The 72,089-nt window shown below is 40.5% G+C and overlaps 1 protein-coding gene across 1 annotated transcript; it reads left to right on the top strand.

Moving 5' to 3' along the window:
* Positions 1–37,516: 37,516 nt before the first annotated feature.
* Positions 37,517–66,502, top strand: Sertm1 (serine rich and transmembrane domain containing 1). Its single transcript, XM_045153865.1, has 2 exons — positions 37,517–37,617; positions 62,428–66,502. Exon 2 carries the CDS (start codon positions 62,617–62,619, stop codon positions 62,938–62,940), a length of 324 nt encoding a protein of 107 aa, XP_045009800.1. The 5' UTR covers positions 37,517–37,617; positions 62,428–62,616; the 3' UTR covers positions 62,941–66,502.
* The last annotated feature ends 5,587 nt before the right edge of the window (positions 66,503–72,089 follow it).

The raw sequence follows: 72,089 nt of genomic DNA, 5'->3' as shown, positions 1-72,089 counted from the left end.
GGGGCCACTGAGTAGACGCTGAGCGCAGGGATCTAGGAATAAGGCTGCGTCAGGGAGGCTGTAAGCTCCATTTCTAACAGAAGCTGACAGTGGCAAAAGGCAGTGCCATCAAGCTGACCACCGCGCCATCATGATCTGTGCACAGATGCTTGCAGCACATGACGTCCTGCAGCCTACCAGCCTTGTATTTATTTATTTATTTATTTATTTATTTATTGAAGCAAGCCTAACAGACTGGCCTTTTTTTTTTTATGTGAGAGAAAGAGAGGGAGAGAGAATTGGTGCTCCAGGACTTCTATCCACTACCATCAAACTCCAGACCTGTGTGCCCCTTCGTGCGCATGTGCAACTTTGCGCGCTTGCCTCACTGTGCGTCTGGCTTACAAGGGACCTAGAGAGTAGAACATGAGTCCTTAGGCTTTGCAGGCAAGTGATTTTAGAACTAAGCCATCTTTCCAGCCTTGGTTTTATTTTTTTAATGTTGGGACTTGAAACCTCATCATTGCTTATGGTTAGTAAAGGCCTTTATCACTGGCCTGGATTACCAGCCCTTGATTTTTAACATTACTACAAAGGTTTTGGAGCTATCTCTTCTTCCTTTCAGGGTACATCCCACATATACAAGTGAATTCAGTCTTTCCTTTTAAAGAAAACTTGACCTTTTCTACATGGAAGGAAAGTAGTCAGGCTGTTTACCGTACCAGCATATACAGGTGGATTATGTTTCTTGCCCTTCAGAAAAGTTCTAGAGCCTTTTCATTAAAAATACCAGGTTGGGCGCTGGGGAAATGATTTAGCAGTTAAGGCATTTGCCTGCAAAGCCTAAGGACCCTGGTTCAATTCCCCAGGACCCACATATGCCAGATGCACAAGGGGGTACGTTCATCTGGAGTTAATTTGCTGTGGCTGGAGGCCCTGGGGTGCCATTTCTCTCTTTCTCTCTGCCATTTCCTCTCTCTCTCTCTCTCTCAATCTCCCTCAAATAAATAAATAAATAAAATATTTTTTAAAAACACCAGGTTGGTGAGTTATCTAAGTTTGGTGGTCACTAGGTAGCCTTTGATCGACAGGGCATTTATCTCTTAGGGGTGCACACAGTTGGACTGACAGAAACTTTGGACAATTTCCTTTCTACCTCAAATATCTGCTTCCCTACCTCAGGACATACACAGGAGGAAAGCAAGTAAGAGAATTGAGGGTGACAGAGCTCCTAAGATCATCCCACATTCTTTGGGATTTCTCAGAACAATCAGAAACCACCCTCAACCACACACTGGACTTGACAGATGACTGCCAGTCAGGAAAGATGTGCCATGTGCTCTACCTGGAGGTAGATGGTATGCTACCCTTTGGGTAAGAGGCTACCAGCTGTGTCAAGAAGAAATGAGGACTCTCAGTGTAACCTTGGAGAAATCATCTCTCCTTGCTCAGAAAATGGCATTCTAAAATAAGGACTGTAATGACATCAATCCTGTTTGTAGAAGGATTGCCAGGATTAACTTGGAAATAATTATAAAATTACTTGACAAATACTGTATTTGATCAGAATATATAACTCCAGGTTATCAGGTTTTTTCAGTGGCAATAAAGTTCAAAATGTCCATGAGTATTCATCATAGTAATAAGTAGAGAATGGAAAACATGAAATTGCAAGTGTTAAGGCTTTCCTTAATGAGCTCAACGGCAGGGTCATTAGTAGATTGCATTGTTCATGTAACCACAGACATCAGTCAAATTTCAGCTAAGAATTACTATGTCACATGCTAAATCCAGACAGAAGTCTTTAAATGGTGTTTGCTTGTCTTTATCAAAGAACCTTAATTTCAGAAATTCAAACAGAATACTGTGCTAGAATATGAACAACAACAACAACAATAACAACAACAACAAAAATAACCCCACAAACTCAAGTACAGGTGCTTTAAGGAATGTTCATAAAAACAAGAGGGCCTACACCTATTAAATTCTCTATATAAAAAAGTAAGGGTTATCTCATTTGTCCTGGTGCTAACTTACTCTCCATTGGCGAATCTGCTTCTCTTTTTCAGATTGATGTAGATTAAGGAGAGAGCCATCCCATCATACCTCAAAAGGGCCAACGCTGAAACTAAGAAAAATTGGTGAAACAAGCAAGGGTGCTTTTTTCCTGGTGAACCGGGTACCAGCACAAGGGTGAAGGAGATCAACACAGAGAAAAATCAACTCCTACCAAATCAGAGAGCCAGGGCTCCAGAGGCCCCCAACACCTCATCACTGAAGCAGACCAAAAATGAACCCAACATAGCTCAGGGAAATTTTGCGGAAGAGGGGGCAGAAACAATGTCAGAGCCACATGTTGGATCATGATGTGCAGAGACATTTATCCTACCCATAACTAAGGGCTAACTCCACAATGCACGACCCATATACCTCAACAAGGAGGGGCCAAGGGGAGGGGGTAGGTCATGGATGAGCCTAATAATGGTACCAAACTGACTGTATTTGCTGAATACAAAACTAATTAATAAAAAAATTAAAAATTCTCACTCATGAAAAAAATGTGGCAATTATTAAACATTGGTACTGAGCATCTTGAGTGTTTCTTTTTATCAGGAATTCAAGTGTTTTTCTCAAAAGTGGATTAAATTCTACCTTTTTCTTATTGCAAGAGACACTTTTTTAATTGACAACTTCTATACTTACAGACAATAAACCATATTTCCCTCTTCTCCCCCACTTTCCCTTTCACAACTCCGATCTCCATCATATCCCCTCCCCTCTCTGTTAGTCTGTCTTTTATTTTGATGTCATCATCTTTTTCTCCTATTATAGGGGTCTTGTGAAGGTATTGCTAGACAGTGCGAGGTCATGGATATCGAGGCCAATTTCTGTCTGGACAGTGGTATATAAGGAGTGGTACCCTTCCTTTGGCTCTTACATTCTTTCTGCCACCTCATTCTCAATGGACTCTGAGCCTTGGAGGGTGTGATAGACAGATTTCAGTGCTGGAGACTCCTCCATCCCTTCTTCTCAGCATCATGTTGACTTTTGGGTCATTCCAGTGGTTAACGCCATCTGAAAAGAGAAGCTTTTCTAACCAGAAGTGAGAGTAGCATTAATATATGAATATGAACATTAAGTGTAGAACTTTCAGGACAATTTGGTGAGAGTAATATATACATTTATCCAGACAAGAGCAGGCTATATACCCCTAAGGCTCATGACCTCCCCTGCTAAAGGCTTTTGATGAAGTTTTCAGTACCAGGCATGTATTTCCTCCCATAGAGTGAACCTTCAGTCCAATTTGAGAGCAGTTGGTTTCCCCCAGATCAGACATGCCACTATTGCACCCGTTCAGTCATTTGACCTGTCTGGCCAAACTTGAGGCTTCCAGTGTCCACTGTTTTCACCACAGATGACTTCTGTCTCCCATAGGGCTGCAAGCAGTGCAGCTTTTTCCAGCTTTCAGTCAGCTGATCTACAGGGAATTTTTCAGCTCAGCACCAGTTTGATTTCTCAGTGACCTTGCTGCTGAGGCATGTGAAGTCTTCAGCAATATGGTCTTACCATCTGTTTCTCAAGGGAAACCAAGGGCCTTAACAATAGCCTGTACTGTTTTGGAGGCAATAGGGACCTCCCTGGCCAACAAGTCACTGGAAGGTATCCCATCCCTGGCACTGAAAATTTTCTAGTAACAATCCATGGGTTCTGGATGTGCCATTATTCAAAAAAGTAGGTTTTCATATGTCTTATTCAGAATATCCTGAATTTTGATTGACCCTCCCCCACCCTTCTTTTATACAATCCCTTCCCCTGACCTCACTTATACCTTTCCCCTCCCTGTAATCTGTTCTTCTACTTACACATATACAATACCTAACCCTTAAGTCCTTCCCTCTCCTGCCTCCCTTATAGACTTTTTCTTGCCTACTGGCCTCTGCTACAAATTTTTGGCTCCAGCTCACACACAAGTCTATACATTTGTAGCTAGGATCTACATATGAGAGAGAACATGCGATGTTTGGCTTTCTGGTTCTGGGTTACCTCACTTAGTATAATCCTTTCCAGATCCATCCATTTCCCTGCAAATTTCATAATTTCATTTTTCTTTACCTCTGAATAGAACTCCATTGTGTAGATGAACCACATTTTTATTATCATCTGTGGAGGGACATCTAGGCTGGTTCCATTTCTTAGCTATTGTGAATAGAGCAGCAATAAACATGGTTGTGCCAGTGTCTCTAAGGTAGTAAGAAGGGACATTAGGATATATGCCTAGGAGTGTTATAGCTGGATAATATGGTAAATCTATTTTTAGCTATCTCAAGAACCTCCACACTGATTTCCACAATGGCTGTACCAGATTACATTCCCAGCAACAGTATAGAAGGTTCCCCTTTCTCCACATCCTCTCCAACATTTATTGTCATTTGTTTTCTTGGTAGTAGCTATTCTGACAGGAGTGAGATGGAATCTCAAAGTAGTTTTAATTTGCTTTCCCTAAAGGCTAAGGATGTAGAACACTTTTTTAGATGTTTATATGCCATTTATATTTCTCTATTTAGTTCCATAGCCCATTTTTTAATTGGATTGTTTAATTTATTATTGTTTTGTTTTGTTGTTTGTTTGTTTATTTTTTATTTATTTGAGAGCAACAGACAGACAGAGAGAGAAAGAGGCAAAGAGAGAGAGAGAGAGAGAGAGAGAGAGAGAGGGAGAGAATGGGATCGCCGGGGCCTCTAGCCACTGCCAATGAACTCCAGATGCATACACCACCTTGTACATCTGGCTTATGTAGGTCCTGGGGAATCGAGCCTCAGACCAGTGTCCTTAGGCTTCACATGCAAGAGCTTAACCACTAAGCAATTTCTCCAGCCATATTGTTTTGTTTTTTGAGTTCTTTGTATATTCTAGATATTAATCCTCTGCCTTATTGCTAGCTAAGATTTTTAGTACCATATTAAATAAAAGTGGGGACACTAGACACCCTTGTCTTGTTCCTGAATTTTGTGGAAAAACTTCAAGTTTTTTCCCATTTAGTATTATGTTGGCTGTAGGTTTGCCATAAATAGCTTTTATTATGTTGAGATTTGTTCCTTTTATTCCCAGTTTCTGTAATACTTTTACCATGAGGAAGGGGTGTTGGATTTTGCCAAATGTGTGTTCTGCATCTATTGAGATGATCATGTGATTTTTGTCCTTCAGTCCATTTATATAGTGTATTAAATTTATCAATTTGCATATGTTGAACCATCCCTGCATCCCTGGGAAAAGGCTACTTGATCAGGGTGAATAATCTTTCTCATGTATTCTTTTATTCTGTTTGCCAATATTTTGTTCAGAAGTTTTGCATCTATGTTCATGAGGGAAATGGGTTTGTAATTTTCATTTTTTGTTCTGTCCTGTGTGATTTTGGTATCAGGGTGATGTTGGCTTCATAGAAGGAGTTTGGTAGAATTCCTTCATTTTCTATTTTATGGAAAAGTGTGAAAAGCAGTGGTGTTAATTCTTCATTGAAGGTCTAGTAAAATTTACCAGTGAATCCATCTGGGCCTGGATTTTTTTTTTTTAGTTGGGAGACTTTTTATAGCTGCTTAAATCTCTGTACTTGTTTTAGATCTATTTAAATGGTTTATCTAATCTTGATTTAATTTTTTGTAGGTCTTATGAATCAAGAAAATCATCCATTTCTTTCAGATTTTTAAACTTACAGGCATATACATTCTTAAGGTATATGTTTATGGTCTTCTGAATTTCTTTGGTATCTGTTGTAATAGTGACTTTTTCATCTCTATTTTTATTAATTTCTGCCTCTTCTCTCTTTCTTCTGGTCAGATTTGTGAAGGGTTTATCAATATTTCTTATCCTTTCGAAGAACCAACTCTTTGTTTCATTGATTCTTTGGTTTCTATTTTATTAATTTCTACCCTAATCTTTATTAATTCTTACCATCTACTGATTTTTGGTTTGTCTTGTTCCTCTTTTTCCAAGGCCTTAAGGTGAAGCATTAAATTGCTTACTTGTGAACTCTTTAATTTCTTAATATAGGCATTTAGAGCTATAAATTTCCCTCTTAGGACTGACTTCATTGTGTTTTTGGTATATTCTATTATCGTCATCATTTTATTCTATGAATTTATTGATTTACTTTTTGATTTCTTCAATGACCCATTCATCATTCAATAGTGTAATGTTTAGTCCCCACGGATTTCTGTATGCTCTCTAGTTTTTCTTGTTGCTAATTTGCAGTTTAATCCCATTGTGGTTAGATAGAGTACAAAGGTTTATTTCAATTTTCCTGTATTTGTTGAGATTTGCTTTGTGTCATAATATATTGTCTATTTTAGAGAATGTTCCATGTGCTGCTGAGAAAAATGTATATTCTGCAGCATTTGGATGGAATGTTCTGTAGATTATTTGTTAGATCCATTTGTTCCATGACTTCATTTAATCCAGATGTCTCTCTGTTTATGTTTTGCAGGGATGACCTGTCTATTGATGAGAATGGGATATTGAAGTCACCCACTACAATTGTGTTTGGTGTTATCTGTGACTATAAATCTAATAGTGTTTGTTTGATGAAATTGGGAACCCCCGTGTTGGGTGCTTAGGATTATGTTTAGGATTGTAATGTCCCCCTGTTGAAGTGTTCCTTTAATCAGTATAAAATAACTTGCTTTGTCTTTTCTCACTAATGTTGGTTTGAAGTCTATGCTTTCAGATACTAGGCTAGCAACCCCTGTGTGTTTCCTAGGCCCATTTGCTTTAAATACCATTTTCCATCCTTCCACCCTAAGACAGTGTCTATCTTTTATTGACAGACAAGTTTCCTGGAGGCAACAAATGGCAGGAACCTGCCTTTTAATCCAGTCTGCAAGCCTGTCTTTTGATTGGGCCTCAATGCCCTTTGACTTCTTTGAGTATATATACAATCTTTTTTTTTTTTTTTTGAAATCTTTTTCAGGCATTTCATCTAAAACAGTTTCATTGGTGATCATTTCTGATGGTTTTATAATTTTTGATGGGATTATATTGTCTTGACCCTTAATGTTTCTTGTATTATAATGTAGTGGCTTTTGTGTCCTGAATTGATTTGATACTTGGGTTTTCTACTGATCTGCAATGTTCTTAGATGAGACAGAAGTAATCCTAGGTGTTGAGTTTGCCTGTTAAGTAAATATTCTAGTGGACTGGGTGGAACATTTTACTGGCAAATTCTAAACTTCAACTGAGCAATATACAAATTTAATAAAAACCAGTACAGTATGCAAGTGTGGGGATTAAAGCAAACGCATAGTCTTATAAAGTAAAAAATCGCTAAGGGTGTGTCTTGCTCTACATCTTTCATTCTATCAGCTGGGAGGTAAAGAATTCTGTTCAGAATTAGGTTCCAGGTTGGATATGGCTGCCCCTAATAATGACAGAAGCAAAAGACAAAGGCCCTGTAAATCTGAAAGCAGCAAAGACAATAATATTCAACCCCCAAATACAGTTTATTTGAAAATGGTAAAGCCAACCAAGATTATGTAACCCATAATCTGCCCTGACATTGAAAGAGACATTAGCAGTTCAATTGCAGTCCTATGTGCCTAATTTTTTTTCTTTTGTCAGTCAGTCGCCTTACCTTTTGGGGTGGTTTCTGATTTCATCCATGCTGAGTGCCCACCTCCAACCCTCCGTGTTGTGCTGTGGAGCTGGAGTTCTGATAGGACGTTCTGGACTGGATGCCCTCCCACCTTGGGCTGAACGCTGGAGGTCGTGATTCTGATGGATGGGGGATGGGAGAGTGCAAGAAGCCTGGAGTTATACTAGAGTTGCTCACGCAGCCCTGCCTGTTTCCCTTTCAGTAGCTCCTTACATGATCTCAGCTGTCTTTCCTTTAGATTTCTTGACTTTGCAAGGAGGCTGATGAGCTTGGAAAATCCCCTTGTTCGGTCTCTGCTGCTGCCGCTTGGTGCGCCTGGAGGGCAGTGCCAGGCAGGTGCACGGGTCAAGGGGATCAGGGCCGGGAGCACCTCAGTGGGATTCTGGCCATTTTCCTCCTTTCTGGTGGATCTTGATCTCTCTTGTTTCCCCACTGTGTCTAAGAATAATCTTTACACCTCCACTTTTCAGAAGAAGAGTGTATTTTGCTGTGGTTTTGCTTAAATCCCGCCCTAGGCTGGTTTGGCATGGCTCCTATGCCGCCATCTTACCTGGAAGATCCAAGAGAGACTGGTGACAAATACTTAGGGGAATGCTCCTGCCCTTAGTAGAACCTGATTCTGGAAATAAAGAGGAAGGGAACGATCATTCCATCACAAGTCAAAGTGCCTTGCACTGCTAAATATCCTCTGCCTGTTTTACAGCTTATTATGCTAGATAGTCAAGTGAAGCTCATTAACACTCACTGAACATTAGAACAGAATGGACAATGTCCAGTCACTCTCACTTCTCTCCTGAGATGCAGTGAGTCTACCATCTGATAGCCTGCTCCGAGCATCTGCCATTGTCCCATTCCTTATAGCTGCCAGAGAAGCAGTCTAAACAGGAACCATTACAATCACAACTCAGCATTAGATCCCATCCTTTTTAGAATAACTGTTTTGAGTTCCAAGTCTTAATTACTCAGGCTTTGTACTGAGAACTTATGTTTAATACTGATAGACTTGCTTCTTGAAATCAGCCCAAGTGTGAATTAACTTGAATCTGGAATTTCATTCTGTATCAACTCAGTGATCTTCTGGTTGCCATGTGGAGGCAGAAGTGCCAGGATTTAGAGCCTGAGTCAGCAGAGGTCTTCTTATAATCACAGATACCAGATAAGATGTCCTTGGATGAGCCATTTTGTTCAGTTACAAAAGATAGCATGTAGGCTGAAGAGATGGCTTAGCAGTTAAGGCCTTTGCCTGCAAAGCCAAAGGACCCCAGTTCAACTCTCTAGGACCTGCATAAGCTAGATGCACAAGGGGGCACATGCATCTAGAGTTCATTTGCAGTGGCTGGAGGCCCTGGCATGCCCATTCTCTCTCTCTCTCTCTCTCATTCTCTCTCTGCCTCTTTCTCTCTCACAAAGAAATAAATAAAAAATATTTTTTAAAAAAGATAGCATGCCGGGGGCTGGGAGTGGTGGCACACGCCTTTAATCCCAGCACTTGGGAGGCAGAGGTAGGAAGATCGCCATGAGTTCGAGGCCCCCCTGAGACTACATAGTGAATTCCAGGTCAGCCTGGACTAGAGTGAGACCCTAGCGCAAACAAACAAACTACAATAACAAAAGGTAGCATGCCAAACAGCAGCAGATGAAGGATAAAGTGCTCCATTACTCCGTTTCCTCCTCTCCTCAGTGAGCACACTGCTTTTGTTGGTGCTTAATTACAGTCACTTGAGAAATAGGGTTCTCTTCCTTTCTGAGGCAAGAATGCTTCCCACTTGTCTAAATCCATCACGAAAGCCTTGAGGGTTCTTTTCCCCACCTTGCTTTACTGTGCATAACACTCGATCTATTATTCTTGTGACTCTTGGAGCAAAACTAATCTTCCTAGCTAACACATCACCTTGTTCTTCTGCCATTTTCCCTTTTTGGCCACTTTTGTCTTAGAATATTCTCAATGAAAACATTTGTCATGCTATCAGTTGACAACATAGACCTTGCCTTATGAATTAGACTTGGCAACAGGGGGAAAAAAAACAAACATGTTTTGGAGTATAGAGTTGAACATCTAAAACACTCAGACAATATATATTTTAAACATTGTGTGACACTTGGCTTTGTAAGCTTTTTACTTTTTAGTGACTCAGTATTATAAAAATATAACAGAGAAAAAGATTCCATGAGCATAGCGAATGACCCACAGTAGACTGTAATGTGAACTATGTTCTTGTGTAAATTAAAAAAAAAAAAAAAACAAAAACACCCACTGTGTGTTTGGAGTAAGGTAGTGTGATGGTCAACATTGTCAACTTCATTATACTGAGAAGCATGGGACTTTGGTAAAGCACACCTCTGCGGAGGTCTGTGAGGGTGTTTCCAGCAATAATTAGATCAAGAGTGTTCTCAGTCAATGGATCAATCCTTTTGATGGCTTCATAGTATGGAGCATTAGTGGGAAGTGGTAAAAAAAAAAAAAAGTACCTAATTAGAGGAAGTGGGTCCCTGGGACATGTTTTGGACAGTTATAGTTTGCCTCAGGTCCTACCTGCATCCCCTTTCCTCAGCTTCCTGTCAGCCATAACATGAACTATCTTATTCCTCCAAACCCTCCCAGTCACAATGGACTGACACCTCTGGAAACGTAAGACATGTTAGACAAAATCACACTTTTAAATTGTTTGCATGAAATACCTTTTTTCAAAGCATAAAAAGTAATGATTACAAATCACATGGTCATGAATGTCAATCCTTCAAGCAGCACTGCGAAAGTGCCTCAGGCAGCTTCTGAATGTCTTCCTTAGTAGATCACTGGCTGGGCATGTCACAAGGCACCATTGGCCTGTTTTTTCATCTTTTCCTCTCCCCTGCTACAGAAGCCATGTCTAGAGCTAGAAGCACTCTTAGATGATGAGTGAACACCTTAGGGTGGTAGAGAGATGAACTGGAAAGAACCTATACATGTCAAAGGACCAGCTGAGGTCAAAATTTGAGTTAGATTTGGAGAAGAAAAAAAAGATTCTATTTTGCTCAAGCCATTTCTATTGTGAGTCCTGATTATTCATACACAAACTCAGTCCTGACATATATAACAGCTTTTCACTTTTTCAGGTAGTCTGCTAAGCATTTAGCCAAGTATTTTCACAACCCTATCTTAAAAAGGAGAAAATCAGAACTTTTGAGGTATGTGATACCTCCAGCCTTATTTTGGCTGCTTAGCATCCAGTGTTTTGTGTTTACACATAAATTTTAGGATTTTCTTTTCTATTTCAGTGAAGAATGGTGTTGGAATTTTGGTGGGGGATTACGTTCAATTTATCGATTGCCTTTGGTTAGATAGCCATGTTCACAATATTGGTTCTTCCAATCCATGGACTAGGATATATTTCCATTTCATATTTGCTTCATAAGTTTCTTTCTTGAGTATTTTAAAGTTTACTTTGTAAAGCTTCTTCATTTCCTCGGTTAGGTTTGTTCCAAGATATTTTTCTAGTCTATTTTGAGTGGGATTGTTTCCCTGATTTCATTTCAGCATGCTTGTTATTGGTATATAGGAAGCCTACTGATTTCTGTGTCTTAGTTTCGTATTCTGCTACTATGTTGGAAATATTTATCCTCTCTAACAGTTTCCTCACAGAGTCTTTAGGATTACTTACATAGAGAATCATATCATCTGAAAATAAAGATAATTTGATTACTTTCCTATTTGTATCTCCTTTGTATTTCTTGTCTTATTGCTTTAGATAAGACTTTCAGTACTATATTAAATACGAGTTGAGAAAGTGGACACTCTTTAATGTTCCTGATTTTTGTGGACATACTTCTAGTTTATCCATATTCAGTATAATGTTGGATATTGGTTTGTTATATATAGCTTTTAATTTTATTATGTTGGGATATTTTTCTTCTAGTCCAAGATTCTTCAGGACTTTTCTCATATAGGGATGTTGGATTTTGTCAAATGCCCTTTCTGTATATCTTGAGCTGATCATGTGATTTTAGTCCTTGAATCCATTTAAGTGGTACATTACATTTATTGATTTGCTTATGTTGAATCATCCCTGCATCTCTGGAATAAAACAACTTGATCAGGATGTATGATCTTTTTTATGTGTTCCTATATCCTGTTTGCCAGTATTTTGTTGAGAAGTTTTACAGCTATGTTCCTAAGGAAAATTTGTTTATATTTTTATTTTTTGTTGTGTCTTTATCTGGTTTTGGTATCTGGGAAATACTGGATTTATAAAAGAAGTTTGATGATGTTCCTTTTTTATTTTATGGAATAGTTTGAGAAGGATTGGTGTTAATGCTTTTGTGATGGTCTGGTAAAATTTACCAGTGAGTTAACAGGGGCCTGTGTTTTTTTAGTTGGAAAGTTTCTATAACTTCTTTGATATCATTGCTTGTTATAGTTCTAAAGGATTTATCTCATCTTGGTTTAATTTGGGTATGTCATATATACCTAGAAATTTATCCATTTCTTTTAGACTTTCCAATTTAGCAGAGTATATGTTTCTAAGGTATGTTCTTATGATTTTCTCAGTTTCATTGGCATGGGTTTTAATGGCTTCCTTTTGGCCTATAATTTGATTAATTTAGGACTTCTCTCTTTCTTTTGTTTATTTTCACTAGTATTTATCCATCTTATTATAACTTTTTGTATTTTTTGTTTGGTTGTTTGGTTGTTTGGTTGGTTGGTTGGTTGATTGTTTTTTTTTTTTTTTCAGAGGAGTTTCTATTTCTGCCCTGGTCTTCATTATCTCTTTCCATCTACTAATTTTTGACTTGGCTTATTCTTTTTCCATAGCCTTCAGTTGTATCATTAAGTTATTTATTTGTGACTATATTATTATTTTATTTATTTGTAAGCAGAGAGAGAGAGAGAAAGAGAGAGACAGGAGACAGAGAGAGAATGGGCATGCAAACAAACTCCAGATGCATGTACCCCCTTGTGCATCTGGCTTATGTGGGTACTGGGGAATTGAACCTGGGTCCTTTGGCTTTGCAGGCAAGAACCCTAATCACTAAGCCATCTCTCCAGCCTCTCTAATTTTTTAATATAGGTACTTTAAGCCGTAAATTTCCCTCTTAGAACTGCATTCATTTTGTCACAATGATTGGGTATATTGTGTTTTCATTTTTACTGGATTCCGGAATTTTGTTATTTCTTTCTTTTTTTTTTTGTTTTTGTTTTTTAGAGAGACAGAGAGATGTGCAACCTTTTACTTACTTTCCCTTTGTGTGTCTGGTTTATGTGGGATATGGAGAGAGATCAAAGATGGGTCCTTAGTCTCCATACATAGGTAAGTGCCTTAACCACTAATCCATCTTTTTGGTTTGCCAAGATAAGGTCTCATTCTAGCTCAACCTGACCTAGCATTCACTATGTCATTTCAGGGTGGCCTTAAACTCATGGTGATCTTCCTACCTGTGCCTCCCAAGTGCTAGCCCTATTTTTTGATTAATAAATAATCTGAACCAGGTGTAATGGTGCATGCCTTTAATCCCAGCACTCAGGAGGAAGTGGTAGGTGGGTCACTGCGATTTCAAGGCTAGCCTGAGACTACATAGTGAATTCCAGGTCAACCTGGCCTAGAGTGAGACCCTACCTCAACAAAAACAAAAACAAAGTGCTAAAAAATAAATAATACGTTCATCATTCGATAGTGTATTGCTTAATTTCCATAAGTTTGTGTATATTCTATAGTCTTCCTTGCTGTTGATTAATAGTTTTATCCTATTATGATCACATATAAGACAATAAATTATTCAATTTTCTTGGGTGTGTTTTGCTTTGCTTTGTGCCCAAATAATAATCTACATTAGAGAAAGTTCCAAGTTCTGGTGAAAACAACATGTATTCTGCAGCATTTGGAAGGAATGTTCTGTAGATGTATATTAGATCTATTTGTTCTAAGATGTCATTTAATCCAGGTGTTTCTCTATTTAGTCCTTACCAGGATGATCTGTCCATTGGTATTGAAGCCATCACTACTATTGTGCTTAGGTTAATCTGTGTCTTTATATCTATTCATGTTTATTTAATGACATTGGGTGCACTCGTGTTTGGTCCATATAGGTTTAAAACTGTAATGTCTTCTTGTTGATTGTCCCTTAGTCGGTACAGAGTGACAGTGTTCATCTCATGTAACTAATTTTGGTTTGGAGTCTATCATGTCAGATATTACACTAACAGTACCTACTTGCTTCCTAGGTCCATTTGCTTGAAATACCATCTTTCATCTTTTACCCTAAGGTAGTATCTTTTGTGGAGATGTGACTTTCTTGGTGGCAATAAACAGAAGGGTCTTGTCTTTCAGTCCATTCTGCCAGTCTTTGTCTTTTGGTTAGGGAATTGAGATCATTAGTGTTCAGAGTTCTTATTGAAAGGTGTGTACTGATACGTGTCATTCTTGTTGATTTTGTAGTGCTAATGTCTTCCTGTTACTATCTTGTTATTATTCAAGCATGGTTTATTCTTTCCTGTACCTTCTTATATTGTGCTATTTCCTCTCATCAGTCTGAAGGATTCCTTCAAGTGTGTTTTATAGAGTTGTCTTAGTGACCATGTGTTCCTTTCACCTGTTTTCATCATGGAAAGTTAATATTTCTCCTTCAGATAGCTTTTCTGGATATAATTGTCTGGGCCGGGAGTTGTTGTCTTTCAGAATTTGAAATACGTCATTTCATTTTTAAATTTTTCTGCTGAGAAATTTTCTGTTTTTTCTGATGGGCTTGCCTTTGTAAGTGACAAGGTGCTTCTGTCTTGCTACTTTCGATATATTTTGTTTGGCCTAGTCATTTAGTTGTTTAATTATAATATGGCAAGGATAAGTTCTTTTCTGGCCTTGTCTGTCTGGGGTTCTAAATGCTTCCCTGATCTCTTCATAGTGTCCTCAGTCTCTTGAAGTCCCACACATGCATTCTTATCTCTCTCCTTATTGTAATGTTCCAAATCCTCTACCTCATATTCAAGTTTAGATTTTCTGTCCCCTACTTGAGCTATTCTATTGGTGAGGCTTTCAATGGAAGTTTAATTCACTTAGTGTGTTTTTCATTCTCAGTATTTCAATATTTTCAGTATTTCCATTTCCTTTCTTATGTTTTATATTAACCTCCTTATTTCATTATCTGCTTTTCTGTGTTCTCTTTGGGTTCCTTTGGGATTTCATTTTCTTCTCTTATTTCTTAGAACATATTTGTCATCATTCTTTTAAATTTGCTGTCTGACATTTCATCTGATTCAATCTCACTGGAGGTCATTACTGTGGTATTCATGATGTTTTGGAGGGTTTATGTTGCCTTGATTTTTTTGTGTTTCTTATATTACTACATTGGGATTTTTTACATCTTGTGTTATTTCATTGCTTGGATTGTCTCTTTTTTAACATCTGTATTCTTAGACATGTAGGTCTGAAGTTATATCTTCAGAATAGGATCTCAAGTGCCAAGTTACTTTACATTACTCCCTAAATAAAACACTAATGTTCAGAATGCCCCAAGCTGTTGGTTTTGCCTGTTATGGGAATGTCCTAGTAATGAATTAATAACAGTGGTCTTTTTGACTTAATAATTGCTGGCAGATAAATGGCAAAGAACTCTGGATGAGTTTCTCCCTCACTTACACTGATTGTGAAGCTGGTTCCCTCGTTGGCTTATGACAGTTGGCTAGGTCGCTCAGAAGTAAGGATTGGCTGGTCTGGATGCGGCATGGGGGGAGGGTGGATGAGGTCACTGAGCCTTTGGCCATCTTAGGTGGTATTCTGGGTACTGTGTATAAGGAAGGGAGGCTGGGGGGTGCCGTCCTTGTTCCTCTGCAGTTGTTATGTTGGCCCTGGTTGTTCTGCTCTTCCTCTGGCAGACATCTCCAGGCATAAGTACTGGATATCCTGGGTGGCAAATGACAGCACATTTACTGGATGTTCTCAATGAGATGTGCTATGAGAAGCAAACCACTGGCAGCATAGTGCATAAGAGGGAGAAAGAGAGATGGCCTGGAGGTGGGGAGGGAGGGTGTAACTGACAAGCATAGCTCTCACCACTTTTCTGTAGATCTTTATTCAATTTTGTTTCCTCTCTTGTATTTTATAATCTAGGGAAGCAAATAATGCCAGAGGATAGGATGTCACTAAATAATTGTGACAGATGAAAAGAAGAAAATTATTCTTAAGATGGTGTGCAACTTGATGCATCCTTCAAAATACTGTTCTTATGGGTCTTAACATTTTTTAAATAAAACTATTTTAATCTCAGGTTTCCAAGGATTTAACTTTCACTTTAAAATATCTAAATAGGGAATTGCTCTTCCATTAGCATATAAAACTGTTAGCATTATAAACATGCTAGTGGGGATAATGAATTACTTGCTATCTAATAGAGCTCAGGAAGAGGCTGCCTTCCAAATTGCCTTGCTGAGAAGCAGACCTTTTTTAAAAATTTAATGGGAGCCAGGAATTGAGGCTGTGAAATCTGAAGCATCTCTGTTTCACAATGACAATAACTTCCTTGAAGATGAAGGTGATATTTTACCTTTGGGGATGTTTCCAAACTAAGTAATATTTAAATATAATTTTAGGGCTTTTAAATGTCATTGAAGGTATGACACAGCTTCATGAATGGAAAGAATGAAAGTGTCCTTGTCACCTCAACAAACTTCAAGAATAATTCAAGGTCACTTGAAAGATAGCCAAATTCTTAGCAGGATCTGAGAAGTAACCTTGTCTGGAGCCAAGAGTTCCCACAGTGGAGGTGGATCTGCTGTGAAGGTAAGGAACCCCCTTCCACCACACCTTCCGAGCCTTAGCCCAGAGTGCACCAGGTTGCTGGACTACAGAGTGTCCAGGAGAATCAAACATGTTCTTTTAGTAAGCATTCTTCTGTATTCATTTCTAGTAAATTGTCTGAAGAAATTCTAAATCATCAAGGCTGACATAATTTTTAGTGATTAGCATATTCATTTTAAGTATTTAAGATCATTTAGTTTTCTTTTTTTTCTTATAGAGGAATCCCTAAATCATATAAATTGCAGGCCCCATAAAACTTAGATTTGCCTCAGAAGGGTTTCTTTGCAAAGGAAACTTGTTTCAAATTGAAATTTCATAACTGAATACCATTAGCTTTACCAAAATCCCTTGGTATAATTTGTGTGAATATTGGCAAAGAGACTGTATAACTCTCAGAGATGGAGTGAACACTAAGATTCAGAGGCAAATAGATCTCTAAGTTAGATCTATCAATACATAACTTCATAAGTCCTTGTTTCAATAGACATGACCTAGAAGATACCAATCACAAATTCATTACTAAGTAGATGGCCCTTCAAGGTCTACTTTATGCTTTGAAGAATCAAGTAAGAGAGCAAAAGTTGTGATCTACCCCAGAATCTCTCACCAAAAGCCATACTCATCATCCCTGAGAACATTCAGCAGCTAGCTCACACCTTGGTGGGCAGTTAGTAAGAGCATTAGAGACTTAGTTCCTTTGAACACGCTCTATTTTGCTTCGCTAGAGCATATCAAACAACATGGACCCACTTCTGATAGAGTGATGGCTGTCAATTGCCCTAGAAGGGTGGGTTACAAGTTAATAAGTGTTTAACATCCAGTTATCAAAACATTTGTTTCACTTTAAGTTTCCTAACTCATTAACTTCCCTGTGCTAAACAATCACAGCAGTAGGGTGGTCTCCAGTGAAATTAAGATAGAGTGTATTATTTCAAAAATTATTTTAAAGTAACTTTTACCACCTACATGAACTATTATTTCAATGATTAAAATCAGTATATAAAAGATTCTTTACTGAATTTGGTAGGTCAGAAGATAATCTCTCCTTTTAAAAGATGACTACAAACTTACTGTCAATGTTAAATGAGGGGGGGAGCTTAAAAGTATTGCCATTAAAATTGGACATAAGGGCTGGGGAGATGGCTTAGCAGTTAAGTGCTTGCCTGTGAAGCCTAAGGATCCCAGTTTGAGGCTCGATTCCCTAGGAACCACATTAGCCAGATGCACAAGGGGGCGCATGCATCTGGAGTTGTTTTGCAGTGGCTGGAAGCCCTGACACGCCCATTCTCTGTCTTTCTCTCTGTTGTGTCCAGGACACACCCTTCCTTGGGCTCTAGTCCCTTCATATAAAATGGCACAGTATTTGCACCTAACATAAGCACAGCCTCTGCTTTCAATTACTTCTAGATTAATGATAAGACTTTGTACAATTTATAAGCCAGGCATGGTGGTGCATGCCGTTAATCCCAGCAGTTGGGAGGCAGAGGTAGGAGGATCACCTTGAGTTCAAGGTCACTCTTAGACTACAGAGTGAATGCCAGATCAGCCTGGGCTAGATTGAGACCCTACCTAAAAACAACAACAACAAAAAAAAAAAAAAACGACTTAGTACAATTTAAATGCTATGAAAAAAGTTTTATACTGCAATGTTTGGGGAATAGAGTTTGTACACAGCTCATTCAAACACAGGGTTTGTGTTTTCAAATATTTTCCACATTCAGTTGGCTAGATCTGTTGATGCAGAATCTATAGATTTGGGGTACCATCAATCTACCATACTACCTCTGCTTTGCTGTCATTAGGCACTATCCCTGTGTGACCCTCTGTGTGCCTGACCGAGGAAAGACGCCAATCATAGTGGCCATGCTGTTGTGGTATGACCTCATCTTAACTTATTACAATCTCCTGAGGTGATTCTATATGCAAATATGATTACATTACAAAATGCTACAGATTAGGACTTCAACATATTTTTATTTGAATAGCTCACTTTAACCCTAAATAATAATAAATTTTAAAAAATGGTTCTAAGAGGAAAAACTGATATGGAAGAAGGAATTGTGAGTGAAGAAATCAGTAAATGTATTAACAAAACCAAGCAAATACCACATGAAACTATAAAGTAATTTCTAAGTTGAAAATAACTACTTGAAGGGATTGAGAAGACAGTTGATAAAGTGCTTTTCTTGTGAACATAAGAATCTGTGTTTAGTCTGTAGAACCCTTTATTTATTTATTTATTAGGTAGGGTCTCACTCTGGCCCAGGCTGACCTGGAATTCACTATGAAGTCTCAGGGTGGCCTTGAACTCATGGCGATCTCCTACCACTGCCTCCCAAGTGCTAGGATTAAAGGTGTGCGTCACCACGCCCGGATCCCCCCCCCTTTTTTTAAGAGGGAGCAAGAGAGTGACAAAAGAGAAACTGAAAAAGAGAGAATTAGTGTTGTAGCACCTCAACCACTGAAATCAAACTCCAGACTCTTGTGTCACCTAGCGGGCATGTGCAGCCTCATGCTTGCCTCACCTTTGTGCGTCTGGCTTATGTGGGATCTGGAGAATTGAAAATGGGTCCTTAGGGCTGGAAAGATGGCTTAGTGGTTAAGCACTTGCCTGTGAAGCCTAAGGACCCTGGTTCGAGGCTCGGTTCCCCAGGTCCCACGCTAGCCAGATGCACAAGGGGGCGCACGCGTCTGGAGTTCGTTTGCAGAGGCTGGGAGCCCTGGCGTGCCCATTCTCTCTCTCTCCCTCTATCTGTCTTTCTCTCTCTGTCTGTTGCTCTCAAATAAATAAATAAAAAATGAACAAAAATATTTGAAAAAAAAAAAGAAAGAAAATGGGTCCTTAGGCTTTGTAGGCAAGTGCCTTAACCACTAAGCCATCTCTCCAGCCCAGAACCCATGTTTCAAAAAGTTGGATTGGGGATGGAGACATGATTTAGCTGTTAAAGGTGCTTTTTTGTAAAGCCTAATGGCTGGAGTTTGATTCCCCAGTCCCACTTAAAGCCAGATATACAAGGTGGTGCATGCATCTGGAGTTTGTTTGCAGTGGCAGGAGGTCCTGGCATGCCCATACTCTCTCTTTCTCTTCTCTCTCATTTTCTCATCTCTCATTGTCTGCCTCTTTCTCTGTTTCTATTTTCCCCCCTTAAATAAATAAATGAATAAATAAAATATTTTTAAAAGCTGGACTTAAGCCGGGCATGGTGGCACGTGCCTTTAATCCCAGCACTCGGAAGGCAGAGGTAGGAGGATTGCCATGAGTTTGAGGCCACCCTGAGACTCCATAGTGAATTCCAGGTCAGCCTGGGCTAGACTGAGACCCTACCTCAAAAAACAAAACAAAACAAAACAAAAAAGCTGGACTTGTTGGCCAGCCAATCTAGCCTACTTGGAAAACTCCAAGCCTACTTGGAAATCTCCATTGAGAAATCTTCCCTCACAAAGATGGATGGCATTCCTAAGAACTGGCACCCAAAATTGTCCTCTGGTCTTCATACTCAGAGCCTGCACATGTGTGCATACGTGTGCACCTGCACTCACACAAACATGCACACATGCAAACATAAAATAATAAAACATGGCGAAATAATAAAATAACTGGTTAGTGCCAGGCTTAGCAGTGCATGCCTATAGTGCTTGATCTCAAGAGGCAAAGCATGAGTTTTTGAAGCAAGCCTATGCTACGAAGTGAGACCCCATCAAAAATAAACAAGAAATAAAAAAATACAACTTTAAAGTAAAAGTTAATATGAAAAATACAAAATAGAGCATAGGATGAATCAATTCTCATATTATCTAAGATACTAAGAGGAGTAAAGACAGTGAATAATTTTAGACCTTCAGTTAAGTGCACAGTAGAAATGTAGAGTATTCCTCCAAGCAGTAATTTGGGGGGGGGGGGGAATCGGTTTTAGAAACTCATCTTAGGGACTCAGAAGATAGAGGCAGAAGTTTAAAGGCACTTGTTTGTGAACCTGATGGGCCAAGTTCAGTTACCTGGTCCCACATACAGCCAGACACAAAGTGGCTTATGTGTCGTGATATAGCAGCGGGAGGTGGAGCAGAAGAATAACAGCCCGTCTAGACTGGTGCACAAAACAAAACAACAAGGGAGACTACATCTCCAGCAAAGTGGAAGGAGAGTACAAACTTCCCAAGGTTGTCCTCAGATGTCTACATGTGGCTTGGGCTACATGCATGACCATACACACACATGCAAGCATCAGATACACCCACACATCCACACATGCATACAAACACACAATAACAAAAACTTATCTTAAAAGACATTAAACAAAGGACAAAAGAGGGCAATGAGATGAGTGTGTGCAAGGTTCAATGATATATGTATAAAACTGTCATAATGAAACATCATTTTGTATGTTCACTTAAAAAATAAAAACTTTTATATTACTATAAAAAAGGAAAAACTCAGGCCAGGCGTGGTGGCATACACTCTTAATTTAATCCCAGAACTCGGGAGGCAGAGGTAGGAGGATCACCAAGAGTTTGAGGCCACCCTGGGACTACATAGTGAATTCCAGGTCAGCCTGGGCTAGAGCAAGATTCTGCCTTGAACCTCCCCCTCTCCACACCCCTCAGCAAAAAAGATAAAAAGGAAATACTCCATGTAACATTAAGCATATACAATAAATATGCTACAACTAGCTCTAGACCCATTAGAAATCATGTTGTATGTAAATAGAGTCGACTCTAATTGAAAGGCAGAGATTGTCCACTAGACAAGAAATGGTAGAAGAGAAATACCTAAGGCAAAAGGCTGTAAAAAAAATCTTCAAAGATGAAAAATTTGTATTAAGGAAACTCTCAGGGCAGGTATGTTAATATCAGAGAAAAAGGTTTTAAGGCAGGATGGGCATTAGACATAAAAAAGAGGCACCACACAATTATAAAGCGTTAGAGCTGACTAGCATGAGGACCAGTTCTACAGTCATATGCACCACACAGCATGGTCGTGAATATGCACAAGCTAAAGTTACCAGGTTTACCACAAACAAAAACCTGACAATCTTCCATTACGGGGGATGGAGGAGGGGTTACAAGACTTTCAAACAGCAGATGGAGGCAGAAAGTTATTTAAAACCAAAGAAGAGTTGAGTTGAAAATACACCTAAAAAGTTTGATCTCATTAACATCCCATTAATAAACATCCCATTATTCCTAAGTATCTATGAAACATTTTCAAAATTAGCCAATTATTAGTCCACAAGACAATGATACAACTGAAGAAGGGTATACACATCAGAAAGAATATGTCTTTCCATACAGTGCAATTATTCTGGAAGTCAATAAAAATACCCTTTAGAAACTAACCATTTGAAATTTATTTCAATCATCTAAAAATTAGAAGTTATCTTACTGCATAATATAATAGTTGTAACCAAATGATAGTCATAATTTTAAAAGGATGATATGATATGTCAGTCAGATTATCTTGACGTCTTCTACCCAGAGCATGTAAGATTATTTTTTTCTGATAAGCACAGTACAGCTGCAATCTGTGGGCAGGTATAGAACATAACCCATGCATGAAGAAGGAAAGATAGATTGAAAGAAGCAGACCAGCTAAGAACTCAGGACTGAAATGACAGCTCTGAGATCCTCAGGTATTCTTCTGGTTCTTAAATCTAGTCATCTCAAACTTGATGTCTAAGAAGAGGAATGTGGAAATGCTAAGGAGCTGGCAAACAAACACAAAAACAAGAAAGGTTGCTTCTCAAACCATAGAACCAATAGGAGTAATCTAGCAAGATAGAAAAGTTTTAAACAGTAACTACTCAACTCCAGCCAAACACAAGAAAACATTCTGAGAGATCTTACAACTTTTAATATGCCACTGTAAATAGCTGGAATGTGCTACGTTTTTCAAAAATATATTCCTCCATGAGACTTTTAATAAGTGTGTATAATAACTTGGGTTTATAGGGTACTCAGAAGAGCTCAAGAATAGCACCTTCTTGGGCCACATTTAGGATAACAGTACAACCATTAGAAAGAAGCCAGCCATCAGAATTTGTACATGCAATTAAAAAACAGTCAAGCAGTTAAATGGCATATTCTGATCTGTTAGCAAAAGATTTTTTTCACTCATTTTTTCATAGAAGAGCTATTATTCAGCCAAAGTACAATCTGATTCGGGACTGATAACAGGTCACATGAAGTGGTAAGAGATGATGATGGTGTTGCCTGTGAGACCACAATGGACAAATGATTAATAACTTAGTAATTTAATAAATTTAATAATTATTCATAAAATGTCAAAGACAATTTAATGTACCATATGTGAGAAACAAGAAAAACAAAAGAGTGTAATAAGGGCTACAGTTTGGTTTGGGACTAAGAGCTGGGTGTGCCACATGCCATTAACTAAGAGTATAGATTCAGGGATGAGCGTAAGGCAACAGAAATCCAGAGGTCTAAGAGGTCTAAGCTGACTTAAGACTTGATACGAAAGTGGAAATACTGAGGAGACCCTTCTGGGAGAAGTCAACTTTGACCTATCAAAGTGTCATTCACATAAAAATGACATTTCAAACACATTGTAAACTTATCCAGTGAAGATAACTATTGGTAAGAAAGAGAGATCTCCAAACTTAAGAGGTCAAGGTGAGCAACAGAAATCAGAAGAGGGCTGGAGAAATTGCTTAGTGGTTAAGGTTCTTGTCTGCAAAGCCAAAGGACCTAGGTTCTATTCTCCAGGACCTGTGTAAGCCAGATGCACAAGGAGGCACATGCTTTTGGAGTTCATTTGCACTGGTGGGGGAACCTGGTGTACCCATTCTCTCTATATCTGCCTCTCTTTATCTCACTCTTCCAAATAAATAAATAAAAATAAAATATTAAAAAAAGAAAGAAATCAGAAGAGATTATGATGTAAGTAGCCCATGAAATGGGAGTAAAAACAGGAGACAGTACTTCCAAAAGATGCACAGATAAGCTTTTTTGAAAGGTGGAGGTGATTATAAGTCAGTAAGACAAGAATAGTGACATGTCATTGGACTTGGGAGCATGGTAGCTCCTTTGGTGCCTTACAAAAGAAGCCTCCGTGGAGTGAGTGAAGGAAGTTTACTTGGAATAGACTGAGTCAAGAATGTAAAGTAAAGGTAGGAAAAAATGACCTTAGAAAACCCTTTTAGTTTAATTGAGAATGTAAACGGAGACAGACAGAAGTTAAGACAGGGATATAAACTGAACATTTTGAGATGTTTTTTTTTTTAATTTTTATTTATTTATTTATTTATTTGAGAGTGACAGACACAGAGAGAAAGACAGATAGAGTGAGAGAGAGAGAATGGGCACGCCAGGGCTTCCAGCCTCTGCAAACGAACTCCAGATGCGTGCGCCCCCTTGTGCATCTGGCTAACGTGGGACCTGGGGAACCGAGCCTCGAACCGGGGTCCTTAGGCTTCACAGGCAAGCGCTTAACCGCTAAGCCATCTCTCCAGCCCTTGAGATGTTTTTAAGATAGGGTATATGAAAGCAGATGATAGGAATGATAAGCCTGTGAGGGATATCGGTGATGACGCAGGAGAGATGGTGTGACCATGAAACCTTTAAGCTGAGACAGTTATGAACCCAGGATGTTAAGTGTTGGACTCCCCCATGACAATGAGAGGGAATGCAGGTCACGGGAACAAAGTGCAGGCGACTTGGAGGATGGTGGAAAAGATCTTACTTTATTTCAACTACAGTTTCAAAGGATGTAAGGGGCAAAACTGCAAGTGACATGAGATATGTAGAAGCAGTATAGTTTTGAAGGGAGAAAACGGTGCAAGCTAGTTGTCTGGCAGTGAGAACTTGAGCACAATGAAGGATTGCTAGGCAGTGTGGTGTACCCCTTAGAGCCGGTGTGATCCGGGCTCGATGGTGAAGCTAGTCATTCTGGCTGCGCAGTTTGGCTCCAGCAACCCTGAACTGGAGTCAGCATGGGTCCGTAGACACTTGGATTTAGCCAGAACTGAGCTGATGAGTTGATGAGTATGAGAGAAAAGAGGAACAGAGCACTGAAGAATATTTGGAAAGCAGTGGTAATGTTATTGCGTGGTATTCAAACTTGCTTGCACAGCCCCTAAAAATAGTTTTGAAAAACTGTGCCTTCCACACATTTTTATGGTAACCTGTAAACTTTTTGTTGCAAATTTAAATATGACAGACTTTTAAACATAGCCTGTACTTGTATATATCACTTTTTAAAGCATGCAAACTTAGATACCATATAACTTGGTACCCACCATCATCCATTTAAAGTACGTTTAAAAGAGCTTCTCAGACTGAAGCTTTGCATATTCTTTCTATTTGAGCTTGTGCTTTCAGTCCACTCCCTTCACACCCACCCCCATAGCTGAATTTTATAATATATTTTTGTACTCATAAGCTTTTTTATTTATCATCCTCACACATTTCTCTGCAACAAAAATATGTATATAAAGTGGTTTAATGTAACTTTTTTTATATTTTCCGTGAGCATAAGATTCTAAGTGCTAAAATGTTTCTTCTAGACTGAGCTACAACCATTACAATTACTATTAGATATCTATAATTTCATATATTCAATTTTTTAATCAAAACATAAAAATCAGACTGGGAGGATGGCTCAGCAGTTAAAGGCTCTTGCTAACAAATCCTGCAGCCCTGATTTTGGTTCCCCAGGACCCACATAAAGCCAGGTGTACAATGTGGCACATGCATCAGGAATTGGTTCACAGTAGCAAGAGGCCCTCATGCACACACTCTCTCTGTCTCTTTCTCTCATGAATAAAAAATAATATATATTTTTAAAAAACAAAAATACTAACTTTTGATAAGTAACTATCAAACATAAAAGCTAATATTTTATTATGAATTCTCTTAATAAGGACTATGACAGTTAAGATAAACCAGAATGCTATTTTGATAATTATTTCACCCATGGATAAATATTAATTATTTCTGGATTTTTACAGAAAATATGGGCCATTATTATATGCTCATAGTTTATTTCTATATGTCTATGTGCTGTGAAGCCTTTTCCTGATATCTAAGTAGGCAATAGCACTGCCACTCAATTTTTTTGAATTTCTTCTGAATTAAAAGTCAAAATAAGTTATGTAAGAATCTATTATAAGGAATGTCAGCTATCAGCTGACAATTTAACAGTAAAGGAACCATCTTCTAATTTGTAAAAGTATTTGCTATTCACTCATTAGAACCATTAATTTTCTCAATTTCTCTGACATATGTCAAATAAGCTTTACAAAGTTATCTGAACATTAAATATACTTGCTCTCTCTTTCATTTAGAGCTACTTTGTTGAATACAATATGTTCAGAACAAAATTTGGAAAAGTCAATACAGTATTGTTAATTTCATTACACTTTTGTTGCTGGGCGTGGTGGCACATGCCTGTAACGCTAACGCTTAGGAAGCCGGAGGTAGGAGCATTGGCACCACGTAAAATTGATCTACATAGTGACTTCCAGCAGGGCCACAGAGTGAGACTAGATATCAAAAAACAAACATCACGAGACTCCTGTTAAAACAGTGTGCTTCATGGACTTTTATCAGATCACATTTTTTATGTTTATTTATATATTTATTTATTTGACAGGGAAAGAGGGAGAGAGAGAAAGAGAGAGAAAGAGAGAGAGAGAGAGAGAGAGAGAGAGAATGGGCACCAGGGCCTCCAGCCACTGTAAATGAACTCCAGGTGTGTGTACCCCCTTCTGCATCTGGCTCACGTGGGTCCTGGGGAATTGAACCAGGGTCCTTTGGCTTTGCAGGCAAATGTCTTAACAGCTAAGTCATCTCTCCAGCCTCAGATAACATTTTTTAAAATCAAAATTTCATCTTAAGACCATTGTTTCCCATGCAGCTGTAAGAAACAACACAGGGAGTTCTTTTATTTCCTTCATTTGTTTTCCTGTTCTGGTCATATGATTTGTATACATTTTCATGGGCACTTTTAGGTTGCAGATTTGTCTTATTCAATATATGAAGAAAGCCCTTCATGAAAAACAACTGGTAAAACTAATATCAATATGAAGTCGGGCTGTGATCACAGACTTCATTGCGTTGAGACAAAAGACTAGCTTCATTTTATTTATTTATTTATTTATTTGAGAGTGACAGACACAGAGAGAAAGACAGATAGAGGGAGAGAAAGAGAATGGGCACGCCAGGGCTTCCAGCCTCTGCAAACGAACTCCAGATGTGTGCATCTGGCTAACGTGGGACCTGGGAAACCGAGCCTCGAACTGGGGTCCTTAGGGTTCACAGGCAAGCGCTTAACCACTAAGCCATCTCTCCAGCCCTAGCTTCATTTTTAAATTGTTCTTCATGAGGCTAGGGAGATGGCCCAGTCAGTCAAGTGTTTGCCACTATAGTGTGACGACCTGAGTTTGGATCCCCAGCAACTACACTCAACCTGCACACGACAGTGTGTGCCTGTACTCCCGGAACTGAGGAGAATCCTTGGAACTTGGTAGCACCCAGCTTGACCAACTTGGTGGACTCCAGATTCAGTGAGAAATTCTGTCTAAAACAAAGCAAAGCAAAACAGAAAAAAAAAAAATGGTAGAGAGTGATTGAGGAAGACCTCAGGGCTCCACAAGCTACAGGAGGAAGATGGTGGCTGACCAGTGAGAACAGCAGTAAGGCTGCTGGCTAGAAGAGTTTAATGCAGGTGAGGAAATGCTATTGCTAAAGTATGTAGAAAGATAGGAAAAGACAAAAAAAAAAATGAGAACAAAAATGAGAGTCAGAAAGACAGAAAAGAATGAGCTTTTAAAATTTTTTTATCTATTTATTTATTTTAGAAAATGAGACAAACCAAGACCAAGAGGACATCTGCATGCAGTTGAGAGGTAGAAAAGTACCAAGACTGAGGGCATTTTCAGGAAGGTCTGGAGTGTTAATGCTGACCACAGCCATCCCCTCCTTGGTCATGACCTTGTCTTCTAAATTAGAACATCTCCCATGACATAGGAGGTGTTCAATAGTATGTGTTGACTAAATGAATATGCTTTTGAGATTTGGACTGCAAAGCACATTCAGTGAAAATTTTCTCCACCTACCTGCCTGCATAACCAAGAAAGAATGGAAAACACCAGTATGAACAGCTCCCATTTCTTTGCATCACTTCCCAAACATTTTATTTGCATGTACTTTGCATAGAAATATTGCCACAACCCCTTTCAAAGAAGCTTCTTTTTAATTCATTCATTTTTTAAAAGCTTTAAAAAATATTTTACTTATTTATTTATTTTGAGAGACAGAGAGAAAGAAAGAGGCAGATAGAGAATGGGTGCACCATGGCCTCCATCCACCGCAAACAAACTCCAAACACATGGGCCACCTTGTACATCTGGCTTACGTGGATACTGGTGAATCAAACCTGGGTCCTTAGGCTTCACAGGCAAATGCCTTAACCACTAAGACATCTCTCCAGCCCAGGAACATTCTAATACATGAAAACCTAGCTCAGTGTGTGGCAGTGACTATATTGTGTGAGCTGCTCTTTCCTCCTCCCTTGCTTGAAGTGTTTATGGAAATCTCAGGCTTTTTTATTCTGCACACATGATATTCTGCTAAATATTTGCTGTAGTGAAAGGATCAGGGTCCAATTCTCTTTTTTTTTCTGCTTGACATTAGAGTGTGTTTGCTCAAAATGAGTATTTTTCCAAGCTGGTGATTTTCATTAACTTTTACCTAAGTGTCATAAAGAGATGTGGGCATATTTGGTCTCCTCTTGATAGTCAATGTCACCCACATATGCACTGCTGACAAGGAGTCTTTCATAGAAAACTGTAAAAATAGGGCAAAGTATTCAGCAAATGTGCCTGGCTTGGGACCTTCTCACTAGCAATCTTTCTACTTCCATGTAGACTGTCAAGTCTAGGATCATTATAATGTCCATGATCTTGGTGAGGTTATTTTTTCACAGTTTTTTTTTCCTCAAGGGAAGGCATTTTTGACATGCTGAAGTCTGTAAGTAGCTTTTAAAGTTTTCATTAGCATATATTAATTAAAGCTCATAGTAGATGTCCTTATGACATTTTCATATATGTACATGATATATTTTGATCATCTTCACCACCACCATTACCCTCTATTGTCTACCTCCCACTCCCACGGATGCCCTGTCCATCCCTTCCCAGCTAGTCCCCTTTCTACTTTCACATCTTCTTTTAAGGGAATTGCTCAATGAGTTTAATTAGTGTTATTCATAAGAGCATGGGTGAAGGGTTATTTATAGGAGCATGACAACTTAGGAGTGGTTACACCAACAATGAAAAGGTCTTCCTCTCCAAGCAACTGTTAAGTGCTTAGAAATCCTTTGGAAGGTATTGAGCCCATCTCTCCTGTGTGGCAGAATGTTGACAGGGTCCTGTCTTATGCAAGTAATCACAGCTTCTGAGAATCAGGAATGTAATGGCCATGTCATGTGTAGAAGACAGCATGCTACAACACCCTGCTCGTTCTTCTAGCTCTTATACTCTTTCCACTCCTTCACTAGCCTTGTAAGACGTGATATAGGTGATCCACCTTGGACTGAGCAAAGTATCTTGTTCCCATCACATTGACCATTTATGAATATCTGTAGTAACCATGGCCTATCTCCAAAAAAAAAAAAAAAAAAAGAAAGAAAGAAAAGAAAAGAAAAGAAAAAGAAAGGAAAAGCCTTTTCTGATCAAAGCTGAGAGCAGCATTAATTTATGGGCTTAAACATAAATATTTTGGGGGGATTTTAATGGGCACATCATGATCACTTAGTTAAGAAAAATCAGTAGCTTTTCCACTAGGGTTTATGACCTCCCCAGCCATGGGCTTTTGACCAGGCAGTCTGGAGCAGGCCTCAAATCCAACAGTCCACTAACTGTGATTCTATTATTTTTTTTTTAAGTTACAAGAGTCCTTTTTATTTATTTATTTATTTGAGAGCGACAGACACAGAGAGAAAGACAGGTAGAGGGAGAGAGAGAGAATGGGCGCGCCAGGGCTTCCAGCCTCTGCAAACGAACTCCAGACGCGTGCGCCCCCTTGTGCATCTGGCTAACGTGGGACCTGGGGAACTGAGCCTCGAACAGGGGTCCTTAGGCTTCACAGGCAAGCGCTTAACCGCTAAGCCATCTCTCCAGCCCCGGTCATTCTATTATTGCATCAACAGATGCATCTCACTTGGCAGGTCAGTAGTGTAGTCCACAGTCTGCAGCTAAAATTGCTGATGATAACTCTCCCCCAGAAGCCTGTGTAGCACTTTCTAGCACTGTGAAAGCTGGCCAGCAGGGAGGAGGCTTCCAGCTGGGTTACAGTTTATTCCTCAATGTCCTGCAACCAAAGTGTGAAGTGTCTTCATCAATAGTCTTATCTTCTGTTCTGATAGGCATGTAGGTTTCCACACCAGTATTTGAGGGTTAAAGCGAAGACAAGATACCAAATCTATTTAGATATCAAATAAACAGACAACAATAGGAATAATTATAATAAAGTAAGAATAAAATAATAGAAATGATTATATAGAAAATCTACTTATATAGCAAGCGTACTAGCAGACAATGAGAATGCCTAGTGCCAATATTTTGGAGTAGAGTTATCCTTTATAGCTCAAATGCCTCTGTCTCTTTTTACGCTGCACCCCATATTTCTTGTAAATTCCCTCAAAGTTAGTTTTTCCATCCTAACACTTCAAGCTGTCCTTAGCTGCTATGAAATTGTAAAGCACATCATTGAGAACCTCCTTTGAGAAATACCTAAAAGGCACGTTATGAAAGTGCCCACAGAGCAATTTAAAATGATGAATATCCTCCCAGACATCCTTTTCAAAATTGCACATGGACTTCAGCCAGCAAAAAGACAGAGACGTGGAGGTGGCGTTAACCTCCCCATCTGCTCTGAACATTGCTCATCACTGATTTATAATCCATAGTAAGTCATCTGGCCACACATGCATCATTGAGACTCATACCTGTGCGGAGAGTGTCTCTGTTAGTTTTCCTCCTATCTGTACAGTGATGTGATTCATTGCTGTTCAGAGAAAATTTTACCCACTACTCGGAAGAAAGAAAAAAAGACACAACTCTTTGGCACATTTTGGACTTTGGAACATAAAGCTCTTTAGAGATAATTTACTTCTTTCATTAAAGAAGTTTCAATGTGTCTTTCCCTCCATCAAGCACAGTGGCTTAGGCTCCTTCCTACTTTAAGACTCATTAACAGTGCTGGAGAAATGGCTCACTGGTTAAAGGCACTTGCATGCAAAGTCTGACGGCCTGTGTTTGGTTTCCCCAGTGCACACATAAAGCCAGGTGCACAAAGTGGTGCATGCATCTGGAGTTCATGTGCAGTGGCAAAAGGTCCTGGAGCACCTATCCCTCTCCTTTCATTTTGTGTCTCTGACTGTGCCTCTGCCTTTCTCTCCCTCTCTCTCTCCCTCCCTTTCTCAATGTTTGCAAACAAATAAAATATATTTTTTTAAATGCTCATTAGCAAGGCCAAGCATGGTGGCGCACACCTTTAATCCCAGCACTTGGGAGGCAGGGGTAGGAGGATCATCATGACTTCAAGGTCACCCTGAGACTACATAGTGAATTGCAGGTTAGTCTGAGCTAGAGTGAGACCCTACTTTGAAAAACCAAAAAAAAAAAATAAATAAAAATTAAAAAATAAGAATAATAATAAAATACTCATTAACAAAATATCTCCCTCACCCCACTCAAATTGCATACCATTCACTTACTGGATGAGACACATATTTTTTTCCACGATCATGACAGAATACTGTTTCAGGAGTTTCCTATGGTTAGAGTAACTTATCACAATGACTGCTGGTGCAACAGAGTAGAATGTCTGAATGGACTGATAGAATATTCACCTTCCTATGCCTACTTTAGCCCAGCTTCATCTCCTACAATAGCTGGAGAAAAGTATGCAAGTTCCTACTGTGGAGCACGTGTCAGGCAGGTTGACAAGTGAGGATGTTGGCACCGGTGTCCAACATCGTGTTACAGCCCACTGCCTTGGAGTCATAGCCCCCTGGCACTGCTTATGCTGGGCTGTCTTCAGGAATCTCTCTTCAGGGAGAATTCACAGGACGTGCATTTAGAATGTCCTAGAGACCTCTCATCTCCATTTTTCTGTTATCTACTCTCAATCCTTCCCTGCCCTGTGCCAAATTTTCCTTCCCTTTGCCAAGCCCACCCCCTAAGCATCAGACCTCTGAGAGTTCAGCTGACCATAAGTCATGAGGTTTAAGGTGCCAATGGCTAATGCAGAGAAAACGTCTCTGGCTGGTCTTTCCCTCTGAGGAAATAGAGCACTCTTTAAACAGGAAGCGCCCACAAATGTTACTTGTTCATCTCAGAGGAAGGGCTCTTCTGCTGGGGATTCCTAAAGAAATTACATCTTGGAAAGGAACACCAGAGATTACTGAGTTATACCAGTTGACAATCATTTATAGGTTCCTAGTCCCTGAAATTTCCCTAAAATTTGGGGGAAGGTTTTTTGTTTATATAGAATGGAGCCCCACTTAGTTGCCTCAAATAATAGTGTTATGGAGGACACATATCCAAACAAGAAATTCAGCCTGAATTTCAAGGGAGTCGATGATTAACCAGGGTTATTTACCTCAGACCTACGCAAATGCAATTTCCCAACTAGAAAGTAGTTCGGGTTTCCATGCCAATCTATAAGTAGGTTAGCTTGAAGTCTCTGAGGAGCAGAACTCCATCCATTCCCTGGCCCTCACTGCCCTGTTGGTTTCTTTTTGTCTGCTGTTACCAACCAAGTTCCTACCCTCTCCTCTACCTGACTTTCACTTCTGTCACTCACAACTTTTGCTAATTGGTCACTTCTGCTTACTCATAATTTCAACCTGCACATAGCCCCTCTCAGAGCCTTGGGGGGAGTCGTCAGTCCTTGTTCTCGATTCTGACTGACCTCCTCTACACACCGCTCAGATGCTCTGAAGGGAGAAGCTACAAGAACCAGTGAGTTATATTGCTTTGGTAGCCTCAAAGTGTCGTTTCCAGCAAAAGAAGTCAGTTGGGCTGGTTTCTGAAATGACTGGAGATACAGAGAAAATCATAAGAGCAAAGAGAGGCAGAAAGGCCAGAATCCCACAGTGAATTAGCAAAGAGGGAGCTCTGCTGCTGTCACTGAACAGTAGGAACTGTGACTTGTCACTAACGCCTGGACACTGGAACCAGATGTCACTAACTGTCCCCCTGCCCCTGCTGGGGTAGGAAATCGGACACTGTTGCAACTACCACCAGAAAGAGATACCACCACCACCACCACGCTGCACCTTTCTTGCATCACCACCTTCTGGCTCGAGGGTTAAGATGCATTTCACTGGCCAAGTCGAGGTCACATGTTCACAAGAGGAGAGAGAGAGAGTATGCGTCTCTTGTGCTTCGTCGTTGTGACGTATGCTTTGCCTGCCCATGAGTCTTAAACAGCCGGGCTGTAGTAGGAGGCCTAGATGGTGCATAGCTAAGAAGAAATGCAGGTGCCCATCATATGAATCCAGCAATGGCTGTGCTTGCACTACAAGCCCATCCTGAGCCAATTCATTCTGCTTAGACTTGGCTGTTCACTTAGAAGGGACCAGGGGCAGGTTGGCCAGTGCAGGGCAAGCATTATTACCAAAACCCATGGGAGGTCTTTCCTCTGCACTGTTCCTTTAAAGTCACGTAGGGCGCAGTTGTTTAAAGTCTGTGTTACCTGTTGGTGCATAAGCATTTTAACGTAAGGACTTTGTCTTACTGACTTTTTAAATTTTTTTTCATTCTTTATTTATTTATTTGAGAGTGACAGACACAAAGAGAAAGGGAAAGAAAGAGACAGAGAGAGAGAATGGGCCCACCAGGGCCTCCAGCTACTGCAAACTAATTTCAGACACATGCACCCCTTTGTGCGTGTGACTAATGTGGGTCCTAGGGAATCTAGCCTCAAACTGGGGTTCTTAGGCTTCACAGGCAAGTGGTTAACCACTAAGCCATCTCTCCAGCCCTGTCTTATTAACTTTTATAACCACAGTGCCTAGGAGAGTGCTGGACATAAAGCAGATACTTAAAAATGTCTCTTGGATGTGACAGAGCTCATTGGCCAGAACATTTTCTGTGACATGACATTGCATAGTTTTTTCCAGGCTTTTGGAAGTGCCATAATTTAAATAACAGAAAAGACTTATTGACACAGAATGAAAAAGCCAAATCTGTCATGATCTCCACTCTTTTAGAGTTATCATTTCACCATTTCCTTGTCGAGATTTCTGAACTCATGGCTCATGGAAAGAGGCAGATGAGTGTGGAGAGGCAGAGAGAGAGAGAAGAGCGATGGGGGAGAAGGCGCCAAAAGGGGGCAGCAAGGGAGCAATCAGGGAAAGGGAAGAATTAGCACTGACTATTACCAACAGAACATTTAAAGTTTCTGATGAATGGTCAGGGTAATTCTGAATGCTGCTTTGGTGGCAGATGGGAAGGAAAGGAGGAGATAGTATTTTTCAGTATGCACGCAGGCTGAACCATTGCTAAGACTATGATACACGCATGCACATGTGTATGTCTGTGGGTTTACCATTCTGGTAATGACAATAAAATGGACAGTACTATTTCCACTTTATGGATAAGGAAAATGAGGCTCCATGTGGTTATGTAATTGGCTTACTTTACACATATATTAAATGGCAGCATCAGACTTTAATGATTTTCCATATGATCGTGAATTCTACACTTTTCCCACAATCCATTTCTCCCTGAATCACTAGACTACACGAACAGTCATGTCTCCAAATTCTACCTGAAAAATCCTATTAAAGTGGTGCCAAACTAGCCTTTGAAGAGAAGATATGGTAGTGAATTTGACAATTAAAATTTCCTAAGCAGGCTGGAGAGATGGTTTAGCAGTTAAGGTGCTTGCCTGAGAGGCCTAAGGACCCAGGTTCGAGTCCCCAGTACCTACATAAGCCAGATGCACAAGGTGGCACATGCATCTGGAATTCATTTGCAGTGGCAGGAGGCCCTAGCAACCCATTCTCTCTCTCTCTCTCTCCACACACACACACACACACACACACACACATATATACCTACCCCTCTCTCAAATAAACAAATAAAATATTTTTTTAGTTTCCTAATCACTTATACCTAAAATCAAAAATATAAAGAGAACAGAATTCAAGCTAATTACCTGATTCTTCATTGTGCGTGGAAGCCATAAGAAACTTTTTGTTTTGTTCTTATTTTAAAATATTGTTATTTGTACCTGTGCATGTGGCTGTGTATGTGCTTGTATGTATGTGGGGATGCACATGAGGCAGTGCACGTGTGGAGCTTAGAGGACGACCTTAGGGTATCCACTTTCTTTCGAAATAGTGCCTCTCTTGTTTTAGCCCTGGATAGCCTAGTATAGCTGGCCCATGAACTTCTGGATTCTCCTGGCTCTGTCCTCCCTGGCTTTAGGCACACTGTGACTATAGATGCATGCACCACTTTGTGTCTTGTTTTACATGAGTGTGAGGGAATCAAGCATGGGTCAGCAGGCTTATGGAGCAGCTCCCTTTAACGGCCGAACCTTCTCCCATTCCCCTATTTTTTTACTTTTGTATTGATAATTGTCATGCATGTACATGATGTAATTTGATCTTACTCCCCTCCTGTTACCTTTATTTTCTCTCTCCCCTGGTCCCTTCCACTGAACCCCTTCTTTCCAACTTTCCCTCCTCTACTTTGGTGTCTAGTTTATTTGTTGCTCTTCTCCACCATCCATGACAGACCCCTGATGGCTCCGATGTTGCGCAGGCCTTGTGCAGATAACACAGTCACCGTAAGGTCACAGATTCAATGGTGACTTCATGTCAGGCAGACATCCTTCCAAAGCACTCCTCCTCACCCTCTGGCTCTTACATTCTTTCTACCCCATCTTCAATAACAGAGTTTCGTTATCATTACCAACAGAGGTTGATGTTATTAATCTATTTTAACCCAAAGAAATAAGGATAGCCAAGAGTTAAACAAAAGTCCCAAAACACACTAACATAGGCCATATTTGAGTAACCAGCTTTCTTTTTGTCCTGTTGAGTTACCCCAGGTAGCCTGGTTAAGCTTGATAACTACTCAAATGCCTAACATCGCTGGAGTCTACCTGATGTCAACCTAGGAAGTTAGAACACCCTGGCCCCAGAGCGGAGGGTTGGTACTGTACCAGACTGAATGAGCTCTCCCTACGGAGTATGTATCTAGAACCTATGAGTGTGTGTCTGAAGATAAGCTTGAGGACAAAGTTAAGAATCTCAACTGCAATCACACTGGATCTGGGAGGAGCTTAAATCCAATGAAATTGTCCTTACAAGAAAAGGGAAGAAGATGAAGACAGGCTGGAAGGGACCAGGGCCATGAACTTCCCCCATACGCCAGTGAACACAAGGATTGCAGTGGATTGTCCCAGAGAACCCATCCAGACACAACTGAAGTGGTCATTTGTTACCAAAGCCTCAGGAAACTAAAACACCACCAAATTTTAAGAGCTGTCAAGCAAAGCCTTACAGAATAGACACCAATGAGAGACAAAGGAAAAAAAAACAAAAACACAACTAACTTATACTTCATTACCAAAGTGAAGAAGTCAGCTTTATGCCAGTCTGAATAAAAGGTCTGCTAGACGATGAAACAGTTCTCTTCCTCTCTTTAGAACTCTCAAGACCTCAGCAAGGATTCTCAATGGATGGATACTCTGCATACCCTGCATTAGAATCACACAAGAATAGCATGGAGTGAGGATGAACCAAACTGTGGGCCTGACACCGGGGTCCCTTTATAAAACTCTTTTTATCGACTGTTTCCGTAAGTATAGACAGTCAACCATGATAATTCCCACCCAAGCCCCTACTGTCCCCCCATTGAATCCCTTCTCTGCCATTTTGATGTCATCATTTTTCCTCCTGTTATGAAGGTCTTGTGTAGGTAGTGTCAGGCACTGAGAGGTCATGGATATCAATGGCATTTTGTGTCTGGAGGGAGCACGTTGTAAGCAGTCCTCACCTTCCTTTGGCGCTTACATTCTTTCTTCCACCTCTTCAGCGGTGAGGCCTGAGCCTTGGAGGGTGTGATGAGATGTCTCAGTGCTGAACGCTCCACGGCCTCTTACCCTCAGCTGTATGGTGATTTTGGACACCCCAGTGGTTGCCACCATCTGAAGAAATAAGCTTCTCTAGCCAAAAGCGAGAGTAGCATTAATATATAGGCTTAAACATCAAGGGCAGTTTGGTGGGTATAATATACGCGTTCAGCCAGAAGTGCTAGGACTCAAACACACAGACGTTTAAGGACTGTCTTAATTGTCCTCTTTAACTCCCCAAGGTTTCCCAAGTAAGGTGTGAGACATGATTTGAGGTGACATAGAGAACGTACACTTCATTGTCAAATGTGCAACCTGTATCAATAATTTCTTACATATCGTTACTCACAAAGCTGTGCAAAAAAAAAACCCAATGTAGAAATGACAGTGTTGGCGTAAAGGTTACCAGAGCTGGCTGGTAACCGAATGAAGCCCACCAGTCTTGTAGGATTCTCTGACAATTATTCATGGGTTTTATGACTGGCAGTCACAGGAACTGCGCTCCCATTCATTCATTTGAACGTTTGGCAAAGGGCAGGTTGGCAAGGAGAAAGGCGGAATGACGAGGGTCTGAGAAGTGAAGCTTGTCATCTAGCCTGAGACGATGTCCCCCACGCAGCTCAGTCACAGCTGGCTGCAGAGATGACGCTTGGCTCGGTGGGTAGCTGTTTGAGGTCTGCGCAGGACCCCTGAGGATGGAAGAGGAGAAAGTTGGCTGAAGTGGATGGTTTCCGGGGCGGAGAGAATCCCGCATCCCCACCCCGTGCCCACACGAGAAAGTTCACCGTGCCACACCTGCCTTCTCCAGATGTCCTTTGGGATTTTCCAACTGTAGTGCCAGCTGCGCCCTGGGCAGAGCGGGGTGCTGTCCAGGCGGGGCGCGTGAGCAGCTTTGGGGAGGGAGGGGGGACGAGGAGGGGTCCCCGCTCGCAGCCATTGGCTGGGCCCGCCCGGAGGGGCGGAGGGATGCGGCGCGGGCCGGACCGAGCCGTCCTCTCGGCCCACTCCTGCTGCCGCCTGGGCACCGCGCCCCTGAGCCCCGGCATTCCCGGGGATCGCAGAGCCGAGCACTGGGGCGCCGCCCCACCCAGAGCACCCGAGTCCCACCCGCAGGTCAGTAAGCGTCCTCCACCGCACCCCGCCTCCCCGGCCAGGTCAGAGAACGGGAGTGGGGGACCCTCGTGCAGGAGAGCTGGGAGTGGGCTTGCCCTCCGTCAGTGGACGCCCCGCCTAGGGGGACCCTTGAGTCCCTTGGCATGTGGATCCAGGATCTGGATTCTCCCGGGCTCCTTGCTGTGGGAGACCACCCTCTCTCCACTCACCCCCCACCAAAAAGAAATCATTCTTTTTATAGCTGGTTGCATCCTTAAGGTCCTGGAGCCCAGCTCTCTGGTCCACCGGGTATAGCAGAGCCTAGAGGGACTGGACACTCAATGTCCTTGGCCCTGGGAGGACTCGTTTGGTTCCAGGACACAGGTAACCTGGAAGGGTCTGCCCTTGCAAAAGTGGATGCAGTGCGAGTGTGTGTGTGTGTGGTGTGTGTGTGTGTGTGTGTGTGTGTGTTCTGAATATTCCAGGTGATTTATCCCTGGCCTTGCTCCTAAAGTGCTCGCGTGAGTCCACCTGTCTCGAGTGGCTCCGAATCGGAGAAGTTTTTTTTTTTTTTTTCTTTCCCCTGCGCTGATACTTGCGTTCCCCAGCGGTGATTTCAGAGTTCCAGAAAAAAAACCAGCGACCCTTCCTTTCCCAGGTCCCTAGACACCAGAACCCGGCGCTTCCCAGGCAATCGCTTGGACGCATGAATCACAATCACGGCAAACGTTTGAGTTCTTATTATGAGGAATGAGCAGTGCACCCTTTTCTCCGTGGGGCAGGCTGACCCACCCGCGGGCAGAAACGTCCTGCTGAGGGCCAGCTCCGTGGACTGTGCCTGCGCGCTTTGCGCCTCCAGAAGTCTGGTCCAGACATGCTTGCTTTTTTGTGGCAGATTCAAGAGACCCGATCTGTTCTATTTCTTAATGTCCTTCATTTCCTCTGCCTGTGTGTTTTCCTTCTGACAGTGTTCTGATAAGGGCTGCGGTGATTCTTTGTGGAGATCTTGGTTGCTAGAAGGCAGAGAGTCGAGGTATGCATGCTCCCACGACAGGCAGGACATGGGCGGCCAGTACTGTCCAGAGGCCAACTAGGGACCACTCCTTTGGAACCTTTCCACATTCCAGGGGAAGAGGCAAGGTTACTTCTCTTCTCCTTCCCCTCTTCCTCCTCCTTCGTCCTTCATTTCATCTTCTCCCTTCACTTTTAGTTCGGATACAGAGATTTGGGTATTATTCTGGCGTTTTCAAAATAGATCTGTTTTTGTTGCTCTGCAACCCCCTCCTATTCCCAAACTCTGTCATTTTGCCCTTCCTTCACCCCTCTTCCAGCTCACTTCCTTATGTTCTCTTTTTCACCTACATTTGCCTCCTATACATGCATAACTGTAGATATGACAAACTAAGACCCTTTCTTAAAAGGTTGGCCTCTTTTTGAGTCTTAACACCCAGCAGCCCCTCCTTTAACAAATAGATATTTAATTAGCACAACTAATCTAGGTGTTTTCGTTTGTGTTCAAGCCTTTACGGGTTGCAAATATATTTTTGAAAGTAAATGCACTTAATTTTTTAAGAGGTGCATCTTGTTCCCAGCCACCACACACAAGACAGTCTTCTACAGTTAGCACGGTTTGGGTGATTTGTAATGCAAGTGGCTTTGGGGGGGCACCTGTGACTGAGGCTGCCTCTCTTGAGCCATGCCCTGGTCACGTTGAAATGGTGGCAGTGGTGAAAAGTCTGCCAGCTGCAGAAGTTCTCTGCCCATGCTGCATTCATGGTAGTTGGTGGGATATTCCTTGTTTGTGATTTGAGACGGAGGGGGAGGGACCTTACTTATTTATCACTGTTATTCTTCCTCAAAATACAAAGTGTTTTGAAAAGCTCAGTGTACATGTGGTTGTCATTTAAAAAGCCTGATGAAAGTTAAGATAGATTCTGCTCTCCTTGCCCTGGTTCACTTCAGTTCTCCAAATTTTACTACACGTCTGTGATGTGTACAAGTGTATCCGGAGTTAAGAGATAAGTGATGGTATCATTGCGTGCGGCAGTAATCTACAGAGGGTTTTTCTAGAGGCGTCTGGATTTTCTTTTCCTTTCTTCTTTATCTTGCTTAATGAGGCAGATGAGAAGAGCTGTAAGCATGATTAATCACACAAGTCATTGAGTAAACCTGGAGTCATTCATTCATTTTAAGAATGAAAGATGAACCCATCCTAGGCAAAATTTTCTCATTTGGCCTATACTCCAGCTCAATCAGGTCTGAGAACATTTGATAATAGTTTTTATAGGCTTGCTCTTCTCCCTGGACTTGTATTTTAATATTTCTCCTTTATATAATAATTTTTATATTTGATTCCTAGGAGAAATGATAAATGTGGACCATATTACATTACTTTGGTAATATAAAGTGTCATAGTTCAAATTTTTGTAGACTTTTATTATGATTTATAATGACAGACGAAAGAACATATAACCAAGTCTTACAGTTGATTAATAGACCAGGGAATCCAACCAAAAAAGATGCTCAAATTGTAAGTGCATGAGTTGACAAGATTCCTTCCACCCAACATGTGCATAGTGGTTCAAGGCAGGCTTCAGTGAAGGAGTCCCTGATGTGCATTTGGATTCAAGAAATTAATCTGTGCATACACTATTCCTTTCTGACACAAGAGTGCAGATTACAGAGGCAAACTCTGTGGTCTCCTCGCCCCTGATTCTAATGTCTGAGATAGGCCTATGGGATAGACACGGTGCTCTGAGATGATCTGTCTCATCGCAAAATGACTCCATCAAGAGCTCTTTAGGGATATAGAACCAGAAAATCATCATCACTTATCAACTGCTATGCCAGGAATAGGGTATGTCCTTGACAGCTCCTCAGTTGCTAATTTTTAAATTCCCACCTAGTGACTTCATTCAAGATAGGTAGTTAGTCCAGATTTACCACATGTGTTATGGGGTGGGTTGTGGGCACTAACAGGGTTAAAGGCAGTAGTGAGAGGTTCTAGAGGTGTCAGCCTGTAATAGTCACTCGGGAAGGCAACAGACTGAATCAAACTTCTGGTGGGAGACAAAAGGAGAGGTGTCTGCAGGAACTGGTCTCCAGTTCGGAAAGACAGGAAGATGCCTTTACCCACAGTTAAAACACTAGTTCTATTCACTGGGGAGCACCACTCCCAAGGGGAAGCCAGCACGAGAGCTTTCCTCATTAATTCACCACAGTAGCCTGGCTCTCACTGCAAGTGCCTGGTAATCTGTCAGCTGCTGCCTATCGCCTGCTTTGGTTCCTACACACTTTTCAGTTTCCCTGTGACCACGAGTGTAGAAGAGGGCTGTAGTCTTTAGTGTCTTACATGCAACAGTCACAACTTCCTGTAAAATGTGAATTTAGCTCAAAGCACAATCAAGCCCCATTGGGACGACTACCTGGTTGGTCTCAGCCAGAGAGCCTTAAACTTTGAAAGAATTGGCACATACAAACCAGTGAGGTGGCTCTTGTCAAGTAGGTGGCGTTACAGATGTTGGAACAAGAGGAGGAGGAGGAAGAAGAAAAATCTAGGCCTAAAAATCAATTTTGTTTTTACTGTGTGTGCTATCATTACATTGGGTTTCTCTTTTGTAATGGAAATATTGTTGTCACTTTTTTCTTATTATAAAACAGTATATGTTTTATATCAAAATTCAAGTAAAAATGCAGAAAATAGAATACTAACGTATCTATTATTCCACTCCAACAAAAAAAACCACATGTTAATATCTTGGTATATAATTTCTCATTTGTTTTGGTTTTGCTTCTGAAATTGTGTGCTTACTAGTTGTTTTAGAAAAAATAAAATTATACTATACAGTAATGCAATTCTTATTTTCTTGACTTAGTCAGACATGCCCAGCATCTTTCATGTTAGAATGTTTAATCTTCTTTCTTTTAATTTATTTGCAATCAAAGAGAGGGAGAAAGAACAGAGACAGACAGAGAGAATGGCATGCCAGGGCCTCCAGCCACTGCAAAAAACCTCCAGACTCATGTGCCCCTGCACATCTGGCTTACATGAGTCCTGGGGAATCGAACCTGGGTTGGCTTCACAGGCAACTGCCATAACTGCTAAGCCATCTCTCTAGCCCCAAGAATGTTTAATCTTCTGTTAGAGCATCAGAGTACTCTCTATCAGTCATCCATACATTAATTCCTCCTTTCTATTAGTCTATCTACTACCTACTATCTATTAATCATCAACCATCTATCTATCTATCTATCTATCTATCTATCTATGTATCTATCTATCACCTATTATCTATCTATCATCAGTCAGCTGTACACCATTGTATGATGCTTCTATCATTCACATAACTAATTCCTGACTCATGGACATTTTGGTAGGTTTAGCTTCACTACAGAATACATTTTTGTGAGTAAACCTTTTAAATTGTCAATTTGTTTTCCATAAGATAAATTTTTAGACATCTTTGTTTACACAGTTTCTAACGTTTACCTTTTGAGAAGGAAAGCATTAAACAATTGAGCCAACAGAGGTAGGTAGAGTGTCTTCTCTGTGCCTAGCACATAATGCATATTTTTAAAATATTACATTTTTACTTATAAAAAATCTGTTGATGCTTAACATTCATATAAAAAGTACACAAATTATAAGGATTTAATTTATGATTTAAGTGTCCAATTTGATCATACCCAAGTAAATGGAACCCAGCTTAAAAAAGAAAATATTGGAGCTGGAAAGATGGCTCAGTGATGAAGGTGCTTGACTGCAAAGCCTAACAACCTGGGTTAGATTCCCCTGTATCCACATAAAGCCAGATTCACAGTGGGGCATGCATCTGGAGTTCATTTGCAGAGGCTAGAGTCCCTAGCACATCCATATTCTCTTCTCTTCTCTTCTCTTCTCTTCTCTTCTCTTCTCTTCTCTTCTCTTCTCTTCTCTTCTCTTCTCTTCTCTTCTCTCTCTCTCTGATTGCAATTAAATAAAAAATATTTTTCAAAATATTTTATTTATTTATTTATTTATTGGAGAGAATGGGCACACCAGGGCCTCCAGTCACTGCAAATGGACTTCAGACACATGTGCCACCTTGTACATTGGGCTTACATGGGTATTTGGGGAATCAAACCTGGGTCCTTAGGCTTCACAGGCAAGTGCTTTACCCACTAAGCCTTCTATCCAGCCCAATAAAAATATTTTTAAAAAGAAAACATGTACTAATACCCTCTGTCACATCCGCCATCACACTGCCAGTCACGCTCTGGCTTTACCTCCACCCCTAGTCAAGCTTCCAGTCACACTCTCTGTCATACTGCTCAGATGCTTTGGTCACCTGACATTTCTCACAATCCCTGGGAACTTGCTGGTATTGGCTTCCATGATATAAGTGCTAAGTCAAGGTCACTGTTTTTACAATTGGGCAGCAATGAGTGGAATATTGATTGTAATGGAGATCTTAGACTTTCAAAAAGATCTCTTGTCAATGAAGTTGACTTACTTCAATGGAATGATTATCTTAAGATCCATCACTCTTCTTAGTTTTTTTTTAAATCCCTGACAGTTTTGATTTATAACTTATCTATTGAACCCTACTTACCATATATTTGACTCATTTGATAAATAACTTCTGGGTAACAAAAGAAACTGAGTGCTTAGCTATGAAATATAATTGGATTTAAATCTTTTAAAAGGGTCTTGGGCTCCCAAATTGTGTTTATGTCACCAACCGGGTTTTCTGCATAGCTTTTTATATAATATAAAGAGTATAAAATAAATAAATTAAGTAAAAGTATAAAATGTATAGTAACTTTCAAAATACATTTAACATTTGGGTACCCTATCTTACTGATTTTCATGGGCTTTTAACTTTCTAATATTATGTAAAAAAAAAAAAACAACCCACCTTTTATTCTGCTGTTTTTACTTTCAGGTTTTGGCTTTTGTGGTTGAGTTTTTCATGGAAGAAGTTAATACTGGGAGGAAACATAAAGAAAAAATAATGAAGTACGTGATAAATGTTTGAATTAGCTAGACAGTGGGTGAAAAGAGAATATATTCACGTCTCTCGCACTTATCTGCTTTTGTTTCTGTCACTCTTCCCAAGAAGCTGAGCTTTTGCACCCAGTTGCCTACAGCAGCAATGCCTAGTGCTGAGGCTCTCATCACCATGGTGACCATCTATACAGTGTGCTACCCAGGGCGCACTCCATGCTCAGTGCTCATCACCTGGTTCTCAGCTACTTGGTTATGATCAGACATATGTGTCCAAATATACACCAAATAAGGCAGTAAACACTTTTTGGGTTAGCTTTAAAATAAAAAAGTTTATTTACATGCAGTTAGCAGGGAGGGGCACCAGAATTTCTTGCCCCTGTAAATGAATGCCCAACTTTATGTGGATGGCTAGAGCATTGAAGCTGAGCTACCAGGATTTGCAAACAAGCACCTTTAACCTCCGAAGCCACCTCCCTTGCTCTATAGTTTAGCTGCTTTTCATGTAGGAAGCAATGCATATGTTGTATGTTGTTCCTTTTACTAGGACTTGTGATCAGAATGTCACTGGGGCAGCTAAATGACCATTTTTGAATTACATTACCTCTGAAGTGGTACTTTGTAGTCAAAATGAAAAATGCACTCATTTTTTCTGGGTTGATCTTTCTATTGAAGTTTTGGCCTGGTTTAGCCATAGAGGAGAGTGACCGACAGTACCATGCCATATGATGTTCCTCAGCCTAGTGAGTGATCAGGAACTACCCCGCAATGATGGCGAAGTGCTGTTTTCCTGGACCCTTTATCACCTCCACAAATGGGCATGGATCATGGGTTGTAATTCTCCAAAGGTGGAAATATTATGGATTTAACTTTCAGAGTGTTGTAAATTTTTTAAAGAACACTTTCTGTCTCTCCTACCAGTCAGCACTTCATCAACTCACTACCATAATCTCTTTCGGAGTACTTTTGTTGTTGTTGTTGTTTTGATTTTCAAGGTAGGGTCTCACTCTCTAGCTCAGGCTGACCTGGAATTCACTATGTAGTCTTAGGGTGGCCTCGAACTCACAGCAATCCTCCCACCTCTGCCTCCTTAGTGCTGGGATTAAAGGTTTGCGCCACCACGTACAGCTAGAGTACATTTTATAACCCTCAATTTTGTTTCACAAGAATGTATTTCAAAACCTGGAGCACATTCTTCCACCCCTTCCTTAAGAATCCTGAATGGCTGACATAGTAAAATTTTGTGAAACCACAATGAAATGGTAAAAAAGAATGGGTGGAGCTTACTCTGGAACCTGAAGCTATTAAATTTTTGCCACAACTAGGATATTTATAAAATCTACCAAAGGTTCATAAGTATTGTTATTGAGTACTGGCCATTTCAATCTCTATGTTTTTATTCAATACCATTTACTCATATAACAAATGTTAATATACTGATAAAAGCAGGATGTATTTATGTACATCCTAAAAAAATGCTAGAAAAAGTAGAATCTATGCATAAAAGGCTGTCTCTCCAAGAGGCCTTGTTTTGTTATCATTTTATTCTTCACCCATTCATCCAACAAACATCCATTCATTGTTTATGCCATTCTTTGTGCTAGAATATAGACATAAAAGTGAAAGCCAGGCATGGCGGCTTGTGCCTTTAGTCACAGCACTCAGGAAGGTGAAGTAGGAGGATCACCATGAGTTGGAGGCCAGACTGGACTACAGAATGAGATCCAGGTCAGCCTGGGCTAGAGTGAAACCTTGTCTCAAACAAACAAGCAAAACATAAATGAAGTATTAGTCCTTTATTCTGGGAGTTCAGAGTATGTCAAAACAAACATGTAAATAGAACTAAGACAGTGAAATGTGAGAAATGCTAATATAGACAAGTATGGAAAGTTCTTGAGATTACAGAGAAGGGAGTGATTTATGAGATCAAACATGAGCTAGGGGATTGGGAATAAGGTTTAATCACAAACACATAAGTCTATGGGGAACTCTTTACATCCAAATTACCACAGATGCAATGGGGGAAATAAAACAGTACAAGTAGCTCATGAACAGATAACAAAGGACACATAATATAGGACAGATCTTATAGAACTCCTTTATATTTCTTAGTCAAGATAATTACTATAAAACTTACATATGCATAGACTTTTGCACATAACAATAACATTCTATCCTTTCCTATAGGGAGTACATGATTAACAATTACTGTTTGGTTAAATGACTTAATGCATCTGAATATAGCTTTTCATTTTTATTTATTTTTTTATTAAGTAGAAACCTGAATGGATACATCAAATGTTAGTACCATCATTTCCCTCCTCCCTACCCCCATTCGGCTGAAGGCCTTCCTCCCTGGGGTTGCTGGTATTCCCTGTAGGTTTGTGGGTTATGAGATGTGATCGCATCAGTCAGTCATTGTAAGGCTGGGGGAGGGAAGTGCCTCTGAACTTTTCCTTCCACTCTGTGACTCTTACATTCTTTCCACCCCCTCTTCCACAAAACTCCCTGAACCATGGTGGGTGTGTTTTAAGCGTACTTTAGTGTTGTGCTCTCAGCATAAGGACAGATTTTCTTAACTAAAGGCAATGACCTTAACTCTTCCTTGTATAATGATTTTTTTTTTAATGTTAAGTGGTTATGGGTTAGTCATATCTTTATTGTCTCTTCACCTATTCCCCATGTTCCTCATGTCACTTATCCATGTTGAAGGGACAGTTGGTGAATATTTTCCTTGGACCTTAATAATATTCAAGTTCAATGGGGATTTTTTTTTTACTCTATCTACTAATAGATTTATATTACAACACTAGTAATTAATATATAAATTATTACTAGTAAATTTATTACATCAAGAGTATATATGACTGTGATTCAGAATTTTATTTCTTTGGATCAAGTTCTTGGAGACCTATCATAAAATCATCATCACAGTAGAATGAGATGTTATGTTAATCAGTACACAGTGGATGATTCTATAGTAATAAAAAATACCAGAAGCCTCAGTGCCTTAAAGAAGTTTATCCACTGATGATGCTGGTGCCAATGGAGTCACAGGGTTGAAGGCACTCGCCTCACTGATAATTTAGGGACTCAAACTTCTAAATCCAGCATTTACACTGCTCCGAGAGAAGGGATGTGGCAACTCTAACCATAGTCCTTATGTTTTCCTGCACAATACATGCTTTTCCTACATTTCACTGGCTAAAAGAAGTTGCATGGATACCCTAAAGCTAGGAACATTCAACCCTGGGACCCTGGAATGAAGAAGAATAGGAACATTACATAAACAGCTCCAATGACTCAAAGAATCCTTCCTCTACTTTCAGCCTTCTAGAGCCAAGAAATAGAAGGATCATGGAATTTAGTGACTCAGAAATGTAGATTTCAAGTCCATCCCTGTCTCTAAGTTCCTGGTTAAGTCTTTAACTTTTTTGAAATTTAATTTTCTCATCTCCCAAAAAAGGTTAATAGAAGCTACCTTTAAGAGTGGTGAATATAAAAAAAACACACATACACTCACACAATCCCAAACTGGTACATGCTACTTAATGCCAAAACATGGCAGCTACCATTAATGTGGTACTGGTGGTGGTGGCATTGGTGGTAATGGTGGTGTTCCTCCATAAGTTTGTTTTCATGTTCTTTCTTCTACAAAGACATCTGGGGTTTCCCTTTTTCCTCCCATCATGCTGGGAACACACATTACTCTTCCACTCTACCCCTACCTCTTTCCTCTATTTCCCATCACTCTTTTGCAAGATAGATCCCTACATGCCAGCTCACACCAAATGAAATAACAAAGAAGAAAATCTGAATGTAAGAACAGTGAGTTGTGGGTGAATGTGACCAAGACTATTCTTGTATCTGCAAACAAAAAACACAAAACCTTAGAGGGCAAAGAGCTTAACCTGGCTAGAAAATAAGGCTAAAGTCATTTAAGTCCCACAGACAAGATTACTCATTATTTTCTGTGTCCAACCCTATGTATTTGTATATTTAGAAGAAAACATAACTATTTTGTATTGGTCACCAATACAGTATGTTTTCTACAAATAAATCTCAGTTATTTTTCAGTTTCACCTCTACATGTTTAAGTTGAAACACATTCTGGAGGAATTGATCCCACACTTCTTTATTGTTTCCATATTGCTTTTAGCAGAGTCTGGTCTTGAGTTGTTGCATAAAATGACATTAGGGGCCCAGGATTTGGGTCTTCCCATATTCTACAGATAGCCTGCCAAATCACTTTGTTCCATGTTACAAGGAACATGTCAATAATTTTCTTTGTTAGCCTAACTTTTGAGCTCACTGTGAAGAGAAAGAAAAAGAGAGAGAGAGAGAGAGAGATATTATGAATTCAGGTCAGCTCTGCTACCTGCTCATACCAAGAAAGAATCACAAATGAACAGTACCTCCAGAAGTCCCTCCCACTAGGAGTTTGCTTTTCCATGAGGGACACAGCATGCTCTTTGTGTTTTCCTGCTTCCTTCATAAACCTGGAGATCTGGGTAAATGAGTAAGTTTACCACCTTTAAAGAAAGTATTTTCTCTCCCCATAGGGATGGTGAATTTGGTAATTTCTGTCTTAAATCCACTCGCCTGGTGTGTGTCATTTTGGAGTACCTGTCTGTGCCTTCCTGTTGTTGGTGACAACTGGGCAATAGCACTGCTGAAATCAGTGCTGCTTATATTAAATTTACAGCCGCATTTGGAAATAACTAGATTCCATTATTTTTTCATTTTTAAAATCAGCATACTAAGTCTTGTGTTTCATTATACCATCTTCAACCAAAATTTGTTTTTGTTAATCCTCTTCCCTCATTCTCCCCCTACAACCTGACTTGCACTTATATCCTTATAACCCCCTCCCCCAGTCTCCTTTTATGGCACCTGTACCCAAATACCCTCCCCCTTCCTTAGCATCCCTTTCCCCCCTCTTGTGATCTCCTTTCTAGATTCATAGCCTATATCCACACTCACACTCACTTTGTACATACATGTAAACATGAACTAGGATCTGCACATGAGAGAGAACATGTGATTTCTATCTTTCTGAGTCTGAGATACATCACTTAATACAATACTTTGCAGCTCCATCCACTTCCCTGCAAATTGCATCATTTGATTTTTTTTCTTTACTGAAGAATAGAATTCCATTGCGCATTTGTGCCATAATCTTATTATCCATTCATTTGTGGATGAACATTTAGGCTGGCTCCACTTGCTTGCTGTTGTGAATAATGCAGCAATAAACATTGATTCACTTTCCAAATCATTTCCTGGACCCCGTTTCAAAGGATTCTGACCCTGGACTGTGAGTGAGTCATGGGTCGTGTCTAGCTAGCCTCTTGCTACACTGGAGGGCTCCCGGAAGCCGGGTGATCCAGCAGGTGGTTGTGAGTTCAGAGTTGGAGCAAGTGCGGGTTCTTTGATTTGTGGAGCTTGATATTTATAGCCAGCCTGGTTTCTTTAGTTACATGAATAATCTCCACTTCTGTGTGGTTTACCTACTGCTACTGCCTCTCAGGTCTCTACTTTGAACCTGCACCTTAGTACCTACTGTGGGCTCGCTGTGGACTCCTCACAGTTCACCCCTCCTTAGTCTCTCTAGAAAACTACCCAGTGGACTCAGTGTGCCGTCAGACCCCTTGCCTTTGCCTGGGGACTTCAAGGGGGCCCGCTATCCGTGGCTGCCTCTGAAGATGACAGATGGTGTTGGAAAAACATAACCAGGTGTGTGTGAGTGTGCGTGGGTGTGTGTGTGCGTGGGTGGGAGGGTAGGTGGGTGGGTGTATTGTTGTATGTGGTCTATGCAGGTTTATGTACTGATGTGGCACCTCCATGTTGTGCTCACCTGTAGCACCCCATGGGCTTACCTCTCACAGCTAGAGGCAGCTTTCAGGTGTCCCCCTCCATCACTCATCTGCTTGTTTTTCATTGTGACACGGTCTCTTACTGATTCTGGAGCTTGCATTTCCCAATCCCCAGCAATTCTCTGGTCTCCGCTTTCCACAGTAGGGGTTTCAGACATGTGTGGTCATACCTAGCTATTTAGTCAGGTTTGGAGATTTGACTTCTGGGAGTCTTGAGCCACCTGAGGCTCTCATGCTTAAGCAGGAAGCACATTTAACTGCTGAGCCATGTCTCCAGCCCTGGATTCCTTCAGATAGGAGGTGCATAGGCGGTTCAGTCCACGAGATGGTGGCAGGAGTGCATTCATGAGTAAGGGTGACTGGTGAGGCATCATTCCTTGTCCTATGGTAGGCTCTCCCCCACCATGGATCTGGTTGTTAATCACATTGCACAGCGTACCGCTCATTCTCTATGAGGCAGTGAGCATCATGAACACTTAGTGGTACCAGCAAATATTTGAACTTTTCTAATGCTCACTGAAGAGTAATATTTCCATTCTTGTATTTTTATTTAGTTATTTATTGAAGAGAGAGAGGCAAATAGAGAATGGGGATAACAGGGCCTCCAACCACTGCAAATGAACTTCACATGCATAGTCCACCTTGTGCATCTGTCTTATGTGTGTACTGGGGAATTGAACCTGGATCCTTAGTCTTTGTAGGCAAATGCATTAACGGCGAAGCTATTTCTCTAGCCCCTTGTATTTCTTTAGAAGCTTCTAACATTTTTTCTGACTTACAGTATATTATTCAAAGCATATTTTCTTGAAATCTTTTGGGAATACATCATTTTTTTTCTCAACTTGTTCATTGTTATTTTTTCTAGAAGAGGTGCAAAAATTATAATAGTGAACACCTATTTATCCTTAAATTGAATTAGCCAGATAGTAAAGCTTTGATACATATATTTTATCACCTATCTTTGTATGGTTGTACATTTTTCTTTATTTGTTTTTGCTGTCCACTCGAGGGTTGGCTGGCAATATGACTGACTAGCCAATTCAACATACATTTCTCAAGAGCAAGAATATTTCCCTACATCACATACTAAATGTGCCACTATGCCTGTATCCTTAATATTTTTTAATAACAAAGCTGTTTCTTTGTTTTGACTTTATCTAAAATCAATCAAAACTTTTAAATTTCATTAAAGGGATAAATCTTGAAATCTGTGTTTTACCTTTTTCCCTTCTGAGTATTCAGATGATTACTAAATAATATATGACCAAAACTTGATGCATCCAAAACTTAGCCTACTTCAGCTGGCTATTACTAAGCATTATTCTTTTGAAATACCCACTTAACTGTGGAAAGCTTCACCATACTTTGAATGCCAGCCACAGAGAACTGAAAGAATGGGGGAATTTATTTGAAAAAATCCATATGCATGTGTGGTGCCAAATCCGTGGCTAAGATCCAGATGAGATGTGCAGTTTATACTGTGGTAGAATCCACTATGGTTCGATTTGGAGTTGTGTTTTAAAAGATGATGAGTCATTAATGCAAAGTAAATGTCTGAAGTTTAATGTTATAAAATACTATCAAAGACTCTGTTAGCTTGGATACTTATTGGGAACTTAAAGACATATAACATTGAATACGTTTCTAATATTCCAATCCATTTATAGCTAATAGTTCCTATAGCTCCTACTTTAAACAAATACATGACTATACTTACCAGTGGAGATAGATATAATTAGTGGCCTGTTTAATTATTTTGCTCATACTGAAGTTCTTCCAAACAAGATGTGTCATCTTCTTTATTCAAGTTATTCTTATACATGTGATTTTTTATGCATCAATACTGGTTATTAGTGTGGTGTATTCTCACATACAAAGATAGAAAGTTGTCTATATTAAATAAATAAATTACATTTATTTCCTCCCTGTGCTGCAATTTTAAAACTTGGTTATAGTGTGAATGAAATATTCAGTGGACATGCATTTGTTTAAAGTGGAAATATGCACAAATAAAAAACAATGGTAGGGCTAGAGAGATGGCTTAGTGGTTAAGGTGTTTGCCTGGGAAACTGAAGGACCTAGGATCCCCAGTACCCATGTAAGCCAGATGCACAAGTTGACACATGTGTCTGGAGTTTGTTTGCAGTGGCTTGAGGCACTGGCATGCCCATTCTCTCCATCTGCCTTTTTCTCTCTCCCCGTCAAATAAATAAATTAATTAATAAAACTTTTGAAGACAATGGCAGACATTTACAGGAACACATACAAGAAGAAAGGGCCCTATTAAGTACAATAGCCTGCATGCCTATAGGACATTAGGGAAATGGAATGATGAACAGAGATCTAAAAAAGAATCAAGATGATAGATAATAAAGCATAAACTGAAAAGTATGTGTGTTTAAGGATGGAGGTAGCCATCAAAACAAGAAAGGAAAGGCTGTGTGGAGGGAATGAACAGTCACAAACCTCATGTGGTCTTGTTCTGAGTGGTTCCAGGTGCTGTGTTGGCCCCCTGCTGAGGAACCTGCTGAGATTTAGGATGGTCTTCACCAACAGTCGTAACAACACTAAATTCCAAGCTCTTTCCTCTTCCCTCAGAGCAGTTTTGGGGACTCAGAAAGCCTCTAGAGGCCAAGTTTTAAAACATTTAAACTTAGAAATGGATGACCACTACAAATTAAGCTTACAAGAACAAAATCGTTCCAAATACTACACTACATAATGAAACTGTAATGAACGTATCTTAATGGGACAAAAAGTATGTTGATACAAATTATTTAACTGGAGAGTGGAGTTTCAAAGGGAAAAGTGAGGGGAGGGAGGGAATTACAATGGGATATTGTTTACAATCATGGAAGTTGTCAATAAAAAATTAATTAATTAGGGCTGGAGAGATGGCATAGCGGTTAAGCCCTTGCCTGTAAGCCTATGGACCCAAGTTCAAGGCTCGGTTCCCCAGGTCCCACGTTAGCCAGATGCACAAGGGGGCGCTCGCGTCTGGAGTTCGTTTGCAGTGGCTGGAAGCCCTGGCACGCCCATTCTCTCTCTCACTCTCTATCTGCCTCTTTCTCTCTCTCTCACTCTCAAATAATCAAATAAATAAATAAAAATCTTTAAAAAAATTAATTAATTAAAAAATAAATCTTCCACTTCTTGGTCAAAAAAAAAAAAAACCAATGAATGTTTTAACTGGAGACAAATTGAGACACAATAGAAAAGAAACAAACATCATTCCTTCTCCCACCACAGAATTGTTTAAAGGGACCTCGTCTTACTACAAATATGCAAAACTTTTCATATACTAATACTATGATTTAGCCAATTCCAACCACTTGGAGAATAAAAATTGTTTTCTGAATATACTTTTAAAATATTGGAAATTATAAGAGCTGTGAAGAAAATGGAGCCAGAAATCCCTCATTAAAATCATGCAGCACCTTGAAAGGCCAACCTTGTCTCTTTCTTCACATAGATTCATTACAGCCTTGCCTCTGATCACTAAATCATTATTTTCACACTGATTGCTATTTCTCTAAGTGAACCATTTAGCCAGTGACCTTTGCTTTCACTCCACAAAGTTTTACTTTCATCATTCTGCTACGTATTAGCCAGTTTACGCTTCCTTCAGTTTTGAAGTTGCTGCTTTTCTCATTTTGATTTAGACTGACTGTCAACCACGGGGAGCCCAATCTCTCCCAAGTGCAGGAAGCCTTGCTCTTTCCTAAATGTCATAAGAGAATCATAAAAAATGCTATGCCTGGGCTGGAGCAATAACTTAGTCCATTAAAAATGTTTGTTTCACAAATAAGAGGACTGGAGGACCTGACTTTGGTCTCCAGTACACACGTAAATTACTGGGTGTGGTAATATACCAGTGTAAACCCCGGTGCTGGGGAGGCAGAGACAGAGTCCCTGAGCTTACTGGCCAGCCAGTCTAGCCTAATTGGTGAGCATCAAGCCAGTGACAGACCCTGTCTCAAAAAGAGGTGGATGGCATTTCTGGGGAGGACACCATATGCTGTCCTTTGACCTCTGCATAAATGTGTGTGTATACACATACCCATTCCCATGTACATACACACGCACACTCACAAAACAGTGTATAACTGGAACTGGTTTTGTAATAGCCTTATTTTTAGCTAAGGAAAGTTACCCATTTAGATTACTAATCATATTCTGAATGTGTCGTTTTTATATTCTAAGGTCTTATTATTTTTAGATAAATATTCTTGTTAAGTCAGTGCTTTGGTCATAAATATTTTTCATGTAGTATAAGTATACTAGAAGTTTATTAAGAATAATAGCTTTTAAGCCGGCCATGGTGGCACATGCCTTTAATACCTGCACTCAGGAGGCAGAGGTAGGAGAATGATTGCAGTGAGTTCGAGGCCACCCTGAGACTACACAGTGAATTCCAGGTCAGCCTGGGCTAGAGTGAGAGACCCTATCTCAAAAAAGCAAACAAACAAATAATAATAATAGTTTTTATTTCTTCTCCAAAGAAACATTTTATAAATGCAAAGGACTCATACCTATAATTACTTTGGAACTGTATACAGCAGGAAGTTAAGCCAGCTATAGTCTCTTGCGGCTTAACTGCAAAGTGTTCCCCATGCACTCTCATGTATTTGAAAACTTGTGGCTGGTTGGGGAGGTTGTGTACCCTTTAGGAGGCGATGCCTTACTGAAGGAAGTAGATCTCTGAGAATGGGTCTTAAAGTTCTATAGTCCAGTCCCACTTCTAGTTCATCTGTTTCATGATGCTGGCTGTGATGTGACAAGGCAGCCTACCATGCCTTTCTTGCCATAGTGGACTATATCCCCTTGAAATGTAAGCAGAAATAAACCTTTTACTTCCTTAAGCTGTTTCTAGCCAGTTATTTGCTCTCAGCAATAAGAAAATAACTAATACACAAGATATACTCTTTTACAGTATTTTTGTGGGTTTTTCTTCACGTTTTGCCCTCAGTCAATTCTGGTTTTTTGTTTGTTTGCTTGCTTGTTTGCCTACTTGTTTTTGAGGCAAGCCCAACAGACTGGCCTTTTTTCTTAATGAGAAGGAAGAAGAGAGAATTGACCCTCCAGGACCTCCAGCCACTATAATCAAACTCCAGATGCATGTGTCACCTGGTTTGTATGTGTGACCTGGCACACTTGTATGTCTGGTTTACATGGGACCTGAACAGTAGAACATGAGTCCTTAGCCTTGGTAGACAGGTGCCTTAACCACTAAGCCATCTCTCTAGCCCCATTTCTATTTTGTATGTTAAGTAAAGAATATCCTAAATATTCTGAAAATTATATATCAGATGGAAAACTAATTTTAAATAATTAGAAAATAAATTGCTTAATGTAAAGTATTGAGCTTACTTATTGTTTATTTGTTTGTATGGTTGAAAACAAGGTTTGACATATCATAAAAGCCTTCTAAGAAGAAAAATGTTTTGATCAAGGGAGAGTTGTTGAAGTTTGAATTGGATCCAGAAAACTTAATGACAGACCCTAGAATTGACATGAATCATTGACATCAAGCTATTACTTTGACATTGCACCAATTTTGACCAAAGCACATTGAAAAGGTTCTAATTACACTCTTTTGTTGTTGTTTTTAAGGCAGGTTCTTACTCTATCCCTGGCTGACCTGGAACTCGCTGTAGCCTCAGGCTGGCCTTGAATTCAAGGTGATCCTCCTACTTCAGTCTCCCTAGTTCTGGGGTTAAAGGCATGTATCACTACATGATTACACTTTTTTATATGTTTTTATTTTATTTTTTTGTAAGCAGAAAGAGATAGAGAGAATGGGTGCACCAAGACCTCCAGCCACTGTAAACAAACTCGAGATGCATGTGCTACTTTGTGCATCTGGCTATATGTGGGCACTGGGGAATCAAACTTGGGTCATTAGGCTTTGTACGCAAGCGCCTGGACCACTGAACAATCTCTCTAACCCATGATTACATTTTTTTGGTCATTCATGTAAATTGTAAGTAAAGAGTAATGTACATTTTAATTTTTCATCCTCTATGATCCAATCTATATCCATGAATTACAGGACATTATGCAGAATCTCCAGTCCTTTCTCATAAGGTGGTCCTCAAGTTCAGTGTATGATTGAGATGCAGTTCATTTGCTTAGCTTTAGATCTTATTGGACAGGCATAGAATCACAATGAGACTTTATGGTGAATTTTGTTCTCCCAAAACACCGTTCTGATAAGGGCAGTTCTGAAGGAGGCAAATGTGTGAATGGCTAAATCAGCTTTGAGAGAGGACGTCTCATAAGACAGCAAACTTTTCTTTTTCATTTTTCATTTATTTATTTGAGAGAAGGAGAGAGAGAGAGAACAGGCACACCAGGGCCTCTAGCCACTGCAAACAAACTCCAGATGTATGCGCCATCATGTGCATCTGGCTTACATGGGATCTGGAGAATCGAACCTGGATCCTTAGGCTTTGCAGGCAAGCACTTTAACCGCTAGGCCATTCCTCCAGCCCAGTGAACGTCACAGCTCTGAATTTGCCATTGACTATAAGTGAGGATTTTCATGTAGAGAGGGTGGTGGGGGGTGTGCATTGTCAGCACCAGGCCACCTTCATATAACATGACCTACAGGCCAAGAGAAAGCTTCAGAAATAAGCTAACCACACAAAGGGTGAAGGAGGACTGCAAGCTCTCCTATAAAGCATATTATTATTTTCTAATAAGCCAAGATAGCTTGCTCAGATTTATTAAGCATCCTTCTGGATCCTAGCAATAGTCGTTTGTGTTCTACACAGAAAGAGGTCCAGTATATCACCCAAGACCATGAGCTGCATTATACTACTTAATTTCACACCTGTGTACTGGTGGGTTTCACCAATGCTTTATCACATTGTTCCTAATGATTCTGGAGGATCACTTTTTGGAGTATGACACAGCAGGACTCAGTATTGATGAAATGTTGATTTTCCATTGTTGCTTGCAAAAGCTAGGTTATTCTCTAAGGCTATAAGGGGACAAAGCAGCTTGTCTTACTTTTCCACAACAAAAACAACAAACAACAACAACAAAAACACTTTTAAGTACTTGTTCTTCACAGCAAGATGTATTTGAACAAAGGCCTGCTAGTCCAAAATCGCTGTGCCACAGTCAAGGCTGACTGATGGGCTGAGTTTGATAAAGCATTGTGTTACAGATGTCAAGGCATGGGGTAGGCTCTGCTCACATGCTATCTGGTAGCAGAGGGATTGCAATATGTATGTGAGAGGACCCTCAGGTGAAGGCTGATCCTCTTCTTCATTTCAGAGGAATGTAGGGATGAGCGTAACCCTAGAGTGTCCTTATGTTCTACCAGGCATGGTAATATATGCCTATAGTACCAGTAATCTGAGACAGATGGCTTTGTAAACCCAAGGCTAGTTTGGGCAAAATAGTGAGCCTCTTTCTCACAAAAGATGTTTTCAACTAAATTACAATCCTCATAGAGGCTAAGGAGATGGCTCGGCAGTTACAGGCACTTGTTCACAACCCTCATAAATCCTCATAAAAACCCTGTGGAAGGAAAGATTCCATTGTTTATGGGAGGTCACGGGGATATGATGCTGAGTGGCTGGGAACAAGAGCTGCCATGCCTATGCTGCGGATCCCTCTCCCTGGGGACTCGTGGGGAGAGAGTGCACACCCCATCTTCCTCAGTTTAGTAGGTCATAGCTTTTGTGCAGATTTCTTCCCAGAATAGGGTTTTATTCCAAGAGACAAAGGAAACACTGGCTAACCATGAACTAAAACATCTCCACAGAACTTCACCCCCAATGTTACGATCCCGCTGTCTCATTTTCCTTTCTAAAAGAGCACTCTGTGAAGATGGTTCAGAAAAAAAAAAAAAATCAAAATCCCTGCATGTCTTGAGATGTCAACTGAGATGAGAGTATCCTGGTACTGCCCTAAGACAGGTCAGGGCTATGCATTTACAATGAAGTCACTTTCTTCTCTACTTTCCATCTGATCTGGAAATAACAGCACAAGAAGCATCATTCTGAAATGCCCTCCTTTGATTCCATGCCTCAGAGCCACTTCTCACAAGCCTACCCCATGTAGGGTGTGGTTCATCTCCAACATTATACATTCCCCATCGAAGAAAATATTCACCCCAGGGCAAGTCGATATGCCAATTCTTAAACGTCAGTATGGAAATGAAAATGAATGTTGCCAAATTAAAATTGTTAGAACCAGCATGACTCCGTTTTTGGATCCCAACAGACATTTCATTGTAACTTGGTGTCCCAAAAGTGACCCAACCAACCCTCTCTAGCCTCCTGTGTTTCCAGATATAGATTTCTTTATCCTCACAAGACAGAAGCCCTAAAGCTCTCCCAATGCAGCTCCATCTTGGGGGAACCACTATGTCCTACGGCTTCTTGGTAGCCTTCCCTGTTTTCTCCTTTTGTGTATGACCAAAGATGCTAAAAGTGACACCAGAGCTCCCCATCCCAAACTGGGAGGAAAAGATTAAGTTTTCTTTCCTATGCTGGAGAGCATATATCAGCTGCTTAATGTTACATGGCCAGAACTGGCCAAGGACTGCTGGCCCTCTCTCAAACCCACCCCTCTTACTATGTATGTCTGGTCAATACAGTAAAAATAATATGCCTCAACACTCCCTATGCCCCCATACTCACAACACATCACCCCCAACAATCTGCCTCTGGCCTCTGATTCTTTTTCAGAGCTAACATAAACTAAAACCAGAATAGCATGCCAAAACACAAACTCAAATGAGACTCTGCCCTGATCCAGACCCCAGAGAGACAAGACTACTCCCCCCGCCAACACACACACACCATCCCATTGGTCAGCAGGGAGCAACTCGGAGATCTGATTTGACAACCCCTTTCCTTTGGCTTGTTCTTGGGGTCTAGACTGTAAGGGTTAATAAGTCTGGGGTTCCAGCAATCATTAGAGACACAGAAATCACTGGCCCTGGAACAGGTTTTAACATTGAAGTTCTTTTAAGTTGTAAATAACTTGAAAAACCACAACCTGATTAGGTCACCTGTGGTGAAGGAACCATGCAAACTGGTTATTACCAAGGAACTACTCAAACAGAAGACTCCTACCTGGGAAAACAAGTCAGCAAAGGCAATAGCCCTGTTACATTCTTTTCCCTTCTCTCTTCCCTTATTCTTTGCCCTGCTTGTCCCTTCCCTTTAAATATCCAGCTCAACTGTATCTGAGCATGGCAGCCTCAAACCTGCTGAATAGGTCTGGCCGTCTTTCTCTGTTTACCTGCTTGCTCTCCAATAAAGAACAGCGTGCTGTTGAGGTGATATATTCTCTCTCCTTATTTTCATGTCACTCTAGTTGGTTTAGCCCATATTCTGAGCCAACAAAAATCATTTCCAACAATGCATATGCTCAGTTATTTCAGAGCAGAACAATGATATGAAAATTTGTGTAACTATAATTTTAAATTAGCAATCTGGAGGGGCTACTCAGTCTGAAATATCAGGAAGAAGCATTTAAAGGAGATACTTCATTGTGAAATATTAAATAAAGGTGCAAAATGTATGTTGTACTTTCTTCTCAGGGCATTTAAGAGATCAAATGTCCTATCCTCTCAGCAGTGTTTTCTGTGAGTGTTCCATAAACAGTTGAGGCTCCCAGTGAAGAGGGATCTGAAAAGGGCCCCTTGGGAAAGTTACCTTGATAAGAGAAACCTTTGCCTTAATATCCATAACCAGTTGTCAGCTTTGTCAGAGATGTGCTGGTACCATAGTGATATTGTCTATACTAATTCAAGTGTCAGAGAAGTCAGCCAATTCTGCCTGATTCTATGACCTTTCTCATATGAAGTCATAGGACTGACAGAGGCTTCAAAAGTACTACTCGTCTTCTGGGTGTTTGGAAGGACTTCTCTACCTACTGGTAATTTACCTGGGATGGTCTCTCTTATGACCTAAGTAGAATTACAGAAATAGTTCACATCTTGACTCAGGCCCACATGGAGAAGTAGAAAAATGAGTGCTACCATAGTCAAATGGGAAAACAGAGTGGTCTAAATATTTAGTATGAGCCTAAACTCCCAGTACTGAGTAGGTTGAGGCAGGAGGATAAAAAGTTCCAGGCCAGCCTCACCTGTACAACAAGAAAGAAAAGTGTCTCACAAAAAAAAGAGAACCAGGTTCAGTGAAAAGCTCTGTCTCAGGAAAATAAAGTGGAAGAATGATAGAGAAGGACCCCCAACATCTGCTTCTGGCCTGTGTATGTGTGTACCCACAGGGTGTATACCTCTGAATACACAGGTGCATACCCCACACACCACATATACACTTAAACACAAACATACAGAGAGAGGGAGAAAGAATTTTCTCTAGGTAAATGGCAGTTGGGAACTAATTACTAAGTTTTGCCATTTTTCTACTACAGGTAAGATGATCAAGAATACAGTTCAAGTTCTAGTTGCTTCTCTGCCACTGTCTAGATAGGCACCTTGAGCAAATCACAATGTGTCTGAATTTTCATTTTCTCATTTTAATGAGCACCATTCCTGCTCTCTAGCTTGTCCTACAAAGTAGCTGTTAGGAACAAGGAGATGCCCAATCCTCTCCTTCTTTGCCCACACTAGAAAGGAAATTATACCCTAACTACCAAAACAATAAGGAAAAGAAGAGCAGATGGCATAAGGGGTGGGGCTAGGCAGGTGCCTGGAGCCCTGGCTTCTAACTGGAAATGTCATTCTTATCAAACCAACTAGCTTCTGAGCTCCCCTGTCCCTCAGCTACTCTGGGGTGCTGCTTGACATTTGTAATAGTTTTCCTGATTCTAACTATTGATTCAATTCAAGATGCCTCTCTTAAGTTTCTCTTCTCTACACCATGCTGCTTCTGTTGCCTTGCCTATTCCCCAAATATAAGCAGCTTGAACACATGCATGCTGTTGCCAAATCAGCAAGATACATTTGTACTCCCACTGTGAGTCCATCTTTTTTATTTTTTTTAAAGATTGCGAGGAGCTTGTGGTAGCCCAATGAGTTCAAATCACCAGACATAGCAGGATGAAGAGAGGAGTCGAATTATTTTCAGAACTACTAAGACATTGTCCCCAGGAGCTCACTAAGACTCATCACTCGGTGTGACAGCTGATAGGGACAGCCCTTCTGAAACATCTCCATCCCCATAAGTCATTAGTGCTGCTCAGCAGCAAGTGTCAGACACTGGAAGGATCAGATAATGAATTTTGAGAAAAGAAAGGAGAGACAAGTTCTCAGGTAAGATGCTGGGAGTGTACAGAAGTGAAAGCCAAAGGCACAGCAGATGTCTCCCCATTAGCATTTTACCACATCTGCAGAGAGAATTAGAAACCTAGAACAAAATGACTTTGTGCTAGGAAGAGCATGTTTTCTGGACTTGAAGAAGGTTCTAGAATTCTCTGCCTAGAGAAATTCTTTTCCTTCATGTTACCTCCCTCATAAATAACCTTTCTTTGCTCCTAGCTAAGAGGATAGCATTCTCCTTCCACACACCTTAGAAAGGGTGCATGCACACATATACCCATTGATTTTGGCTACACTTCAAATTTCATGGCCTATTATTTTGCAAAGGTGATGGGACACATGTCAAGCAACTTCACAAAAAGTAATACAGGAAATTTAGGTTGTGTAGCCAGCTTCTCAAAAATGATGGGGAATTTGGGCCTAAAACTAAAGGTTTTTTTGTAGCAATCTCTCCAACATTCAGATGGAATCCAACTTCTGAGTTACCTGAGGTTTTTCTGTTCAATACCTAAAGTGTGTAAAGTAAATTACCTTTAAATGAGAGAAGTATTGGGGCTGGGGAGATGGCTCAGGGTTGAAGGCATGTTCTTGCAAAGCTAGCCCAGTACCCAAGTAAAGCCAGATGCACAAAGCAGCATATATGGCTGGATTTTGTTTGCAGAGTGAAACCTTATCTCTGAAAAATAAATAGATAAAAATATAGAGGAGAAATAAGAAGAAATGGCTCTTGACTGCAAGGAGATTGTTGCATTCAGTTTCATGTTGCTGGACAGGCATTCAACCAGAATCAGTTTCGTGGACATCACCAATAGCCAGCACCACAAATCAGCCAGAACTCCAACTGCTCTCTCCACACCTTAGGGCTGAACTCAAGGTCCACCCCCAAAACATGCCTTAGGGCTGGACTCCGAGATCTGCCCCCAGTGATATGCCCCCTGTAGCAGGTCTCTGCTTGTCTAGCACTCAAGTTGTAAGTTCAATTTTAATAAATCACTTGAGTCTACGGAACCATACATTCAGACTACCACAGAAATAAAATTTTATCAATAAAGCAGCATATAACAAATATTGGACATAAAGTACTCTTACATGTTCTGGAATTCTCCATCATATTTTAATGGGGAAATTCTGGTCAGGAATGCTGCAGAATTGAATTTGTGGAGGGAAGGAGGTTTAGAGTGAAATTTTGGGTTCTCATCCCAAAGCATCTACTTGGAACATATGCTAAAATGAAAGCAGATGGAACATATCAGATGTGTATATTTTTCATTTTTAAATCTTTTATACATTTGCATGTGGCGGGGTGGGGGTGGGGGAAATATGCCAAGGTCTCTTGCCACTGTAAATGAATGCCCATCTGGCTTCACATGGGAGACTGGGGAACTGAACCCCAGCCACCAGACTTTGCAAGCAAGCGCCTTTAACAGCTGAGCCATCTCCCCAACCCCGGATTTTTCTCTTTTTCTTGTATCTTTAGTTCTATGGGGAAACCTGGCACCTATGGTGTTATGGAGAGGAAATCAAAGCTCACTTTTGTATCATCATTTGTAATATAAAGATATTCAACATTACTTGTTTCTTGGGGAGTTATTTCATTCTTTTCCCTCCCTGGCAGGTTTTATAATTAAACCTCACTGAAATACAAACTAAAAATTAGTTTTGAGTGTGTTATTTTCTAAAGAATTGTCTGAGCTGTTTTTCTGCTTTTATTTTTACAGCTTCAATGGGTACCTGATCCCCTGCTGTTGTTGCCTCTGTATATAAAACCTAGACATTCTGTTGTGTCGATTTTCCAGCCCGCAATTTCTGCTGATGCTGTCATGGAAAAGCAAGGCCAACTCCTTCTTAAGCCCTGGACTGGATTTTGACTTTTAAAACTTCTGCTCATTCCCCCCACTTTTGCAGAGATGTCTGAAGCTGGCCCTTCATCTGGATTTGCTGGGAGTGTGGAGAATGGAACTTTCCTTGAGCTGTTTCCCACATCGCTGTCCACATCAGTGGATGCAACCTCAGGCCACCTGTCCAGCGTCTACATCTATGTGTCCATATTCCTGAGCCTTCTAGCATTCCTGCTTTTGCTGTTAATCATTGCTCTCCAGAGGCTCAAAAATATCATTTCCTCCAGTTCATCCTATCCAGAGTATCCAAGTGATGCTGGAAGTTCCTTCACCAACTTAGAAGTCTGTAGCATTTCCTCTCAAAGGTCTACATTTTCAAACCTTTCATCCTGATGAAAACAGAAGAATCCTGACAGGGACAGCAATTTTGGTTTCTTTTTTTAATGGAAAGTGTTACTTCATGCCCAAAATGACCTCTTTGGAAAGAGCCGTTTTTCCTCTTCATCTTTGATTTCTTTTTCTCTGCTCATGATTATTTCATTTGTGTAAGTGGCCAGTGCTGGAAAAAAAATGCTTGTAAACTTTGAGGTGCAGAATTTCATATGAACCCCTTGGCCATCTTGGAGCTTGCTTCTTCGGCACCGGGTGCTGTGTAGTTGGACACCACGGACCCAGCTGAGAAAGGCCCTCGGGAGATGCTGGATATGGACAGCGCACAGTCTCACTTAAGAAGCGTGAGACCCACAGAGTCAGCAGAAACTGGTGAAATTATTTATTTAGAAGGCATTTTTGGTACTCAAAAGATAAAGCAGGGTCATTAAATTAAAAATAAAAGAATTGAATTAGCTTTAACATATAACATTTCCAAAGCTGGTGGTTAAAAATATGCTAAATGTTTTCTTTAAGAACACCTTTTAACAAATGAAAATGACAATGCCTTTATGCACAGAAATCATTTGGAAAAGGTTTAAAAGAGTTCAACTTTTCAATTGCAAGAGAAGAATGTGTCACCTGCAGTTTGTAATGCTTCTCTGTCTCCTGAGGTTTCTTTGTGCTGATGTTACCCTCGCTCTGCCCACCCCACCCCATGTGGAAATTTTTGTGATAATTACTGTTGCTGCTACAACAAGCACCAAAAAAGAGACATAGGTAGTTTTTATTTCATATCCATAATTTCCATCAGGGGGAATTAACATAGAGAAATATCCACTTAGTTGTATTTTATACCGTAGTGACACTCAGCCGCTATATGTGTTCCTTCTTTCGGTTTCAATCTCTCAAACTTTATTGAAGAACATTATCTCTAAGGACTTAGAGATGTTTGCTCACTCATGTTAGTTTGCAAATCTTAGAGACTACATTGCTTGTCTTTGTGCCACTCTATACCCTGTGAATGTGACATGTCTCTGATAATTACTTGCTGTGTGTTGACATAATATTCTGCACAAGGATTCCAGGGTGCAGATCCGGAGATAAGAATATAAGAATCACAGCCACTACAGTTGGTTGGCTACAGATGCTGCTGTAATTCCGGAAGCTTGTATGCTGCACTCTTCCATGGGCGTCCGGGGGGCGAGGCACACCTGTGAGCACACAGGGAGTCAAGCGGAGCGACAGCTTCTTAACAGTAAGAGTTTAACTTGAGAACAGTCTGCAGAGTAAAAGCACAGCACTTAACCTATGAGAGCCACTGTGCCGACATACGAGTCTTCCCATGACAACTCAATTTTCCCTGTGAAAAGCATTTAATAATCGTACATGGCAGAGCCTCGACATATCCTGTGGTTGGATGGTGCAGGCAGCATCTGCTGTGGACTGGAATGGGAGGAAGATTCCACCAGTTTTAGAGTCTGTCATTGTCATTCAAGAATGCTGAGAGCTGGGAATGGCAATGAGGGTCCAAAGGCACCTTCTTTTTGATCCGGGAGCTTCAATCTACATTTATTACTTATATATCAAAACATCTACAGGTACCATAAGACCAGCACAGAGTCGCTGCCCTAAAATGTGTAGCTTGTGAAAAGCTCGCCTTTGCTGCTGTTTAAAGTGACCCTAGGTTAAGTGTATATGTAGTGTAAAAGAGAGAAGTTCTATTTTAGATTGTTATTACCATTCTCTGAGTCTATGTATTGATGTGTACATATAGGAATACATGTATTGTGTGCATACATGTACCATACACACATACTCACATGTTTCCAGGTAAAATTTGTGTGACATCTATACAGGATTACAGTAACATCTATACCACCTCTGCTCTTTTTATTATTCTTGTGATGTTCGGACTAATTAAGGGAAAAAGAATGGTGAAATGATTGAAAAATACAAGGGTAAGCATCCCAAATAACAAGACATTCTGATCAGGACCTGTCCTGGGGAGGGATGCCTTCTTATCTGTGAGAGATACAAAAACTTCTGATGCCAAAACTACTTAAGTCAAATCCAGTCACCTTTGCAATTCCCTCTCTTCCCACACATAGGTTTTAATCTCAACAGTAAGTAGATTAGGAGCAATATCCAAAGATGGGAAATGGGATTTGCCATTACAAAATTGTGAAGCCAACAGAGTGTACAACCTGAGATGAATCAGTGTTTTGAAAGTTCAGAAAGGATGGAAGATGGATTTATAAATAAAGAGGCAGAGTCTCCTTGAAACTTGGTTTCTTCTCTCATATTTTTCTTTTCACTGATCTGACCTGCCATCTCTGTCTTAGAGAAAAAGCTTTCCCTAGGAATTGTAAGTATAACTAATTACTATGTATCTATAATATGCAAATATAGAATGTCTATATTTCTGTGTCATGCATACATATGCACATGTTCATATGCTTTTCTCTGAAGTAAGAGCAACACTGTTATGACCCACACGTAAGTCTCTCCTCACCCCCTCTGGGGCTGTAAGTGAGCATCAATTTCCCTGATACAAGGAATCATGTAGATGATTGGAAAATATATAGGCTGCCATGCTACCTGCCTCCCCACCCCCTTGGCACACATGAGCACACAAACCAGGCCTCCAGGATGGAGCAAGAGGAAAGATGCTGATGAGGAATAGGCAAGACCCCCCTCTCTGCCACAAGTACACCCCAGTAGTGAGCCAGTATACAGCTCACGTGCACTTCAGAAGAGGCCTTTCCTCACAGCCATGACCTGTAGAACTGCACTTCTCCAATCTGGGTATCCCCCTATCTACCCAGCTCATAATGCTACTGTGACTTCCTGTCACGCTGGAGTCTGGACTCCAGACCACCTTCCTAGCTACTGGAAACTGCTGTGATTGGGATGGGACCTGTGGAAGAGCGACATGAGCAAGGTCCTGTTGCTCTCTCCCGTCACCGTCACAGCTCTTGGTTCCCACAACTCCACTTTCACAAGATAAAGGGCATGTAGCAGACTATGTTAGACGACTGGGGAGATTTATACAAGGAGTTTCAAGGGTGTACTTTGTGTACTACGTAAGACTCTCCCATGATCCAAAGGGAAAAATGAGGACATGGTTAGAAGGTCAGATGTTCAAGAAGTGCCAGCTTGGACTTGCTGCCCTGCCTGGAAGTCTGCTTCAGCTTCCATCCAATGCCAGCTCCCAACTTCCTGTTGTCTGTCAGACAGTCCCTTGGGTCTGTCTCCACTCTGCCGTTGCACAGGACCTCAGTCCCCAGAGAGTCAGGATTCAAGCTAGCCCTCTCTAGGCTGTCTGTGGACTGGGGACAACTGGAGAGCTGGGGAGGGAGACCAGCAGAGGTATCCAGGAGGAGCATGGGACTCCCTGTCCAGCTGTGTTCAACAGCTCCCAGCACTGAGGACAAGTGTGCTTCCTGCTTATCCAGTGGTGGCTCTGGAAAGTGAAATGTATGTCTGTGTGCATGAATGCACACACGTGTGAACATAAATTAACACACATTGTCCTACACACACACACATTTCCCAAGAATAAAGAATTCTCAGTGTGCTGACACCTCCTTGATTTTAAAAGTCCTCTTACCTCAATTTAACCCTGCCTTCAACAGCAACCTTGTTCCCCCTACTTAATCATCCTATTTCAAAACTACACCCGAGGAGAAGATACTTATTAATACTGCTTTTTATTACAGTAGAGCCCACCAAACCATAGCCTTCTAATGATGCAGACACCTCATCAAGTCATCCCTAAGGTGGTTCTTCTTTATCTTAGATGGGGTCCACATTGGTAGGATGTGTACCACCTTAAAAAAGGTACTAAGAAGCACTTATCAAATAAATGAGATGGCTCAGCAGTTAAGGCACCTGCCTTCAAATCCTATGGACCTGAGTTCAATTCCTGAGTACACACATAAAGCCAGATTCACAAAGTGGTATATGTGTCTAGAGTTCATTTTCAGTGGCTAGAGGCCCTGGCATGCCCATTCTCTCTCTTTCTCCCTCTTTGTCTCTCCTTCTCACTCTCAAATAAGTAAATAAAATATTTAAAAAATAAATGAATATATTCTTTTTCATTGGATAGGACAAATAGATATAGCTCCTGTCCTCATGAAGCTTATAGTATAATAAAGAAGATACTCAGGAAGGCATGGAGATGTATGTATGTGTGTGTAACTGTCGCTGAAATGAGTGCGATGGAGAGGGTGCCGCTGTGAAATGATAAACAACAGGGCAAATTCACTCGCCGTGTGGAGGTCAGGAATGGACTTTTTGATAAGATCATATGGAAATACTTGAAAGGTGTCAGTAAAAGTATTCTCAGAAAACAGAAGAGCATATTCAAAAGCCCCTGTGGTCAGAAAAGCCCTAGCTCATGTGAGCAGGACAGGTAGAGGGTTGGGGTCCAGAGAATGGGCAGGGGCAAGTTTAGTAGCAACTTAGAAGTTACATAACTGAGCTTGCATTTAAGATTACTCTCAGAAAGATCTAGTTGCTTTCTGGAAAAGATGGACAAAAAGTTCTATTCAGATCCATGCTGGGTGGGATATAGGAGTGGGTGGAGAGTTGTTCTGCTACAAATATCTGTTCATCTTCTAGCCATGGAAACGGTCTTAGCTAAGAATGAGCTCACCACAACCCCCTCCCTCCTCCACCACCCATTTCCCATTTCCACCACAGTTTTTCTCTCCCTCTCACTCTTTCTCCTTTCCTTTCCTCTCATGTCTCCTACCAACTCCTTACATTTACCTCTCCTCTCATTGCTCTTCTCTCTCTTTCCTCTCTCCTTTCTCTTAGATGTTCTTCCTCTCATTTGACTTGTCCCCATTTGGCCCTTATTTAAAGTATTTCAATCATTTTCTGCCCCCATTGCGACTCTTACTTCAGTATTTTTAACATGTATGACTAATGTTCTAACAAAACTCTAATGCATATACAGTTAAGTATTTAAAAAAAACCTTTCTCCTTTTAAAACCCCATTCCTGAAAAGGCTATCATTCTCTGTGGACCAGAAAGCCCATTTCTTATGATTCCTGTGGATAGATGATATTGTAGTTCCTCCTTGGTTATCTGTCTTTCCTGTTTAGTTAACACTACCCAGTTTAGAACATGGGATTGGATCCAGACAGATGTTTGTTCAAATCCATAAGCTTCATGTACTCCCTTGTGATCTTCAGACACCTCTCTGAAGCAGTAGGTCTCAGTAACATGAACAGAATAATGGTGCTTTTGTGAGAACCATAGGTGTACTATCTAGGACCACACTGTTCAGAATGTGGTGAGTAATATATGCACATGTCATGTCAAGAAAACTTCATTTAGAACTTTTGACTTTGGAGTGTTCAAATCTTCCCGCTCCCAGTGTTTTGTCCTAGCATCTACTTTTTCTGCTGTCCTTCACCTGCTTGCTCTTTGCCTGTTCCTTTCTGTGCACACCTGACATCAACGCTCACATGGTGGGTCCTCTCTGACCTGTTGTCATCTTCTGGCTTTGGTGACCCCCTAGCCCATCCATGATCTCAGCACAAACACATGAAGACACGTGGAGAGCTCCCAGAAGCACTTTCTACTCATTTCATCCTGTGTTGTCGTGTGAGCAAGAAGGATGGAGAAGTAATCCCAGGGGCTGCTGGTGAGAACCTTGTGGTTTAGGAAACATCGTGAAATGTGCTGGTGGGAGTTGGGGTTACAAGTTGGCACTGAGCCAAAGAAAATCAATTCCTAAGTGTTTACGCTTTGTGGAAGCATAGCCCACAAAGCCTATAGTCACTCCCACTTCTCCAGAGACCTAATCAAAGCATTGCAAACCGAGATTTTCTTTATTTCTCTACAGATGTTCAAGTTACCCAGCACTGGTCCACTTATCCTACACTTACATTAGCTGGCTCCACTCACAAACAATCACATCACTGATTCTCAAACTGGCCTTATCATCTAGGGCAAGCTTCAAGTTCAGTGAAAGAGCCTGTCTCAAAGAATAAGCTAGTGAGAGCCAGGTGTGGTGGCGCACGCCTTTAATCCCAGCACTTGGGAGGCAGAGGTAGGAAGATGACTGTGAGTTCAAGGCCACCCTGAGACTACATAGCGAATTCCAGGTCAGCCTGAGCTAGAGTGAGACCCTACCTCAAAATAACAACAAAAAAAATAGGCAATTGAGGAAGACACTCAAGGCCAACACTTGCCACCACATGTACACGCATGTGTATGAATGTGTATTCATACAGACACACACATAAAAACATGTGTACACAACATGTGCACATACCACACATTATATACGTGCACGAGTTAAAAAGTAAAATTCTCAAGGGAGTTTTGTATATTGCATATTTGCATATTGCATTATGTATTACCCAATTTCAAAACAGAAATTTACAATTTATAATAAAATCCACTAAGCCACAAACTACAGTGAGTAATCCTTGATTCAGAAGCTGGTTGGAGATCTCACTGCCCCCGTATTATTATTAATGTCATTTTATCCATTTTCTTTTGTTTTGTTTTGAGGCACTTTGTTGCCCAGACTAGCCTAGTAATCCTTCTGCCTTAGTCTCAAAAATGCTAGAATTATATACATATACCACCACCTCTGGCTACAATTTTTCTATGTATATATGACAGTCCAGAGGGAAATTTTCAGATTAGCTTGATATAATATCAGTTGTAATAATATTGAAGTATATAAACACAAAAAAAGCAAACTGGCTTAGTTCACAATGATTAGTCAAAAAATAAATGATACTGGTAAATAATTTTAACTGCTAGTACTTGCATGGCCAACACCATGCATCAGGCACTCTTGAAAGCACTTTATGTATTCACTCACAATGCTATATGAGGTAGCTATTATTCCCATTCTGCAAATTAAGAAAATGAGGACATTCACAAAATAGTGAATGACAGAATCAAGACTCACAACACACACACACAAACGCACACACATGCACACACAAACGCACACACAAGCACACACACACACACACAGTTTAGCAACTTAACTACCAGCTTCACACTCCCCTTCCTTTCATCCAGAAACAACCATTTCTTTTTTATTTATTAGTTATGGACATATTCAGTATATAAACAGCACATGTTGGTATTATTCTTACCCTCATCCCTGCCCCCCACAAAGGGACCCTCCTCATCGGGGATGCCATTTGTCCCCAGGGGAATTGTTGGTAGTGTAATGTGGGGGATAGCCATCAGTTATGGGGAAGAGGTAGTCTATGTGTATAATGTTCCAACTTGTGGCTCTAACAATGTTTCTACCCCTTCTTCTGCAAATTTCCCTGAGCCATGTTGGGTTTGTTTTAGGACTACTTCCATGATAGGCTCTTGGGAGCCTCTGGATCTCTGGATCTCTGGTTTGGTAGGAGTTGAGTGTCCTTTGTGTCTATCTCCTTCACCCTTGTGCTGGTACCAGGTTCACCATGAAAGCAGCACTCTTGCTCATTTCCCCAATTCCTCTATGGTTTCAGCTGGGGCCCTGGTGAAGTATGATGAGCTGTTTCTTTCCTCAGGTCCTGTGTCCATCTGCAAAAGAGAAGCGGATTCTCCAACCAAGAGTGAAGACAGCACAGGTTACATGGGATAACCATTGTTAGTTCAGAGAGAATTTAATAGGTGTAGTCCCTCTTGTAGCCCAATATTGGTGGGAACTTGATATTGGAGAGCAAACTTGTTATCTGGATATGATTCTGACTTGTTTCCCAGTTCCAGGTATGGATTCTGTTCCACTGAGAGGGTCTGTTAGCCAATCCAAGAGCAGTTGGTTACCCACCATGGCTGTGTGCCGCTATTGTACTTGTGTGAGCATCACCCTCAGGTTGTTTGCTGCTGAGTAGCTTAGACAGATGTTGGCCACTTTCCCCCAGTAGCTCATGTAGCACATTTCTGGGGACTGGCTCTCTTCCAGATTCCAGCCAGGTCTCTCCATGTTCCGTATCAACAGCATATGGTGTCTTTGGCAGTAAGGTCTTACCATTAACCACAGTGGATAATCAAGTGCTCTGGTCACTCAATATTATTACAACTGATAATAGATCAACAGTTCATTGTGGGTGTTAACTGCATCCTGGTACAAACGACCATTTCTAATATATGTGTTTGAACAAATGTTTACTCAAAGTAGTTGGTAAAGAAATAATGTTATATCAAAACATTACATTTTATAATAGATCTAAGACCAGTGTAAACATCATATACTTGCTGAGACTGGAGAAACAGCATTGGGCTATAACCTTTTTACCTACCTGTGGATGCCTTTTCTTACTTACTGGAATTCTAGAAGTGAAAGCTATGCAATACTGAGCAGAGGCTCTGCTTCTGGAATGTGGATACAAAGACATCTCAGTCCTGAGAATTCTGAGGAATATGGGCACACACACACAACTATGATGCACATGGGGTCTCTTTCCTAAGGCAGATTAATTTTTGGTGAAATAATAAATGGTCATTCATCTAGAGAATATTTATTGAACACCCACTATATGCCAATCATTGTTCTTTGCTTTGGAATTCAAGAATGAGTAAAACACACAAAACTGCTTTAAGACTTTTACGTTCCAATTGAGAATACACAATAACAAGACAAGTAAAAGAAATATATAATATGTTCGATCATTCTGGGCAGATAAAAAATATTAAAGTATGGGACAGAAATCATTTAATTTAGAATTTAACTTAAAATTAACTTGGAAATTTAGACAGTTCAGAAAATTTGTTCTCCACTTCTGAAATTACAACTCAAAGGTTGATATTCTAGAATATTATAGTATTAAAACTGTCAGGTGTGCATTATTTCAATCACTTGAATTCAGCCAACATAAGACCACACAAGAGAGAATGCATATATATTACTTTTAGATACCAATTTTTAAAAAAATGAACAGAAAAATTATCCTACATACATAGATTTGACCTCTCGTTGCTCTGCATCCACTCACTGTTTTGGACTATGGGGCAATTCCAAATTCAAAGGATTTCATAATTTTTTCCTGTAATTGAAATGATTGCCCACTTTGATATCAGGTCAATCTGGCCTCAGCCCAAGAGCTCAATGCAGGAACCAACAGCTATTAGCACTTAATAGCTCTAAAAGTGGCTCTTCTGGAAGGATGTATTGGGCAGGACTGACATGAAGAGCA

The sequence above is a fragment of the Jaculus jaculus genome, chromosome 7, assembly GCF_020740685.1.
Source record: "Jaculus jaculus isolate mJacJac1 chromosome 7, mJacJac1.mat.Y.cur, whole genome shotgun sequence".
Classification (NCBI taxonomy): Eukaryota; Metazoa; Chordata; class Mammalia; order Rodentia; family Dipodidae; genus Jaculus; species Jaculus jaculus.
The sequence above is the reverse complement of the archived record's forward strand: the minus strand, read 5'-3'. Positions and strand labels throughout refer to the sequence as shown.

What these genes read in the sequence shown, in the direction of transcription:
- Sertm1 (XM_045153865.1), top strand. Translation starts at nt 62,617, where the DNA reads ATGTCTGAAGCTGGCCCTTCATCTGGATTTGCTGGGAGTGTGGAGAAT.